The sequence below is a fragment of the Stomoxys calcitrans genome, chromosome 2, assembly GCF_963082655.1.
Source record: "Stomoxys calcitrans chromosome 2, idStoCalc2.1, whole genome shotgun sequence".
NCBI classification, from domain to species: domain Eukaryota; kingdom Metazoa; phylum Arthropoda; class Insecta; order Diptera; family Muscidae; genus Stomoxys; species Stomoxys calcitrans.
Window position 1 is genome coordinate 29,916,808 of NC_081553.1, and position 60,948 is coordinate 29,977,755.

A 60,948-nucleotide genomic window follows, 5' to 3' on the forward strand; every position below is an offset into this window, starting at 1 on the left:
TAAAATAGGAAGGCAACATTATCAAAGGGCCAGCCAAGCCATAGTCTATACGAGTGCTATAGTAGTCATCATCATCATCATCATCGTTGTCATCGCTTTTCCCCATCATCCAACGAATAACGAAGTCAATATTGTTTAATTTAACCCTTGGCTACAATGACAAATCAATCGTTGCTGAGTTTTTTTTTTTTGCGTTTCGTTCGATTCTTTGTCACCAATTGAGGCCATGTTAACAATAGTCAGGATGTTGGTGGCGTTGACGCTATTGATGAACGGACGTTATTGAAATGAGAATTCAATTAACGCCGCTCTCCCTCAACAAAGTAAAAAGTTACAGAATTAAAAGTGACACAAAGATTTTTTGCTTTGCCTTGCTTATGCCACTTTCTAACGGCAAAGGCTCACAAAAAACATTGACGTTGAAAGCAGTTTCTTATTCTGGGAATCTCCTAGGTTTGGGTGAACAAAAAAAGTAAACAGCCATAGAGAAGCTGTAAATATTGCAGGCATGACTGAAGATAATGAATAAATAAGGATCCAATAAGAACAGAAGGCAGGAAGGATGGAATAGAAGGAAGGAAAAAGGAAGCAAACAAGGAAGTATGACTATAACGTATGACTATGAAACTGTGTTGTTGAAGTTGACATTTTCTTTGTCTTGGCCTAGAAGCTGATACAAAAGTAAAGGTTTTATAAAGTCGGTAGAAAAGAAAATCTTTTCCTATTGTAAACAAGGCTTGGCTTTTTTTTCAAATCTTGAATCAAAATTGGGGAAAACTACTACTGATAATTACAGAGTGGACTGGTAAGAATGCTTAAAAAAATATCCTCGGCTGCTGGAAAATATTTATCTAAAAATATTCACAGAGCATGATGCTATTTCTTGCATCAACATCGGGGATAAGTCTTCTCGTCCACCTGACCCGACTAAATGTTTAATTACCCCTCCCTTCACCAACTAGAGATTGCAATTTCCAGTGTAGAACTTGTGATTATTACAGTTCTGCTGGCTCCAACATTATCCTGTAGAATGGTAAAATCCTTCAAGTCGCCATTCCTTGTACCGAGAGTAGGGATTTTTCCCGACATTTTCGTCTGCAGTATCTGGACCTTTTTTTGGCACCCACATGAAAGGACAGCTCTATTAAGAGTCTCTACCTGATCTCTCTTTACTAGAAACGACACCGTCTTGTACATCACCAGTTGCAAACTGGGAGAGTTCTGTCAGTTATTATACCCTCCACCATAGGATGGAGGTATACTAACTTCGCTATTCCGTTTGTAACACCTCGAAATATTGATCTTAGACCCCATTCAGCATATCTATTCTTGATCGTCTTGACATTTTAAGTCGATTTAGCCATGTCCATCCGTGTGTCTGTGGAAAGCACGCTAGGCGCTACTTTAGTAGCCGTTGAGTGGAGCGCTTCGCTCATCACAGAAAAAATATCCGTATTCCGGTGGACATATTTGAATTTGTCCCTTTAATTTAAGTACATATCTATCGTAGAATTGAAGTATATGAAGTCAAATTGTGAATTGTAAATGGATTTGTAGCACGTAAGGAAATATCTATTAGAGCTAAATGTACCCATAGTGAATTTCTAATCTTAAATCATTTTTAGTACTTAAGCTTACCTGAAATTCTTTTACTTATGAACCCTACACTTCTTTTACAACCCCAGCAAGGTGAGCAAAACACCTCTTCTCTTTCTCTCATAATAAAACCAGTGTCTCTGTATACCCGAAATTTACCCTTGCGTTATTTTTTTTCTAACTCTTTTTTTTGGGTTTACCTTCTCATCATCTAACTTATTATTCCTCGTTCTATGAGGAATAATAAGATTATTCCTCCATACAGCATCGACTGAGGGAATCCATACAGCATCGACTGAGGGAATTCCGCCAGTGGCTTCACCGCTTCTCTTTTCTCAACGCGGCCGCCACTCTAACCCAACTTCACGTCTAACTGGAAGACCCCCACTCCTGTTTACCCGGAATGGGTACTACCTAAAAAGAAAATTTGTAAAGCCTATTTGGATGGAGCGATGGCCTTGCTAAGCTCTCAAGAATACCGAAAAAGCGACCCAGGGCACGACGAAGGAGACAGAAGAGTATGTACCGGGAGCGCAATTGGGCGAAAGTGCAGAATGCGGGAAGGGATAGAACTGACACTTCAAACACTTGTACGGAATCTGGAAAGAAAAAAAAAATGCTAAAAAAGAGCTCCCCGCTTTCAAGTATTCCGGGAAAACCAAGCCAGCCATCCCGCAATGTAAACTCCAGACAGTGTTCTGCGGAGGTAGACAAAGTCGGAACAGGAATGAAGGAAGCGCGCACGACCCCTGAGTCTTTATGGTGAGGACTGTGACTTCCAAAAGGAGGCCAAGGCCATCACGCAAGGGGAAGATAGTCGCTGAGAATGGTAAGGAGCCATCCTGTTACGCCAGAGTGGCATGGAAGCACAACAGAGATGAGCTAATTTATGCAGTCATCAATATCGGCAGGGCATCCTGTAGAATTCCACCAGATCATCGGTCCCAAGTGGAGTATCTAGTTAACGAGCGGAATTTTGTAGAGGGTCCACCCATACCAATGATGAGCTGCGAGTATAGAGGGAACGTCTTTACGCTGGTAGAGGGTCCATCCATACCTATGATGAGCTGCGAGTATAGAGGGAACGTCTTTACGCTGCGTTTTGCATCGGCGGATCTATTGATACCGTCAAACAGCTCGTCAGAGGTAATCACACTTCCTGGGAGGGCGCAAAGCTCGAAACATGGACATCCCCAGCTCATAAAGGTGACTGTCTTCATTAAAGCATGGGGCAGTAAATTTGCGACGGAACGCATGTTGTGATTCATGGGCAAACAAAACCAAGGTTTGGTCTTAGAGAAGTGGGCGGTCTTCCACAAGGAGGAAAAGGAGGAAGGTACTCTCCATGTAGCTGGCATTGATCAAGTCTCCGTAAGTAGTTTGGCTAAGATTAAAAGCATGGCGCACTACGGAAGCAAGGCTGTCTTTTTCAAGATTGGGAATACTAGGATATGCAGAGATCCTCATATTGAGACATTAAGCCTTGCAGTGGCAAGTGACTTAAAAACGCCCAACGAATAGGCGGCTGACGACCAGACAATCACCCCCTTTCTCATATTGGAAAGACTAGGATAAGCCAAGATCCTAATACTTAAATATCGGGCAGTTCAGTGGCGAGAGACCCAATACAGCCTAACGAACAGAGAACCGACGACATATCCGTCACCGACTTTAAGATTCGGAAGACTACAATAGGTAAAGATCCTTATATTGAAACATTAGGGAGCGCAGCGACAGGAGTCTCACAACCTACTCCCAAGAAGCCCTTTTACTTAAGATTTGCAAGACTAAGATAGGCAAAGATCCCAGTATTGAAACATCAGGCAGTACTGGGAACTGAAACTCCAAAAAACCTAACGAACAGGGACCTGACGACTTTATAAAGAGTCGGAGGACTAGGATAGGTAATGAACCTAATACGATGACTTCAGGCAGTGCTGAGACAGGAAAGTCAATGCAGTCTAAAGTACAGGGAACAGACGATGAGATCATAACCTACTTCCCAAGATGCCCATTTACTGGAGGACCAATGATTGAGGTAATCCGGATAAACCTCCACCGGAGCGAGACTGCATTACGCGCTCTGATGGAGAAAATCAGCAAGGGCAAGCTACATATTGCCTTAATTCAGGAATTATGCACGACCCAGAACAAAGTTTCAGGACTGAACCATATCAACTACCAATTATTCTATGCTAACGCTGGTACTCGGCCGAGGACCCGGGTTATTTGTCATAAAAATTTGAATTATATATTTTCTCCAGAGTTGCAACAGTGGTGAGATATGGTGTCGATGATGCACACCTGGCATCACTTTATCTGCCTTACGACTCTCCGATACCGATACCCACGTCGGAGCTGCAACGGCTGGTGAGGAAAACAAAACAGACAGAAAACGAGGTACTAAAAGGGTACGATGCGAACTCTCACCACATTTCGTGAGGTAGTACCAACACTAATAAGCGGGGCAAATCCCCGACAGAGTTCTTGAATACAAGCGCCCATATTGCACTTAATATTGGTTACACTGCTACCTTTGTTAATAGGATTAGGGAGGAGTTATTAAATATGACGATATGTTCGGGAAATCTTATCGATGAGGTTTAGGATTGGAGGGTACACTCTTTCTCTGACCATCGCTACATTAGGTTTAGAATAGCACTGCCAGCGCCCAATCCGATAAGCTTTCGGGAATAACTAGACAAAATTCGGAAGGCTACTCAGAAGAAGACTTGGGCAAGATAAGTAAGATTGTCCAAGCATAGAAGATATAGACGAAAATGTCAGGATTACGACTGCACTGGTGGGGTCCTCTTCGGGAAAGGAAATCGGCCCAAGAAAACTCTGGATGACCGGGGAGTTTTGCAATATTGGGAAAGAGGTCCGCAGACTTTTTACAGAGCACGTCATATTATTTATTGGGATGTGTATTACACATGGCTCTAGGAATACAATAAGATTACCAGAGCGGCAAAAAGTGCCTCCTGGAAGCTCGATAGCGGTAATGACGCTGAAAAGTTTCCCTCAACGATGTCTAAACTGAAACTTTAGTAGACGACATGGGAGTGAGAGAAGAGACAGCGGCGGACATGTTGAGGCTTCTGATGAAAATTTTTCACAGGATACGACGGGAGTCACGGAGACATCGCAATCTTGGAATCTGATCGAAGGTTTGTAATTGCGGAATTTATGGTGAAGCAATCCTTGAGGAGCTTCAAATCATTTAAGTCACCCGGACCTGATGGAATATTTCCGGCTTTACTATAGAAGGAGGCCGACTATCTGGCCACTATTTTCACAGCGTGGCTGGGACTCGCATATGCTCCGAAAGCTTGGCAGGAGGCCAGGATGGTATTTATACCCAAGCCCGGAAAGGCAAGTTATGGGACACCAAAGGCCTATAGACCTATAAGCCTTACGTGCTTTCTACTCAAAACCATGGAACGTATTGTGGACACCATGTTAAAGAGTAGGCCATCCAGCGAACTGTTCAAATACAAACAGAATGCCTATTTCAAGGGAAAGTCGGTGGACCCTGCCCTGTAGGAGGTTGCGCATAAAATACAAGAATCCTTCGATGCCAAAACGTACACACTGGCGGTTTGCATAGATATCGAGGGGCCTTTTAACAATGTGCGGATCGACACACTGATCCAATCCTTAGAACAGTAACGGGTGGACCCCGTCCTTAGAGGCTGGATAAATTATATGCTAAGGTACAGATAAATTATGTGTCCCATGGCATAAATAAAAGGGAGAAAGTGGCACAGGGCACGTCACACGGTGCCTCCCTGTGGCGTGCCTTGTGCCACGCCGTAATAGGTCATTACGGCGATGCAGACCATGTTATAATACTTCTAAGGGGTAACGATCCGAACCAGCTATGCAGAAGGGCCGGAAGGATCTTGCATATGACCTAAGACTGGGCTAGACCCAGAGGTTTCAACGTTAACCCAGAGAAGACTGAAATATGCCTGTTCACGAGGTGGGCCAATTTAAAGCACCACATTTTCTCAATAAGACGATTTCGATAACTGACAGGGTCAAATAGTTGAGTGTGATCTTAGACAGGAAACTGAAATGGAAGTATCACATTCAGGAGGGTAATGAGAAGGCTCACAGATGTTAGGCACTATATCGACGGTCTATAGGTTCGAAATGGTGCCTGAATCCGAGGATAGTCAACTGGTTTAATAGGAGCGTGATTACACCAACACCTACTTACGCTTCAGTGGCTTGGTGGACTGCTAGGGAGAAAAAGTGCAATATAATACCAGACATGAACAAAATTAGAGACGTGGTATGTACCAATACTAACTTAGATATTTTTTTTCGAGGTTACTTCTATATACCCTGCACCATAGCATGGGGGTATACAAATTTCGTCATTCTGTTTGTAACTTCTCGAAATATTCTTTTAAGACCCCATAAAGAATATATTGGGTTGCCCAAAAAGTAATTGCGGATTTTTCATATAGTCGGCTTTGACAAATTTTTTCACAGCTTGTGACTCTGTAATTGCATTCTTTCTTCCATCAGTTATCAGCTGTTACTTTTAGCTTGCTTTAGAAAAAATATGTAAAAAAGTATATTTGATTAAAGTTCATTCTAAGTTTTATTAAAAATGCATTTACTTTCTTTTAAAAAATCCGCAATTACTTTTTGGGCAACCCAATATATTCTTGATCGTCATGACATTTTATGTCGATGTAGCCTTGTCCGTCCGTCCGTCTATCTGTCGAAAGCACGCTAACTTTGGAGGGAGTAGAGTAGGTCGGTTGGAATTGTAAATGGGCCATATCGGACCATGTTTTGATATAGCTGCCATATAAACCGATCTAGGATCTTGACTTCTTGAGCCTCTAGAGGACGAAATTCTAGTCCAATTTGGCTAAAATTTAGCACAAAGTGTTTTGTTATGATTTCCAACAACTGTGCCAAATATGGTTCAAATCGGTTTATAACCTGATATAGCTGCCATACAAACCGATATGAGATCTTGACTTCTTGAGCTTCTAAAGGGCGCAATTCTCATCCGATTTGGCTGAAATTTTGCATGACGTATTTCGTTATGACTTCCAACAGTGGTGTTATGTATGGTTGAAATCAGTTCATAACCTAATATAGCTGCCATATAAACCGATCTTGGGTCTTGACTTCTTGACCCACTAGAGAGCGCAATTCCTTTTCGATGTGGCTGAAATTTTGCGTGAGGTGTTTTGTTATGAAATTCAATAACTGTGTCAAATATGGTTCAAATCGGTTTATAACCTGATATAGCTGTCATATAAACTGATCAGGGGTCTTGACTTCTTCAGCTTCTAAAGGACGCAATTCTCATCCGATTTGGCTGAAATTTTGCATGACGTATTTCGTTATGACTTCCAACAGTGGTGTTATGTATGGTTGAAATCAGTTCATAACCTAATATAGCTGCCATATAAACCGATCTTGGGTCTTGACTTCTTGACCCACTAGAGGGCGCAATTCCTATCCGATGGGGCTGAAATTTTGCGTGAGGTGTTTTGTTATGACTTCCAACAACTGTGCCAAATATGGTTCAAATCGGTCCATAACTTGATATAGCTGCCATACAAACTGATCTGTGATCTTGACATCTTGAGCCTCAAGAGGGCGTAATTATCATCCGATTTGTTTTAAATTTTATACATCGGCATCTCCCATGACCTCCAACATAGGTATCAAATATGGTCTAAATCGGTCTTTAGCCTGATTTAGCTCCCCTATAAACCGATCTCCCTATTTTAATTCTTGAGCCCCCAAAATGCCCAATTCTTATTCGATTTGGCTGAATTTTTACACATGGACTTCTACTGTGGTCTCCAACATTCAATTCAATTAGCATAGCAATTCTTTGTTTTTCTTTTATCCTTTGTTTGTCTAAAAAGAGATACCGGGAAAGACTCGACCAATGCGATCCATGATGGAGGGTATATAAGATTCGGCCCGGCCGCTTTAACTTGTTATTGTTTTGCGACGTGCTCTTAAGGGATTTCGTGCTCTCAAGGGAATTTGTCTTCAAGTGATCCTCAAACCTAGAACCTATGATGTCGGCAGGATATTTTGCCACTTTTTGTGATCGAATTTCATGTGTATCATTACTGCTGTACATATTGGCTTGTAATATCCTTACAATGTGTGTTGCATGACTTATTTATTGGGTTGCCCAAAAAGTAATTGCGGATTTTTTAAAAGAAAGTAAATGCATTTTTAATAAAACTTAGAATGAACTTTAATCAAATATACTTTTTTACACTTTTTTTCTAAAGCAAGCTAAAACTAACAGCTGATAACTAACAGAAGAAAGAATGCAATTACAGAGTCACAAGCTGTGAAAAAATTTGTCAACGCCGACTATATGAAAAATCCGCAATTACTTTTTGGGCAACCAAATACATCTTCTTAAGCCTTGTCCACTCTACCAGGTACCTTGTATTCCCACTCTAAGTGTCCTGCTTCAACGCACTTGACAACTCCTTTTCAGCAGCTCGTTGGAGCCGCACACTGGTAGCAAGACGTAGCCTCTTCTTTGCTCTCTAAAGTTAAATGATGTGTGGTGCAGTCTCACTTCGTCGCTTGTGGTTCCTGTTGACATAATTCGTGACCTATTTGAACCAACGGAATCGAGGTCTAGGATCTCTATTTACGACTTTCACCTCGAGAGCCTCTTTAAGCCTGCCCTCAAAGGAATCGCATGTGTTCAGGTACCATTGATGATGAAATATTGAGCTTTGAGTGGATCTTAACTTGACTCGCCGAGGCAAAAAAAAACTGTTTCATGACAGCTATAATACAGAGTTAAAAATTCCTTCTTAACATTTTCAAAATATGCAACTTAAATTTAAACTTCTCCTCCCCCCAAGGAAAGGCATATTTTTATTTTAGGTCTTCATTAAGGTCTCTTTTTATCTAACATCAGTGTCACCAAATTTATTTCCAAGCCATCCTGCCCGTTTTTATGTTCATTTCGACCTCGGCCTGTGCCTGTGCGCATCCTTTGATGGTCTCCCACAAAATTCGCGGAAAATGCTGTTGCTGTTGTTGGCAGTATTCGATAATGGCTCTTGTTTGCCATGTTGTCGCATCTCGCCTCCAAAGAATGCACAATTGACCCGTTTGCAGTTCTTTGCTTTTTTTTGTTGCATTCTCTTGCTACACTCTTCGCCATTTGGTTTGTCCGCCATGGGGCAAAGTGAATTGTAGGGAGTGGCAACGAAAGAAAGTGATTGTGAAATGGGAAGCAGTGGGAGAAAAAGGAGACATTCGTTGTAACCATTTGTAGTCGTTGTTATGTGACGTTTGCATTTCCGTTTCCGTGACAGCATCCATTACGCTATTATTACCACTTAATCGAGTTTCCAACATGTAATCAACACTTTCAATATTTGATGGCAATAGCAAGCAAAGGCTGACTGCCTGGTTGGTTGGTTCATCACAGGCATTTTGAGCAGTTTGAGCTCAGCGCATGTTTTTTTCTTATCCTTTTTAGTTATGCACATTTATGGTGCTCGAAAGGAATGCTGTACCTAAATCTTTAAGATACAACTCTGTAATTTTAAGGAATAACTTTCGCAGCGATTTTTAAATACGCTTCAGTACATTTACAATCAAAGCTTTAACAGCCGACCAAAACTTGAACTAGTTTTAAAAATAGGATTGAATCGTTTGTCCCCAGTACACTCGGAAACGATTGAAATTTTCAGAGATGCTAGAGTTTGGCCCCCAGTGTACTTTATTATGTGAAGTCCGCGATGGGGGCTGACGCCAGATCTCGGAGATAGAAGCATCTATTAAAACGACATTTCTGTATCCCCCTATGGTAACCTTAATACGAAAAGTTAGTACAGAACTTTGGGGTCAAATAACGATGGGAGACGCCCTACCGCAAAACCCACCGATTGGGACAGTATTGGTGTCAAATGCGCTTTTTATGGCCCCAAAACCTAAAACCGAGAGATCGGTCAATATGGCAGCTATATCCAAATCTGGACCGATCTGTGCGATAATACAGAACTATGTCAAGGGGCTTAACTTTACTCACTATCCTAAATTTCAGCGACATCGGACAATAAATGCGCCTTTTATGGGCCTAAGACCTTAATCGGAGGATCGGTATATATGGCAGCTATATCCAAATCTGGACCGATCTAACCCATATTGAGGGAGGATGTCGAAGGACCTAAGACATTTCACTGTCCCAAATTTCAGCAAAATTGGATAATAAATGTGGCTTTTATGGGCCTAAGACCCTAAATCGGGGGATCGGTCTATATGGCAGCTATATCCAACTCTGAACCGATCTAAGCCAAATTGACGAAGGATGCCGAAGGGCCTAACACAACTCACTGCCCCAAATTTCAACAAAATCGGATAATAAATGTGGCTTTTATGGGCCTAAGACCCTAAATCGGCGGATCGGTCTATATGGGACTATATCAAGATATAGTCCGATAAAGCCCATCTTCGAACTTAACCTGCTTATGGACAAAAAAAGAATCTATGCAAAATTTCAGCTTAATATCTCTATTTTTAAAGACTGTAGCGTGATTTCAACAGACAGACGGACAGACGGACGGACATGTCTAGATCGTCTTAGATTTTTACGCTGATCAAGAATATATATACTTTATATGGTCGGAAATGGATATTTCGATGTGTTGCAAACGGAATGACAAAATGAATATACCCCCATCCGTCGGTGGTGGGTATAATGAAAGGTAATTGGAAGTATATTGAATACGAAACTTATAAAAAAATTAGAGACAGGTCCAACCCAAAAACAACCCCCAGCGGACATGTAGACCGATCTGCATATTATGGGATATAAACGAAACGTACTTGAGAGTAGAATGCGCAACGTTTATAAAAATTTGGGGGTCTATTCCCAAGTGGGTTGCATCATCCCAAAATTTGCCCCAAAGGGACATGTGCTCCGAACGGGACAATATGGGACTCAGCTAGTCTAAATATAGAAGACTAGCTGAACCTTCTTTTACTTTATATGTAACAGAATTATCCCAGGGTGGCGGTTGATGGGTTTAGGGGTGGTGTGGACTCCCAGAAACGTGGTATCGAAAGTGGGTACGAACTTCGTGATCTACTCCCAAAAACCTTCCATTTGAGTCCCATATTTCCTTGACCCGAAAATATATATGTCCGATTTATGGGTGTTTTCGGGGTGAGATGTTCCCCAGACATTTAACCCTGAAAAAAATATTCGCATAGTGCTTCTCTCTCAAATACCATTTATTTTAACCCCATATGGCCATTGGTTAGAGAAAAGAGTAGGGGTTAGGCGTACCCCAATTACCTGGCCCCAAAATTGGTTATCATATTCGTTTTCTTATCCCAAATACCTTTCATTTGGTCGGTATATTTGTACTCTTGGGGAAGGGGTGGTGCCCCAAATACGTGGCTCCATATCTGGATATCAGATTCCTATTCTACTCCCAAATACCTTTACTTGAGCCCCATATAACGATGGTTAATAAATAATTGATGTTTATGGGGTGTTTTTGGGAAGGGGTAGACCTCTAGAAAAATTTTCCCGAAAATGGGTATCAATTTCGTGCTCTACTCCCCAATACTTATCATAATAGCCCCACATTGACCTGGTCGTTAAATATTTCCGATTTAGGTGTGTTTTGGGGAGTGAGGTTGTCCCCCAAACACATAGCCCTGAAAATAAATCAGCATCGTGCTCCACTGCCAATATCATTTATTTGAAACCCATATAGCCATTGGACTTAAAGTTGAATATCAAATTCGTTTTCCAATCTCAAATATGGTTATTATGGGGGTGGGACGTCCCCTAGACAGTTGGTCCCGAATGTTGATATCAGATTCGTAGTCTACTCCCAAATACCTTTCACTTGCGCCCCATATTTGCATAGTCAGCAAACATGTCCGATTTGTGTGGTGTTTTTGGGGATAGGGCGGCCATTCAGTGACTTTCTCTGAAAATATATACCAGCTTCGTATTCTACTTTAAAGTACCTCTTACTTGAGCCCCATATTGCAATGGTCTACAAATACTTCCTATTCGGGTGGTGTTATGGGATAAGTTGGCCCCATAAAAACTTTATCCCGAATATTGATATTAGATTTGGGGTCTTCCAAAGACCTCTCGTTTGAGCCCTACATTGCTATGCTCGTAAATTTGTGTTCTTTTTTTAGGGAGTGGCGGCCTCCAAAACTCTTGGTTCCACATTTGGATATCGTATTCGTATTCTACAATCAAATACCATCTATTGAGCGATGGTCAGTAAATAAGTCCTGTTTGGGGGTGTTTTTAGGGAGGGATGGCCCCCCAACATTTGGTCGCACATTTTGATATCAGATTCGTATTCTACTCGTAAATACCTTTCAGATGAGTCCCATATTGTCGTGATTGGTCTATACATATATTTGGTTGGTTTTGGGGTGGGGCGTCCCCCCTAGGTGCCCCATCCGAAATTTGGATACTAAATTTGTATACCCACCACCGAAGGATGGGGGTATATTCATTTCCAACACATCGAAATATCCATTTCCGACCCTATAAAGTATATATATTCTTGATCAGCGTAAAAATCGAAGACGATCTAGATATGTCCGTCCGTCTATCCGTCTGTCTGTTGAAATCACGCTACAGTCTTTAAAAATAGAGATATTGAGCTGAAATTTTGCACAGATTCTTTTTTGTTCATAAGCAGGTTAAGTTCGAAGATGGGCTATATCGGACTATATCTTGATATAGCCCCCATATAGACCGATCGGCCGATTTAGGGTCTTAGGCCCATAATAGCCACATTTGTTATCCGATTTTGTTGAAATTTGGGGCAGTGAGTTGTGTTAGGCCCTTCGACATCCTTCGTCAATTTGGCTCAGATCGGTCCAGATTTGGATATAGCTGCCATATAGACCGATCCTTCGATTTAGGGTCTAAGGCCCATAAAAGCCACATTTATTATCCGATTTCGCTGAAATTTGGGACAGTGAGTTGTCTTAGGCCCTTGGACTTCCTTCGTTAAATGGGCCCAGATAGGTTCAGATTTGGATATAGCTGCCATATAGACCGATCCTCCGGTTAAGGGTCTTAGGCCCACAAAAGCCACATTTATTTTCCGATTTTGATGAAATTCGGGACGGTGAATTGTGTAAGGCCCATCGACATCCTTCGTTAATTTGGCTCAGATCGGTCCAGATTTGGATATAGCTGCCATATAGATCGATCCTCCGATTTATGGTGTAAGGCCCATAAAAGCCACATTCATTATCCGATTTTGCTGAAATTTGGGACAGTGAGTTGTGTTAGCCCCTTTGACATATTTCTTCAATTTGGTTCGGATCGGTTCAGATTTAGATATAGCTCCCATATAGACCGATTTCTTGATTTATGGTTTTGGACCCATAAAATGCTCATTTATTGCCCGATGTCGCCGAAATTTGGAACAGTGAGTTAAGTTAAGCCTCTTGACATACTTCTGCAATATTGCACAGATCGGTCCAGATTTGGATATACCTGCCATATAGACCGATACCTAGGTTTTTGGTTTTGGGGCCATAAAAGACGCATTTATTGTCCGATGTCGCTGAAATTTGACACAGTGAGTTTGGTTAGGCTCTTCGACGTCCTTCTTAAATTTTGCCCAGATCAGTCCAGATTTGCATATAGCTGCCATATAGACCGATCTCTCGTTTTAAGGTTTAGGGTCCATAAAAGAGGCATTTATTGTTCGATTTCGCCGAAATTTGAGACAGTGCTTTGTGTTAGGCGTTTCGATATGTTTATACAACTTGGCCCAAATCGGTCCAGATTTGGATATAGCTGTCATGTAGACCGATATCTCGATTTAAAGTCTTGACCCCATAAAAGGCGTATTTATAATCCGATTTCACTGAAATATGCCACAGCGACTTATGTCGGATTTTCGACATCCGTGTCGTATATAGTTCAGATCGGTATGAGGTATATGAGTATAAGGTATGAAATTTTCACCGAATTTTGATGGAAGGTGGTTTACATATATACCCGAGGTGGTGGGTATCCAAAGTTCGGCCCGGCTGAACTTAACGCCTTTTTACTTGTTATTTCTAGGTTACTATAAAAGAGAACACAAAATTTTGTTTAAATCGCACCACCCATCTCCTAGATTTTGAGTTTCTGAAAATAATGGTAAGAGGGAGCGTTCGCCCCCCTTTGAACGTCAAAAAAAATTTGTACCCTATTTTCACCATTGGGATCATTATAAACCATCTGTGAAAATTTCAAGAAAATCGTATGTCTTTTTAATGTGGGGACACTTAGCCCAGAATGTGGATGATATATATTACGCTGAACACCTGAACTCATCTCCTGGCAAGAATATTGAAAAAAAAAAAAATAAGCAGATGTTATCCTCTTTTAATTCTGATGAAATTTGGTAGGTACCAAGCCATGTATGGGCATGTCAATTCTCCCTAAAGAGGCATCGCACTGCGGCACGCCGTTCGGACTTGGCTTTCAAAAAAGGTCCCTTATCATTGAGTTTAAACTTGAATCGGTAAACACTCATTGATGTGTGCGAAGTTTGCCCCTGCTCGATTTATGGGCAAAATTTTACTCTACTCCCTAATGCCTTTCCTTTGAGTCCTACATTACCACTTGGTAAATATTTCCTGTTCACGGGGTATTTTGGGGTTGGGGTGGTCACCCAGACATTTGGCCTTAAGGTAAATGTAGGCTTCGTGCCCCACTTCCAAATACACTTATATGAGCCCCATATAGGCATGGTTGGTAAATTAGTTCTGTTTGAGGGTGAAGTGGACCCCTGGGTCTTTGTCCTCAATAATGAGTATCAATTTTGTACTCTACTCCCAAATAGCTTTTATATAAGTCACATTATTGCAATGTTCGGTAATTACGTCCGATTAGGGTTTAAGCTCTATATTGTCGTGATTGGTCTCTATATCCATTTGCCGCATTTTGGGAGGCACCCAACCCCAACTTTTGAAACCATGTTTTGTTTTAGGTGGCTGTAAGAGTGCAAATTTCAAACAAATAGCATTACCGAGGTCTGATTTTTTTGAAAACTAGGATAATGAGAAGCACTTTTTAGGGGAGGAATGGCCCCTCAGACATTTCGACTCAAAAATCGATATTCAATTTGTTTTTCACTCCCAAGTCCCTTTCATTTGAGTCCCATATAGTCATGGTCGGCTAATGTGCCTATTTGGGGGTATTGGGGGGTGGGGCGACCTCCCATTACTAGGACCTAATTTTATATGCCATATTTGTATTCTACTGCCAAATACTTTTTATTTGAGTCCCATATTGACATAAACGTTGAGTAAATCTGTTTATATGAGTTTTGGAGGCCCGCTGAGTACTTGGAACCAAGTTTTAACATGATATTCGTTTTCTAATCTCTAATACCTGTCATTTGATACCCGTATTGTGACTATCGGCCAAATTTTGATTTTGGGTGGTGTTTTTGGGGCATGGGGAGGGTCCGCCCCCATCCAAAATCAAAAAATTATATAGTCTATGTTTCCTACCACACCACACAATCTGTGAAAATTTTAAGAAAATTGGTTCAGTCGTTTTTGAACCTACGGAACAAACAAACAACTGAGTCCCATATAGTCATAATAGGTTAATATGCCCATTTGGGGCGTTTTCGGGATTTTGTGTGACCCCTATACTTTAATCAGATTTTGAATTTGAAGATTCGTAATCTACTTTCGAATACCTTTTATTTGAGCTCCATATTGATATTAACCTTCAACTTGTCTGCTTGGAGGAGTTTTGGGGTTAGGGCGCCTTCCTGTGTGCTTGGACCCAGATTTTAATACCTTATTCGCATTCTACTCTTCAATACCTTTCATTTGATACCCATATTGTCATTATTGGTCCACTTTTGATTTTGGGTGGTGTTTTTGGGGTAACGGGGGAGGGTCCACCCCCTTCGGTTATCAACAAATTTTAAAGCCTGTTTGGTGATTTTCACCCAACTCGGCAGATTGGTTTATATAGAAACTATATCAAATCATGGACTGATTCAGACCATATTTTATACGTATATTGAATACCATAAGAGAAACCATTGGGCAAAATGTCAGCCAAATCAGACAAAACCTGCTTATTCAAGAAGTGCTAACGAGAGACCGGTTTATGTGGAAGCTATATCAGGGTTTAGACAGATTCAGGCCATACGTTTGGCATGCATATGAAGGTCATAGGAAAGTCACCATACAAAATTTTCGGAAACTCGGATAAGAATTGCGTTCTCTAGAAGTAGAGCTGGCAAACTATCGATAAACATATATATCGACTATCGATAAACATATATATCGATAAATATCGATAGTATCGATACTATCGTTAATTTCCCATCACCTATATTTCAAACGGAAATGAGAAGTTAAAATCAGGAGATCGATTTATGTAGAAGCAATATCAATGCACAGACAAATTAAAACCAAGGTTAATAAAGTCACTTGGAAGTTATGAGAGAAATCATTGCACAAAATGTAAGTCTAATCGGATGAAAATTGCGCTCTCTATAGACGAAATATATTTTAAAGGACACATTCAGTGTCGGATAGTTTATCATATCCACCACCGTAGGATAGGGGGTATATTCACTTAGTCATTCCGTGTGCAACACATCGAAATATCAATTTCCGACCCTACAAAGTATATATATTTTGGATCGTCGTAAAATTCTAAGACGATTAAATGATGTTCGTGTGTCTGTCCGTCCGTCTGCTGTAATCACTCTAGAGCCTTCAAAAATTGAGATATTGAGCAGAAATTTGGCACAGATAAGTCTTTTTGATGCACGCTGGTTAAGTTCTTGAACGGACCAAGCCTCCCGACATCTGTCCTTAATATGGATTAGATCGGTTCATATTTAGATATAGCTGCCATATAGACCTTTATCGCGATAAAGGGTCTGAAGGCCATAAAAGCTTTATTTTTTATCCGATTTGCAACAGTGGGTTATTTTGAGCCTTCCGACATCTGACCTAAATATGGATTAGATCGGTTCATATTTAGATATAGCGTTCATATAGACCGATCTCTTGATAAAGGGTCTGAAGCCCATAAAAGCTTTATTTATTACCCGATTTCGCTGAAATTTAAAAAACTGGATTTTTTTAAGCCTTCTGACATTTGATCTAAATATGGTTCAGATCGGACTTTATTTGAATATAGCTACCATATGGACCGATCTCACGATAAAGGGTTTGAAGCCCATAAAAGCTTTATTTATTACCCGATTTCGCTGAAATTTAAAAAACTGGATTTTTTTAAGCCTTCTGACATTTGATCTAAATATGGTTCAGATCGGACTTTATTTGAATATAGCTACCATATGGACCGATCTCACGATAAAGGGTTTGAAGCCCATAAAAGCTTTATTTATTACCCGATTTCGCTGAAATTTAAAAAAATGGATTTTTTTAAGCCTTCTGACATTTGATCTAAATATGGTTCAGATCGGACTTTATTAAGATATAGCTACCATATCGACCGATCTCCCGATAAAGGGTCTGAAGCCCATAAAAGCTTTATTTATTATCCGATTTCGATGAAATTTAAAACAGGGGGTTATTTTAAGCCTTGCAACATCTGACATAAATATGGATTAGATCGGTCCTTATTTAGATATAGCTACCATATAGACCGATCTCCCGACTAAGAGTCTGAAGCCCATAAAAGTTTTATTTTTTATCCGATTTCGCTGAAGTTTGGAATAGTGCGCAGTTTTAAGCCTCCCAACATCCGACCCAAATATGTTACAGATCGGACTTTATTTAGATATAGCTGCCATATGGACCGATCTACCCATAAGGGGTCTGAAGCCCATCAAAGCTTCATTTACTACCCGATTTCACTGAAATTTGCAACAGTAGGATACTTTTAGCCTCCCAAAATCCGATCCAAATATGGTTCAAATCGGAATATATTTGGATATAGCTGCCATATAGACCGATCTGCCGATAAGGGGTCTGAAGGCCATAAAAGCTTCAGTTATTACCCGATTTCGCTGAAAACTTTAACTTTCGCGATATCCGACCTTAATATGGTTGAGATCGGTTATAGTTGGATATATCTGCCAAAAAATCAATATTTTGTTCTACAATATTGAATTGTGACATATATAGTAGACCACTCAATGTCCGTGCCGAATTTGGGTGCTTAAGTTATCCAATTCACCGGATTGTAACGAAATGGTGTTGACATATATACCCGAGGTGGTGGGTATCCAAAGTTCGGCCCGGCCGAACTTAATGCCTTTTTACTTGTTATACCCTCCACCATAAGATGGGGGGTATACTAATTTCGTCATTCTGTTTGTAACTACTCGAAATATTCGTCTGAGACCCCATAAAGTATATATATTCTTGATCGTCGCGACATTTTATGTCGATGTAGCCATGTCCGTCCGTCTGTCCGTCCGTCCGTCCGTCTGTCTGTCGAAAGCACGCTAACTTCCGAAGGAGTAAAGCTAGCCGCTTGAAATTTTGCACAAATACTTCTTATTAGTGTAGGTCGGTTGGTATTGTAAATGGGCCATATCGGTCTATGTTTTGATATAGCTGCCTTGGGTCTTGACTTCTTGAGCCTCTAGAGTGCGCAATTCTTATCCGATTGGAATTAAATTTTGCACGACGTGTTTTGCTATGATATCCAATAACTGTGCCAAGTATGGTTCAAATCGGTCCATTTTTTGATATAGCTGCCATATAAACCGATCTTGGGTGTTGATTTCTTGAGCCTCAAGAGTGCGCAATTCTTATCCGATTGAAATGAAATTTTGCACGACGTGTTTTGTTATAATATCCAATAACTGTGCCAAGTATGGTTCAAATCGGTCCATAACCAGATATAGCTGCCATATAAACCGATATTGGGTCTTGACTTCTTGAGCCTCTAGAGTGTGCAATTCTTATCCGATTGGAATGAAATTTCGCACGACGTGTTTTGTTATGATACCCAACAACTGTGCCAAGTATGGTTTAAATCGGTTCATAACCTGATATAGCTGCCATATAAACCGATCTTGGGTCTTGACTTCTTGAGCCTCTAGAGGGCACAATTCTTATCTGATTTGAATGAATTTTTGCACGCAGTATTTCGTCATGATATCCAACAACTGTGCCAAGTATGGTTGAAATCGGTCCATAACCTGATATAGCTGTCATATAAACCGATATGAGATCTAGACTTCTTGAGCTTCTAGAGGGCGCAATTCCTATCCGATTTGGCTGAAATTTTGCATGACGTATTTTATTTTTTACTTTCAACAACTGTGTCAAATAAGGTTCAAATCGGTTCATAACCTGATATAGCTGCCATATAAACCGATCTGGGATCTTGACTTCTTGACCCCTAGAGGTCGCAATTCCTATCCGATATGCCTGAAATTTTGTACGACGGATCCTCTCATGACCATCAACGAACGTGTTTATTATGTTCTGAATCGGTCTATAGCCCGATACAGATCCCATATAAATCGTTCTCTCTATTTTACTTCGTGAGCCCCAATGGGCGCAATTCTTATACGAATTGGCTGAAATTTTACACAGGTCTCCAACATATAATTTAATTGTGGTCCGAACCGGACCATATCTTGATATCGTTTTAATAGCAGAGCAACTCTTTTCATATATCCTTTTTAGCCTAAGAAGAGATGCCGGGAAAACATCTCGACAAATGCGATCCATGGTGGAGGGTATATAAGATTCGGCCCGGCCGAACTTAGCACGCTTTTACTTGTTTTTGTTTAATTTTGCAAAAAATTTGATATCGATATTGGCATCAATATTTTGTCAGCTTGATCTTGAAGGCTCAACAAATATAATCTAGAGATAATTTCAAATGGGAGTTATATCAAAACATGGACCGATATGGCCCATTTACAATCCCAACCGACCAACTTAGGAAGTATTTGTGCAAAATTTCAGCCGTCTACCTTTACTCCTTCGAAAGTTTGGATGCTTTCGACAGACAGACAAAATGGACCGACATGACTAGATCGACATAAAATGTCATGGATATCAAGAACGTATATGTGGTTATGGACTAATATATCGATTTGACACAAACGGAATGACGAAGTTAGTATACTCCCATCCTATGATTACATGTATTTGTAAATGAGTGTCATTTACTATTATCTATGGTTCCATTCATTTTAAATATGTTAAGGTGCTAAGATAAACTCCACGTAAAGATCCGGTGGGTCTGTCGATTTAACAAATATTTTGCATAATATTTTGATATTTTTCTTAGTTATTAAAGTCTTAACAAGCCTTTTATGTCCTTCCCTCTTTCCTTAGGATGCTTTAACAAATAATTTTGAAAGCACAAAAGAAAAACTTCTCTCAAAGCCTTGTTGCAATGCTGATGAAATAGAATGCGTTTGAAATTCCATTTAAATGGAACGGCTACAAAATGACTTCAATTCTGTTCTTCAATATGACGAAGAGAAGATGTCCATGATGTTGGTGCAAATCGGCTTCAAAAGGAAGACAGTAAGTGGTTATGAATGTATGCCAGCTAAGCGTTGTTATTAAATCATCACTTCGACAAAAGAATTACTGCAAGCTGCAAGTGACTTAAAAAGCAAAACTGTTCCTTTGCTAGATTACTCAATGCACTTTGTAAGTGTACGCTCTTTTGCTTCTAGGGCCAAGACAAAAAAAGGAAATTTTCATTTACTTTAAACTTCATCTTTGTGCAATCTCGGCAAGTACTTGACTTGCATTTGCTGACACGCTTCATAAGCTGCAACAAAAAACTGTCCTCCATGGGGAGCCTTTTTTTTATTAATTCTTTAGAAATTTCTTACATCACTTTGAAGAAAGCCATCGTCGATGCATGTCATTGTAGTCGTTCTCGTCGTCATCCGTTGTTGTCCTCCTCCCTGTCAGTTGCAGGAGAATTGCAAAATAATTATGTTGCACCCTGCTTGCAGTCCAATCAGTGTGGCCTGAAATCACAAAACGATGATTGAAATGGACGTTACTGAACATTGTTTGTATTTACTTAACTTTTCATTTTTAACAAGCCAAAGGGCAGGAGGGGGAAGAGAGTGGGAGAGGGAGGGAAAAATGCAATTTACCAAAGAGCTTTTTGTAGTTACAGTAAATTTTTAATCAACTACATTGCACGTTCGAAAGTTTTCTATGAAAAACATTTGCTAATCAAAAGGCATTTCTTTAAAAGGGGTAATGAAATTAGTTCTATTTCCTAATTATTGTTAAAAATGTTTCCCTTAGTTGATTTGTTTTGCGCTTTTAATTAAGAAGATACAAACATTTTAAGTTTTTTTTCCTAGTGACACCAGGGACCTTGACTTATACGTGCCGTGAGTGAACCCCCCCAAAACAAGTCCACAGTCAGAAGACAATAGAATAACGCAAGTAGACGAACATGCCAACCGTTGGAGATCTTAATAATCTTCATCCATCAGGAAACGAAAGAAACCTACTGGATATGAAAGTAGGCCAAATTCTCTTTCTCTAATGGGAGTGTGTCGTTCCAGCATGAAGGGGATGCTTGGCCTCTTTATGGCAGATTAAGATGAGGCGACTCTAATCATACCCTACACCATTACTAAGGTGAATTTGTTCTAACTTGGTGATTTTGTTTGTAACAACCACTAAAAAGAGAGGTAGACCCATTGATAAGTACACCGGATGTCTGAGAATCATTTCCTACTTCGACTTAGCTATGTTCGCAAGTCTGTCCGTCCGTCCGACTGTCTGCCCATGTAAATTTGTGTACAAAGCACACTTCGCAATTTACATCCAATCGTCTTGAAATGTGGCTGTTATGTCAAATGAGATTGAAAATACCAAAGTTTTCTAAAATTCACAAAAAATTTTAAATTTTGTATAATGAGTAATTGACGAATGCGACTATGCTGTTAGTCCGAATTTTCAATTTGAAGTTTTCTTCAATTGGTATTTTGATAGCCTCAATCCAATCTCAGGAGAGAAATGAGAATTGCACTCTCTAGATGCTCAAGAACTCAAGATCCCAGATCGGTTTATATGACAGCTATACCACGGTATGGACCGATCTGGACGATACTTCGAATAAGTGTTGGAAGTGATACCAAAAAACCACGTGCAAAATTATAGCCAAATCGAATGGGAATTGCGCTTCTAAAAGCTCAAGAAGTCAAGACTCAAGATCGGTTTATATAGCAGCTATATCAGGTTATGGGCCGATTTGAACTATACATCGCACAGTAGTTGGAAGTGATATTAAAACACTATGTGCAAAATTTCAGTCAAATCGGATAAGAATTCCGCCTTCTAAAAGCTCAAGAAGTCAAGACCCAAGATCGGTTTATATGGCAGCTAAACCAGGTTATGGACCAATTTGAACCATACTAAGCACAGTTGTTGGAAGTCATAACAAAACACCTCATGCAAAGTTACAGACAAATCGGATCAGAATTGCACCCTCCAGCGGCTCAAGAAGTCAAGACCCATGATCGGTTTATATGGCAGCTATACCGGATTATGAACCGACTTAAATAATACTTAGCCCAGCTATTGGAACTGATACCAAAACACCAATTGCAAAATTTCAGTCAAATCGGACGAAAATTGCGCCCTCTAGAAGCTCATGAAGTCAAGACCCAAGATCGGTTTATATGGCAGCTATATCAGGTTATGGACCGATTTAAACCATACTTGGCACAGTTATTGGATATCATAACAAAACACGTCGTGCAAAATTGCATCCTAATCGGATAAGAATTGCGCCCTCTAGAGCCTCAAGAAGTCAAGACCCAATATCGATTTATATGGCAGCTATATCAAAACATGGACCGATTTGGCCCATTTACAATTCCAACCGACCTACATTAATAAAAAGTATTTGTGCAAAATTTCAAACGCCTAGCTTTACTCCTTCGAAGGTTAGCGTGCTTTCGACAGACAGTCGGACGGGTGGACGGACACTCGGACGGGCGGACGGACATGGCTAGATCCACTTAAAATTTCATGACAATCAGGAATATATATATACTTTATGGGGTCTTAGATGCATATTTCGAGGAGTTACAAACAGAATGACGAAATTGGTATACCTCCATCCTATGGTGGAGGGTATAAAAATTGTCAAAAAGACAAGCAAACAAAATTAAGGGTGATTCTTTATGAGCTATAGGGAAGTTCATAAAAAATAACGCATAAAATTCAGAAGAATGCATGAAATATTTATTTGAATCCATAGTGACTGTGACTGCACCTCAAACAATCCATCCGCTTAGTCCAGCAGCGGATGGATAGCCATATAGACCGATCGAGAGATCGGTCTATATGGCAGCTATATGCAAATTTGGACCAATCTTGGGCAAATTTAAGATGGATGTCTAAGAGACTAACATAACTAACTGACTGAAATTTCGGCGACATCGGGCAATAAATGCGTCTTTTATGGCCCCAATACCTTAAATCGAGAGAGCTATATGATATGTCAGCTATATCCAAATCTGAACAGATCTGGGCCAATTTGAAGAAGGATATCGAAGGGCCTAACACAACTCACTGTTCCAAAATCTGGCTAAATTGGACAAGAAATGCGCCTTTTATGGGCGAAAGACCTTAAATTGAGATATCGGTCTATACGTCAGCTATATCCAAATCTGAACAGATCTGGGCCAATTTGAAGAAAGATGTCGAAGAGCCTAACACAACTCACTGTCCCAAATTTCAGCAAAATCGGACAATAAATGTGGCTTTTATGGGCCTAAGACCCTAAATCGGAGGATCGGTCAATATGGCTGCTATAACCAAATCTGGACCGATCTGAGCCAAATTGACGAAGGGTGTCGAAGGGCCTAAGACAACTCACTGTCCCAAATTTCAGCGGAATCAGATAATAAATGTGGATTTTATGGACCTAAGACATTAAATCGGCTGATCGGTCTATATGGGGGCTTTATCAAGATATAGTCCGATATAGCCCATCTTCGAACTTAACCTGCATATGGACAAAAAAATAGTCTGTGCAAAGTTTCAGCTCAATATCTCTATTTTTAAAGACTGTATCGTGATTTCAACAGACAGGCTAGATCTATTTGGAGTTATATTGTAATAGTATTGTCATTTGTTAACCGATTCTCACGAAATTTGACACAAGGGAGTCTCGACGTTACTGATGAATTTGATAGAAATCGTATCAGATACAGATATAGCTCCTATATATATCTATTGCCTGACTTTCACTTCTAGAGCCCTTGTAACCACATATTTCTAACGATCTTCTCAAAACTTTGCATTATTGTTTCTTCTACGACTTCTACAAAATGTTCGAATTTTGGTCGAAATCTGTTCAGATTTGAATGTACTTACTTACTTTAATTGGCTATGACAGAATATTTGTTCCACTAGCCGCACGTAGAATAGCGTTCCAAACGCCTTGATCTTCCGCGCTCATTCTAAAATCTCTGACACCAAGTTTCGAGGTGTCTTTGTTTGCCTTCAAAAGACTTCTTTGCTGGAGCTTCTTCATCCATTCTGACAATATGACCTAGCCAACGTGATGCGCGTAACTATGCTATCATCGTCATACAACTCGTGGTTCATACGTTACCTATATTCTCCATTAACGCAAACTGGTCCATACATTTTACGAAGAAACTTTCTCTCAAACACTCCAAACACTGTCTCATCTGATTTCACCAGTACATATGCTTCAGAACTATATAGCAACACGGGTAGTATCAGTGTCTTGTATAGTGTAATCTTCGTCTGTCGAGAGGTGGCCTTGTTTCTAAACTGCTTATATAGTTCAAAGTAGCTTCTGTTTGCCAGTATTATTCTTCGCTTAATCTCAAAATTGGTATGATTCGTTTCGGTTACGACGGTGCCGAGGTAGATAATGTTGCTGATTGTCTCAAAGTTATGCAAAGCTTTTTGGGAGTTGAAACCATCCATTTCGTCATATCTCCATTTGCTGTCAGACCCATCTTCACTTACTCCCTTTCGATTCTTTCAAAGGCTGCTGTTACTACTTCCGGTGACCGACCTACGATATCGATATCGTCGGCATAGGCGAGTAGCATGTGCCCTCTTGTGATTAGAGCGCCATATCTATTCACATCTGCATCTCGTATAATCTTCTCCAGCAGGATATTAAAGAGATCACACGATAGGCTCCTTCTCCTTGTCTGAAACCTCGTTTGGTATTAAATGGTTCGGAGAGATTCTTTCCTATTCTTACTGAGGAACGCGTATCAGCAAGTGTCATCCTGCAGAGTCTTATTAATTTTGCAGGGATACCAAACTCAGGCATTGCTTGAAATGCCATGCCATGACTTTGTAGTCAACAAAGATATGGTAGGTGTTCATTTATCCTTCTTGGGTCTTTTCCAGGATTTGGCGCAGTGTGAGTTTCTGGTCCAGGGTGGATTTACCAGGTCTAAAGCCGCATTGATAGGGCCCAATTATCTCATTGACTTTAGTTGTTAATCTTTCACACAGTACCCTCGAGAGTATCTTGTATTCGATGGGGAGGAGACTTATTCCTCTGTAGTTGGCACATTCCGTCTTGTCTCCTTTCTTGTGTACGGGACATAGTATGCTGAGGTTCCAATCATCGGGTATGCGTTTTTCTAGCCATAATGCGCAGATAACCTCATGCATACGTCTTAACAGCGTGTCGCCTCCGGTTTTAAATAGTTCAGCGGGTACCCCATCGGCTCCTGCTGCCTTGTTGTTCTTTAGTCAGGTCACTGCTATATGGACCTCATTCTGACTAGGAGGTAAACATTCTATGCCATCATCATTGATTGTTTCTGCGTTATCCTTTTCGCCGCCAACGTCGGACACTAGCAGTTTTGTAAAATTTTCTTTCCATATCCTCAGGATGTTATCTGTGTCAGTTACCAGATTTCCTAATTTGTCTCTGCAGGAGGAGATGTCCGCACCAAAGCCATCGGTTTGATGTTTAATTCTTTGGTAGAAGTTCCGGACTTCATTCTGACTCCTGTACATCTCCATTCGCTCGCACTCACGTCTTTCCATTTCCTTTTTCTTTCTGAGGAATAGACGTTTCTCCTCTCTCCTGATACATCTCCTTCATCTGGCGCGTTGCTATTGATTGCAGGGTTGTTAAATATGCCGCCTTCTTGGCTTCAGTAGCATCTCGACACTCTTGGTCGTACCATGGGTTTCTTGAGGAAGGCTTCCGGTGCCTATGTATGGATTTCGCGGCATTTTCCATGGAGTGGGCAATAGTTTGCTACTGACCCAACTGCTTTCATCAAGCAGTTGGGTCAGTCGAGCAGAGTATGCCGCTACTGTCTGTTGTGTTTGCAGCTTTTCAATGTCCAGCTTCAGTGTAGTGTCAGATCGTACTTTCCTCGCCATGTTCAAACGAGTGCGAACCTTTGCTGCAACAAGGTAGTGATCCGAATCTATATTTGCTTCACGGATCGATCGTACATCTAACATGCTGGATGAATGCCTTCCATCTATTACAACGTGATCAATTTGGTTCCTCGTGTTTTGATCGGGTGACAGCCATGTGGCTTCTAACAACCATGTTTTTTGCCGCGGTGAAATCTATTAGCCTCAACCCATTGCTGGTCGTTATCTAGTGGAGGCTAAATTTTCCGACAGTCTTCCTTCCCGATCTTCGCATTAAAATCTCCCAGAACGGTTTTAATATCATGGGTGAGGCAGCGGTCTCATTCTCTCTCTAGGCGCTCGTAGAAAATATCCTTGGTCTGTTCGTCTTTGTCTTCCGTCGGGGCATGGGCACAAATAAGGCTGATGTTGAAGAATTTGACTTTTATGCGGATTTGAATATATATTCGTCCGTATATATATATTCGTCCGATTAGGGCTAATATTGCAATAGATATGTCATTTGTTAACCGATTCACAGTTGACATAAAGAACTCCCTTATGACTCCCGACATAGCTGTTGAATTTCATACAAATCGGTTCACATTCAGATATAGACCCATACATGTGGATTAACCGCTTTTCACTTTAAGAGCCTTTGTCATCGTATTTCTTAACAGATTTTCTCTAAAATGTATAAAATATTTATTCAATAATACTTTTTGGCAACATACGATTAACAAAAGATTTTACTACAACGATTAACAAAGGGAAAAAGTTAAGGTAGACTTGTTGGGCGAGCAGAGCGTTATGCTCTTAATAACAATAAGGATTATGGTTTAACCTTGGGGGTGTTTCATTTAAGTTTCCCTCCTTTAGAGTATATTAAAAATTAATTCCTGAATCCGTGCATGGTGATGCGGAAGACAAACTGGAGGATTTCAATGAAATTGTCGAGGCCGTTGAATTGTGGAGTGAGACAAAATCAGAAGTAATCTCATCATCATTCACAGCATCATCTGCAGCAGTGTCAGTGGCATGGTGACAAATGTCATCCTTATCCAAGGATGATTCAATATCATCACTTTTCAGAGGTTCCTCTGGCTCTGGCCTCAAAGCCCGTGGTGGTAGTGATTGTGCCGAGTAGTTGTTATATTTTCGATATGGTCTTTGTCGGTACCAAATTGGCGAAATGCTGTTGGCATTGCGCATCGTTGCAGAGTTGGTGGCCAAAGGACTTGGCGTTGGTTTTAACGTTTCCATGGACTTTCCGCCGCTTGTCGCCATGGCTGTTGGTGTGCTTGTTGGATTAGTGGTTAAATCATTTGACGATAATGAAAAATGCCTGATGCCATTTGAAAACATTTGTTTGCGACAATCAGAATTTGAATTTATGTGGCCCCAGTGCTTATTGTCGGCCGTAGGATGTTGGTGCGACGATGTTGTCATGCCCATCGTCATCATTGGTGACAAGGACAAGTGGTTCGATTCTCTAACAGTTGTTGCAATAAAATTGTCAAATTGATTTGTGTTTGCCTGACATTGACGATGTTGGGTACCGTTTTCCCAAGTATCTGCTGCGGAGTCCTCCAAGACTGTCCTTAGCATCGCACCACCCGTTGAATTGTTAGTGGTTGCCCATGGAGCTGTTGTTGAATTTTCATTTGCAAGATTTTCCATGGAAAATGCTTTGAATTTTAGCAATTTGGTTAAAAATTTATTACAGGTCCTTGATGGCTTTGTATTGTCTTTTTGTATCGCAATCCTTCCTGCAGAATCCGTTGTGTTTCTTTCCTCTTCCCCTTGTTGACTGGTGGCCTGAGCCAATTCCATGGAGGCCGATGATAATGTTTCCTCAGATTTATGAAGTTGTCGTCTTCTCCATGCTGCCGTACATGCCAATGTTGTCTTAACCATCTGTAGTTGTCTATTATGACGTCCAAAGATTTTCTGCCTCACTTTATCTTCGTTGCGGCACAAATTGAACGCATTGGTTATGGCCGTCTGGAGTTGCTCTGCAATTAAAGCCGGTCGTGGATAGTAACGATCACGACACATAGGACAACTTTCGGCACGTATGCGACAATGGACACAAAGCAAGTGACCATTTTGACACTGCATGGCTGGTGGCGTTATGGTATCCAAACATACAGGACATTCCAGGACACTAAGCACACATTGGACGACAGCAGAAAGGCGTTGCAGAGAACGTGGCATGGGAGCAGCACATAAACTCTAAAGTAAAAGAGATTAAAGAAAATTAGAGGATAACTAAGAATAGGTTGTAGGCTAAATAAGTAAAAGCGTGCTAGGTTCGGCAGGGCCGAATCTAGTATACCCTCCACCATGGATCGCAGATACCTAGTTATTTTCCCGGTATTTCTTTATTGTGGTCCGATTGGGACCATAATTGAATTGAATATTGGAGACCTGTAGAAGTTATTGTGAAAAATTTCAGCCACATCGAATAAGATTTGCGCCCTTGAGGGGCTCAAGAAGTAAAATAGGGAGATCTGTTTATAGGGGAGCTCTATCAGACTTTAGACCAATTCAGACCATATTTGACACATATGTTGAAGGTCATGAAAAAGCCGTTGATAAAAATTTCAGCCAAATCGCAAAATAATTGCACCCTCTAGAGACTCAAGAAGTCAATATCCCAGATCGGTTTATATGACAGCTATATCAGGTTCTGAACCGATTGTAACCATACTTAGCACATTAATTGGAAATCATAACAAAATACCTCAGGCAAAATTTCAGTCAAATCGGATAGCAATTGCGCCCTCTAGAGGCTCAAGAAGTCAAGACCCCAGATCGGTTTTATGACAGCTAAATCCGGTTTGACGGTTTTTAAGCATACTAAGCACAGTAGTTGGAAACCGAAACAAAATACCTTATGCAAAATTTCAGCTAAATCGGATAAGAATTGCGCCCTCTAGTGGCTCAAGAAGTCAAGATCCAAGATCGGTTTATATGGCAGCTGCATTCATAACCCGATTTCGCTGAAACTTGGAACAGTGAGCTGTTTTAAGCCTTACGCTATCTTCTTTAAATATAGTCCAGATCGGACAATATTTAGATATAGCTACCATATAAACCGACCTGGCGATTGAGGGTTTTAAGCCCATAAAATCCGCAATTATTATCCGATCTCGCTAAAATTTTAATTAGTGATGTGTTTTAAGCCTCCCAACATGCGACTCTAATATGGTTCAAATCAGACTTTATTTTGATATAGCTGCCGTATACACCGATCTGCCGATTAAGGATCCTATGTCCATGAAATCCGCAATTATTATCTGATTTCGCTAAAATTTTAAATAGTGAGTGGTTTTAAGCCTTCCGAGATGCGACTCGAATATATTTCGGATCGGACAATATTTAGATATAGCTGCCATATAGACCGATCTGCAGATTAAGTGTTTAAAGCCCATAAAAGCTGCTTTTATTACCCAATTTCGATGAAATTTTAACCAGTGACTTGTTTTAAGCCACTTGTTATCCAAACAACATATGGTCCAGATCAGACTTTATTTAGATGTGACTGTAATATAGACCAATCTTTCAATTTATGGTCTTAATCCCATAAAAAGCGGAATTATTGTCCGTTTTCGGTGAAACTGCGACTTATATCAGTTCTCGGGACATGAATGAATTATGTTCCAGACCAGCCCCCATTAGCATATTACTATGAATATGGTGGTGAAATTCTTATAAAAAAGGATGGTTAATTTGTCCATGGTGGTGGGTATCCAATGTTCGTCACGGCCGAACTTATTTTAATTTATTTTATTTTATTTTATTTGTTTTTATTTTATTTTATTTAATTTAATTTAATTTAATTTAATTTAATTTAATTTAATTTAATTTAATTTAATTTAATTTAATTTAATTTAATTTAATTTAATTTAATTTAATTTAATTTAATTTTATTTTATTTCATTTTATTTTATTTTACTTTATTTTATTTCATTTCATTTCATATCATTTCATTTCATTTTATTTTATTTTATTTTATTTTATTTTATTTTATTTTATTTTATTTTATTTTATTTTATTTTATTTTATTTCATTTCATTTTATTTTATTTTATTTTATTTTATTTTATTTTATTTTATTTTATTTTATTTTATTTTATTTTATTTTATTTTATTTTATTTTATTTTATTTTATTTTATTTTATTTTATTTTATTTTATTTTATTTTATTTTATTTTATTTTATTTTATTTTATTTTATTTTATTTTATTTTATTTTATTTTATTTTATTTTATTTTATTTTATTTTATTTTATTTTATTTTATTTTATTTTATTTTATTTTATTTTATTTTATTTTATTTTATTTTATTTTATTTTATTTTATTTTATTTTATTTTATTTTATTTTATTTTATTTTATTTTATTTTATTTTATTTTATTTTATTTTATTTTATTTTATTTTATTTTATTTTATTTTATTTTATTTTATTTTATTTTATTTTATTTTATTTTATTTTATTTTATTTTATTTTATTTTATTTTATTTTATTTTATTTTATTTTATTTTATTTTATTTTATTTTATTTTATTTTATTTTATTTTATTTTATTTTATTTTATTTTATTTTATTTTATTTTATTTTATTTTATTTTATTTTATTTTATTTTATTTTATTTTATTTTATTTTATTTTGTTTTATTTTATTTTATTTTATTTTATTTTATTTTATTTTATTTTATTTTATTTTATTTTATTTTATTTCATATATTTAATTTTTTTTTTTGGTTTTTGTTCGTGATTTTTTGTAGAAAAAAATCCATTATACATATTTTAATTCCTCTTAGCATAACACTCCTTTGTAATGTCACTCACCATTACCTGTCATGCTCACTTACATACAATATCTGATGCACTTACCTCTTGACTACAATCATCGCTGTTGCATTTACTATTCCAGAGTAACAACGTGACTTGGGCTTCTGAGGATTTTACCAATTTTGCAATTTCCGTGATACGCAACCCCAATACATCATAACCATTAACCTGTCCTCAGCACACACACACACACACACACATACAGCCATCAGCAAATATCGACATCGAATGATGGGTGCATATCATCAAAGTCATTGAAAATGGGGCAAATATGAAATGACAGAATTTTTAGCAAAAAAGAAGAAGAAAACAAAATCAGACGTGAGAAAAGAAAATATCAGCACTAAGTAAAAGTATCAAAATCATGCCTCTGTAGCAAGCTTCTCAAAGCAGTTAATGCACTTTATCGTTTAGGTGGGAGCAAAAAAAAATATTGTTAAAATGACATGCTCTCGCTTGCAGCTTGGTGAAAAGTTGTCAATAAATTATAAGCCACTCAAAAATACCAATAGACATAATTTAGGCACACCCACCACCACCCCCAGCAGTGTTATTGACTTTAACACACACACACTCACATACACATACAAACATTTACCATCCACATACTGCAGTCCACCCACAAATCATATAACATTTGAATGTTATTAGCATGTTAGTAGCAATAACAGACTTGTAGCAGTGAACCGTTAAAAACAGCAGTATCTACATTGAAGCACTGTGTTATCAGGCACTGAAAACACTATTATCTGCAAAATGCAACAGTTTTATCAGTGGTGTTTGATTGTTAAAGGAATTTTAGATAGAAATGAGTATGAAATGCAAAACTTTATCAAAAAAAGGTTAAAAAGCGGGAGCTGTGATATTTTTAATGAAATTAAACGCCTATAATTTTTTGTTAAAACGGAAAAATTTAGCTTTATTATAAAGATATGGGTTTGCCTATATTTATACTCTACACCACTACTGTGGTACAGGGTATTATAGTTTAGAGCATTTGGTTATAACACTTGGAAGAAAGAGAGCTAAACCCTTTGATGAGTATATCGATCGACTCTGAATCACTTTCTGATTCGATTTAGCTGTGTCCGTCTTTCTGTCCATGTTATTTTGTCCGCAATTTTCATCCGATCCTCTTGAAATTTGGCACATACATTTTTTTGGCTTAGAGACAAAGCCCACTAAAATTGGAAAGAAGTAAAAAGCCGAACTTTGGATACCCACCACCTCGGGAATATATGTAAACCACCTTTCATCAAAAATCGGTGAAAATTTCATACCTTATGTCCCATATCAGTTATATCAAAATATGTTCCGATTTGAACCAAATACTAAAAGTACACTTGCTATATCTAAAAATAAACCGATCTGAACCATATTCGACACGGATGTCGAAAAGCCTAACATAAGTCACTGTATCAAATTTCAGTGAAATCGGATTATAAATGCGCCTTTTATGGGGCCAAGACCTTAAATCGCGATATCGGTGTATATGGCAGCTATATTCAAATCTGGACCGATCTAGTCCAAATTGAAGAAGGACTTCGAAGAGCCTAACTTACCTCAATGTCTCAAATTTCAGCGATATCGGACAATAAATGCGCCTTTTATGGCCCCAAAACCTAAAACCGAGAAATCGGTCTATTTGACAACTATATTCAAATCTGAACCGATCAGGGCCATATTGCAGAAGTATGTCAAGTGGCTTAACTTAAGTCACTGTACTAAATTTCGGCGACATCGGACAATAAATGTGCCTTTTATAGGCCCAAAACATTAAATAGAGAAATCGGTCTATGTGGCAGCTATATCCAAATCTGAACCGATATTGGCCAAATTGAAGTTAGATGTCGACGGGCCTAAGACAACTCACTGTCCCAAATTTCAGCATAATCGGATAATAAATGTGGCTTTTATGGGCCTAATACCCTAAATCGGAGGATCGGTCTATATGGCAGCTATATCCAAATCTGGGCCGATCTAGTCCAAATTGAAGAAGGACTTCGAAGAGCCTAACTTATCTCAATGTCTCAAATTTCAGCGACATCGGACAATAAATGCGCCTTTTATGGCCCGAAAACCTAAAACCGAGAGATCGGTCTATATGTCAGCTATATCCAAATCTGGACCGATCTGTGCCATATTGCACTGTGCCAAATTTTATTAAAATCGAATAATAAATGTGGCTTTTATGGGCCTAAGACCCTAAACCGGAGGATCGGTCTATATGGCAGCTATATCCAAATCTGTACCGATCTGGGCCAGATTGACGAAGGATATCGAATGGTATAACACAACTCACTGTTCCAAATTTCAGTGAAATCGGATAATAAATGTGGCTTTTATCGCCCTAATACCCTAATTCGGCGGGTCGGTCTATATGGGGCTTTATCAAGATATAGATCCATATAGCCCATCCTGGAACTTAACCTGCTTATGGGCGAAAAACGAATCTGTGCAAAGTTTCAGCTCAATATCTCTATTTTTAAAGACTGTAGAGTGATTTCAACAGACAGACGGACAGATGGACGGACATGTCTAGATGGTCTTAGATTTTTACGCTGATCAAGATTTTATATACTTTATATACTTTTTTGTCCATAAGCAGGTTAAGTTCGAAGATGGGCTATATCGGATTATATATTGGTATAGCCCCCATATAGACCGTTCCGCCGATTTAGGGTCTAAGGGCCATAAAAGCTACACTTATTAACCGATTTTGCTGAAATTTGGTGCAGGGAGTGGTGTTAGGTCCTTCGACATGCTTCGTCAATTTGGCTCAGATCGGTTTAGATTTGGACATAGCTGACATATAGACCGATCCTCCAATTTAGGGTCTTAGGCCCATAAATGCCACATTTATTATCCGATTTTGCTGAAATTTAACCTGTTTATGCACAAAAAACGAATCTGTGCAAAGTTTCAGCCCAATATCTTTATTTTTAAAGACTGTAAAGTGATTTCAACAGACAGACGGACGGACAGGGCTAGATCGTCTTAGATTTTTACGCTGATCAAGATTTTATATACTTTATAGGGTCGGATATGGATATTTCGATGTGTTGCAAATGGAATGACAAAATGAATATACCCCCATCCTTCGGTGGTGGGTATAAAAAAGCCAAAAGTCATTATCCTAATGCCTTCCCCATAGTAGTGCATACCCAATTTGGTGTAGGGTATCAAAAGGTCGACCTTGCCCTACTTTTGTTTCAATCAGTTATGTAAAGATTTATCTGGACAATCTTAAGGTAATTTCCAAAACAAACCTTTCGGATTGTCTTATCATCTAAAGAATTCAAAATACTTTTGCGATCTCAAATTTCCAACTATACAAAAAACCAACATTTTATGGAAAACCCAAATTCCATTCTTTAGTTTTCTTTTGATTGCTTGAGCAGATTTATGTTGCAGACGGGGATTTTCTCATTTGGCAAACATCAATGCTATGGCAATCTCTATACTTTGTCAGTGGGATCTCCCTACGCCTCCATAGGGGGAATCCCTCATCATGTTGCACAGATAACTGATAAGAAAATTTTTTCATCTCAATGTATATAAACACATGAAAAACAGCCAAAGAGTATCATTTGAATTTATAAAAGTTTGCAGACAAATAGGGGGAAAAAAAATCATGAAGACAATTCATTTCATGGCAATCTGTTTCGGCATGGTGACCATTGCTATAGCTTATCCACAAAGGGCTCAAATTCAAAGGCTGCCATACTACCACCCACCGCCATTTGTAGCAGACCCCACACATCGCCTTAGGAGATCAGCAGATAATGTGCCCTTAAGGTAGGTGTATTTTTTTTAAAAAAGTCTATCTTTGCTTATTTAATGTCTTATCCTTATCTGTTTTTTTTTTAGCAAAGGCGTTTCGATAACCTCTAACTCTGCCTCGGGAAATATTTATTCGGGAACCTCAAATAAAGTGGGAGCAACAGTAACCCAAAGTCAAACTCATTTTCCTTCGGGGAAAATTGCAGAGGGCTCAAGTGGCTCCATTGATTGGTCCAATGCGCATGGGGTGGGAGCCTCCGTTAGCAGGGACATAAATAAAGGCGTCAGTGATACTTTTAGCAAATCCTTGAATGTGAATCTCTTTCAAAATGACAACAATCGCCTGGATGCCATCTATTCGCAATCGCATATCAAACAGGACAATGGCTTCAAGTTTGATAGAACAAGTGGCAATCTTAATTGGTCTAATGCGGGTGGGCATGGTGCCAATGCAGGACTCTCACGTTTCGAGGGATTTGGCAAGCAAGCCACGGTGGGAGCTCATACCAATCTGTTTACCTCCAATGATGGTAACACGCGCATCAATGCTTATGGGAGTGGTTCAAAATGGCTCAGTGGTCCTATGGAGAATCGCCAGGAATTTGGTGTTGGCATAAGCGGGAGTCATAGTTTTTGTGGTTAATTTTAAGGATGCTTTAGATTAATATTTAAAAATGTATAAAAAAATATTTAGAATTTTGTTGTTAACATAAATATAATTATGAACAAGTAAAAGCGTGCTAAGATCGGCCGGGCCGTATCTTAGGAACCCACCACCATGGATTCTGCTAAAAATTTATACAAAATAAATCAAGTTGTAGAGCATAAATTTATCCAATATACCTAACTTTTGTCAAACCAGCAAAAATTAAAGGTTCTAGGAACCGAACAAGGATGATCGAGACACAGGTTTACATGGGAGATATAACGGTTTCTTGACCGATTTAGACCGTACTTTGCACAGTTGTTGGAAATCATAACAGAACACTATGTGCAACATTTTAGACAGATCGGACAAAAATTGAGGCTTCCAGAGGCTCAAGAAGTCAAATCGGGACATCGGTTTATATGGCAGCTATATCAGGTTATAGACTGATTTGGCCCGTAATCGGCACAGTTGTTGGAAGTCGTAATAGAACCGCATGAAAATTTCAGCAAAATTGGACGAAAATTGCGACTTGTAAGGACTCAAGAAGTCAAATCGGGAGATCGGTTTATATGGGAGATATACCAGGTTTTGGATCGATTTAAACCGTACCGACTTAAACCATAGCACAGTTGTTGGAAGTCATATCAGAACATTGCGCGCATCCAGGGGCTCAAGAAGTCAAATAGGGAGATCGGTTTATATGGGCGCTATATCAGGTTGTGGACACATTTGAACCGTATTTGGCACAGTTGTTGGAAATCGCAACAGAACACCGAATGCAAAATTTAAGACAAATCGATCAAAAATTGCGACTCGTAAGGACTCAAGAAGTCAAATCGGGAGATCGGTGTATATGGGAGCTATACCAGGTTATGGACCGATGTAAACCGTACCGATTTAAAGCCCAGTTGTTGAAAGCCATATCAGAACATTGCGTGCAAAATTTTAGCCGAATCGGACAAACCTTGCGGCTTCCATCGGATGAAGAATTCAATTCGGGAGATCGGTTTATATGGGAGCTATATCTAAAGCTGAACCGATATGATCCATTTGCAATCCCTAGCGACCTACTTCAATATTTAGTAAAATTTGCAAATTTTTCCCATGAACATTCCACTTAGGAACAGGGGCAAACTTCTCACATATTAATGAGTGCAGTCCGATTCAAGTTTAAGCTCAATGATAAGGGGCCTCCTTTTTATAGCCGAGTCCGAACGGCGTGCCGCAGTGCGACACCTCTTTGGAGAGAAGTTTTATATGGCATAGTACCTCACAAATGTTGCCAGCATTAGGAGGGGAAAACCACCGCTGAAAATTTTTTCTGATGGTCTCGCCAGGATTCGAACCCAGGCGTTCAGCGTCATAGGCGGACATGCTAACCTCTACGGTGGCCTCCAGTATATTTATTTAGTATCAGTGCCAAAATTTCAAGCGGCTAGCTCTACGCGTTCGACCGTTATTGTGATTTGCATAGTCGGACGGACATGGCTAGATCGACTTAGAACGTCGAGATGATCAAGAATATAAATACTTTATGGGATGTTAGACGAATATTTCAGGGTGTTACAAACGGAATGACTAGATTTGTTAACCCCCATCCCACGGTGGTGAGTATAAAAGGAAACCTTGAAAAAGAAAAACAAACCACCATAGGATGGTTGCTATATTAACCTACTGGGTATATGGGTATCAAATGAAAGATATTGGAAAATACGAAATACGAATGTGGTGTTAAAGTTTGGGTCTAAGTACCCATTGGGTCGACCCAACCCCAAAATTCCCCCAAACAGACATATTGGATGTGCATGTCAATACGGGCCTCAAATGAAAGGCATTCGAGAGTAGATTACGAATTTGGCATAGAAAATCAGATCTATATATAGGGCGTCACACTACCCTCCAAAAACACCTTAAATGCACATATGACCCATCATGACCATATGCCACTTGGTTTTCTTGTTTGTACCGTAGAATCGAAAACGGCTGAAACGATTTTCTTAAAATGTTCACAGATTGTGTAAGATTGTCTGGAAGGAAACATGGGCTAAATCATTTTTAGATATGGGATGGGGCGGTCTCTTCCCCCTAACCCAACAGTGCCAACCAAAAGTGGACCGATATGCACAATATGGGTATCAAATGAAAGGTATTGGAGACTAGAAAAAGAACATCGTATTAAAATGCGGGTCCTCCGCAACACAAAAACTCATCTAAACAGATATATTCGACGTTCATGTCAATATGGCCCTCAAATGAAAAGTATTCGTGACTAGATTACAAATATGGCATACAAAAATTAGGTCCAAGTAATGAGAGGTCACAGATGGGCATATAAGCCGTTCCTATATGCGACTCAAATGACAGGTATTTGGGAATAGGTTGTGGGTGTTCAAATCCAGATGGCGCTTTTCTTTTCAAAAATAAGTCAAATAGGTTGATTGACTCATTATGACAATATGGGAGTCAAATCAAAGGTATTTGAGAGCAGAAAACGAATTTGAATCCAATTTTGAAGCCAAGTGTTTGCGGGTACGCCTTAAAGCACCCCCTAAACCGAACTTCATCTCCGATTATGGCAAAAAGGCGCTCAAATCAACGGTATTTGGGAGTAAAGATCGAATTTGGTATCTATTTTCATGGCAAAGTGCCGGGGGCCTCCTTCGCCCCAAAACATTTCCAAACTGTTCATATTTACCGCCCATGGCAATATGGGGCTCACATTAAATAGATTTGGGAGTACAGATCCGCAAAAAGTAATTGCGGATTTTTCATATAGTCGGCGTTGAAAAATTTTTTCACAGCTTTTGAGTCTGTAATTGTATTCTTTCTTCTGTCAGTTATCAGCTGTTACTTTTAGCTTGCTTTAGAAAAAAAGTGTAAAAAAAGTATATTTGATTAAATTTCATTCTAAGTTTTATTAAAAATGCAATTACTTTCTTTTAAAAAATCCGCAATTACTTTTTGGGCAACCCAATATATTTATTTCGAAATGTCTGAGTGCCATCCCTCCTCTAAACAGCACTTCATAAATATGGTTTCTTTGTTGGGGTCGGGTGTCTCGGGGGCCGTCAAAAACCTGCCAAATGGGTGTATAGACCAATCACGACAACATAGAGCTCAAACGAAAGGTGCTTGAGAGAAAAAAAAAAAACGAAATTAAAGAACCATGTGTTTGGGGAACTGCACCACCCAAAAAAACACCTCCCCATTATATAAAAGCTATTTGATACCCATTTTCGGGACAAAGACCTTGGGGTTCATCCCACCCTCAAACAGAATTTATTTACCCATCATGCCATTATGGGGCTCATATCAAATGTGTTGCAAAGTAGAGTACGAAGCGCATATTTACATTAAGGGCCAAGTTTCTCTCTAAACTGGAAATATTTACTCATACGATAATATAGGACTCAAAAGAAAAGTATTTGGGACTGGAGTAAAAATTTACCCAGGAACCGAGAAGGGGCACACTTCTCACACATCAATGAAAGCTTTCCGATTCAAGTTTAAACTCAATGATATCAGACTTTTCTACATGACCATGCATGGCAAATGTCGCCAGTATTAAGAGGGAATCATCAACGCTTTAAATTTTGTACGATGTTATCGCCAGGATTTGAACGCAGACGTTCAGCTTTATAGGCGGTTATAGGTTACAGTGGCACAAATTCGTTATACACATTCAGGGCGAAGTGTCCCAAACCTAAAAAGATATTAAAGAGTTAAAGAAGGCGCAGCGCAGCGGAGCGGTCCCGGTTCGGTTAGTAGCTCCCATATAAACCAATCTCTCGATTTCACTATATGTAGCGTCTAGAAGCCGCAGTTTTTGACCGATTTGCCCAAAGTTTTGCATGTGTGATTGAAATCGGCCCGATTTCTCGATTATCCTTGTTGGGTTTCTAGAAGCTTTCATTTTCGCCTGGTTCAAAAGAAATTTAATGCGTAGAATAAAATATTGGGTTGCCCAAAAAGTAATTGCGGATTTTTCATATAGTCGGCGTTGACAAATTTTTTAACAGCTTGTGACTCTGTAATTGCATTCTTTCTTCTGTCAGTTATCAGCTGTTACTTTTAGCTTGCTTTAGAAAAAAAGTGTTAAAAAAATTATATTTGATTAAAGTTCATTCTAAGTTTTATTAAAAATGCATTTACTTTCTTTTAAAAAATCCGCAATTACTTTTTGGGCAACCCAATAATATACATTTTCTTACGCAGAATCTATGGTGGTGGGTTTCAAAGATTCGGCCTGGCCAAACTTAGCATCTTTTTACTTGTTTATCTATACATCTTTAATGAGTTTAACTTTGAATTATCATGTTTCTATTTGTTTTGTAGGACATAAGTATTAAGTAATAATTTTGCCCCCACCCCCTCATTTTTGTTCACTGGTTACAATAATTGTCTAAAGCAATTCATAACTTGTCACCAAATCGCACTTTGAGTTGTACTTTAGAGATTTTATTGTTCTTTGCCTTTGTTGTGTGGATTGCTAATGAGATTTTCGAAAATGATAAATGTACGAATAAATATTTATTTAATGAACAACAGTTTAAATACAATTTTAGTAGTTTAAAGGCGATGATTTTTAAAATATTCTATTTAATTTGAAACTCGTATACACAACGAAGTATGCACAGTGCTTTAAAATAGAAAAAAAAACAAGTAAAAGTGTGGTAAGTTCGGCCGGGATGAATCTTATATACCTTCCACCATGGATCGCATTTGTCGAGTTCTATGCGCGGTATCTCTTTTTAGGCAAACAAATGATAAACGGAAAGAATTGCTATGTCATTGGAACAATATTAAGCTATGGTTCATTTCGAACCATAATTGAACTGAATATTGGAGAGCATAGTAGAAGTCATTGTGTAAAATTTCAGCCAAATCTAGTAAGAATTGCGCACTTTAGGAGCTGAAGAAGTAAGATCGGTTTGTAGGGGAGCTGTATTAGGCTATAAACCGATTCACCCCATATTCGACACGTATGTTTAAAGTCATGAGAGAAGCTATTGTACAAAATTTCAGGCTCAAGAAGTCAAGACCGCAGATCGGTTTATATGGCAAACGTGGACCTATATAGCCCATTTACAATCCCAACTGACCTACACTAATAAGAAGTATTTGTGCACAATTTCAAGTTGTTAGCTTTACTCCTTCGAAAGTTAGCGTGCTTTCGACAGACAGACGTACGGACGGACATGGCTAGTTCGACGCTTGGCATGGAGTCACAGCAGAAGTCTTTGCGCCAAATATTAGTCAAATAGGGTGAAAAATGAGACTTCTATGGGCTCAAAAAGTCAAATCCGATGATCGGTTTGCATGTCCGCCATAAGTCGCTGTTAAAAATTTCAGCAAAATCGGATAATGACAGAACGTACATCGGGACATCAATCCAAGTATGATCCAATCTGCACTATATTCGTGGAGTATGTAGGAGTTTAACATAGCTCACATTACATTATTTCAGCAAAATTGGGGAATAAATATGCTATTTATGGGTGAACGACCTTCAGTCGGGAGAACAGTCTATATGGGGGCTATGCACAAAAATGTTCCAATCTAAACCATACTCGACACGAAGTTTGAAGTGTAAAACACAAGTCACTGCGTTAAACTTTTATGGGCCTGAAACCTTAATTTGGGTGATCGGTCTATTTGGGGAGTATATTCAAATTTATAGGCCAATTTAAACCATATTCGAAAAGGGTGTTGAGGTTCCTTACATAAATCATAGTGCCAAATTTCAGTCAAATTGGGTAATAAATGAAGCTTTTATGAGATACTAAATCGAGTAATCGGTCTATCTTGGGGCAATAATAGGACATTAAAATGTCGGGGATCTTAATACAGGTCATTGTGCCAAATTTCTTCGAAATCGAGTAATAAATGTGGCTTTTATGGCCCTAGAACGTTCAGGAGATCATAATGTAAGGTAAGGTTACGTTAGGTTAAAGTAGCAGTCTGCCATCAGACTCACCTAGATGTTTTTGTCCATTGTGATACCACAGAAGCAGGAGATGGAAGATGCCATCCAGTTCCTACCGTTAAATCATGCAACATCGCTGTGAAAGACCAACAACTTGCGTATTTTCGCATCCGCTTAATCAGACAATTTCTCAAAGAAATAATAACCTAAGGTGGAACTCCTTTAGATTGCTAGTACGAGACACCCACATATAGTGCCTCTTCTTCCTCGACGTTCTCAAAGCTTCTGCAAAATGTTGTTACTGGCAACCTCCAGTCTGTTAGCATGTTATCCGATCAGACAGTGACCTGTCATGTTGGACACAATAACTTAGACGTCTGTTCTTACCGATGACAGAATGACGAGTAATAAATGTGGCTTTTATGGCCCTAGAACGTTCAGGAGATCATAATGTAAGGTAAGGTTACGTTAGGTTAAAGTAGCAGTCTGCCATCAGACTCACCTAGATGTTTTTGTCCATTGTGATACCACAGAAGCAGGAGATGGAAGATGCCATCCAGTTCCTACCGTTAAATCATGCAACATCGCTGTGAAAGACCAACAACTTGCGTATTTTCGCATCCGCTTAATCAGACAATTTCTCAAAGAAATAATAACCTAAGGTGGAACTCCTTTAGATTGCTAGTACGAGACACCCACATATAGTGCCTCTTCTTCCTCGACGTTCTCAAAGCTTCTGCAAAATGTTGTTACTGGCAACCTCCAGTCTGTTAGCATGTTATCCGATCAGACAGTGACCTGTCATGTTGGACACAATAACTTAGACGTCTGTTCTTACCGATGACAGCAAAGCGGTACACTTCAAGTCTAGATTGCACCACATAAATTCGGAATGCTCACAACCCACACACATTTTTTTTTTTTTTTCATTATTTTAGCAGATGTTTTTATTTAAAAAGTCTGCTTTCCCTCTTTCAGCAAACAAAAACTGTTGATTTAGCAAACAGTTTTGCGGTTTTGAATACAAGATTTCGTTGAGTATAATCTCGCAAGCTTGTCCGCTTAACAACTCCCTGAGATATCTCTGTGGCTCCCAGAATAGGTGAATTTTAAACTGCTTAGCCATCTCGTCAAGAGATCTGCGACAGTCGAGGGCGGTATTGAATTCAGAAATACGTTGTCTAGGGATTTAATTACTAGATGTCTATATAACTTCTATTATCAGGGATATCGTAGTTCCAATCGGTTCTGTTAAGAATATTGATACAGTATTTTTTATCAAAAAGCGGCTAAGGTACGTTGTAATCCACATATACTGGAACATCGGGGATTGAATCAAGGATAACACAGTGTCCGTAGGTGCCGCATGACTAAAGAGAAAGCTCCCTTAACCTCACCGCAGTGGTAGAAGCAATTTGCCTCACCACAATGTCCAGAAGCATTAGGTTAGGTTGAAAAAGGGTGCAGGTATTAATCCGCTCCACGCCACTATGGACATACACCATACGCCAGTAGTCGGCTTGCTGTGAGCTCTAAAAACTATAAAGTAACCTCTAAAAGAAAATTTTAAGTTAGGAATTCCGTGTTACTTACAAAATCCTTATTTGTTTTCAATACCACACGCCTAAGTTGGTTCATATTTGGTATTTTGTCCCCATCTAAGTGCCATTATCTCTTAGACGCGAGAGCCGGGCAATGGAAATGCTCTAACATCTTATCATTTTCCCCGCATGCCCTATACATGCTATCACTTGTCGCACCGATTTTACACAAGTGAGCTCGTGGTTCTATGTGTCCCGTTATGATACCAACCGTTACCGTTATGATAGCTATACTGACGTCCTTCTTACATCCCTTCAGTAATAGTCTCGTCTTCTCACGATCTGGAACCCCACAGGATTTTCGCCGTCCGTTCGCCGTCGTTTTGCTGCTCCACAATGTTGCATGCGCATTCGTCGCCCACTCCCTTAACTCGGACTGCGTCGTCCCGAAAGGCTTCGGGTTATTTCCCGAACTCCTTTCCCCCTTACTCCTTTATGGTCCGGCACCCAAACGCTTCGGATTTTGCCATCCTCAGAAAAGGCGTTAATCTCCTTCTTACACTGCAAGACTGTTCGTGACCTTACCTTTTTACATTCTACTTCAAGGTTCATCTCAGGTATCCTTCCAAGTTTCCTATCGTCGTCTCGATTATACCGCAATGGTATGAGCTGCTCCCATCCTCAATTCATTCTCCTATCATAGCCGAAGTGGCTGCCTCATACTTAATCTGTATATCAATGGGTCGGATATCTAGAATAGTCTCCAGTGCCCTAGTGGGTGCGGTCTTCATCGCTCTGATTATGAAAAGACAACATGTTCTCTGAACCTGTTGTATGGTCCTTATGTTGCACTTTTTCTCCATAGCAGTCCACCAAACTACTGAGGCGTAAGTAAGTATTGGTCTTATCACGCTCCTGTAGAGCCAGTGGACTATCCTCGAATTCAGGCCCCATTTTGAGCCTACGACCCGTCTACATAGTGCCCAACATCTGTGAGCCTTCTCAGTACGCTCCTGAATGTGACACTTCCAATTCAGTTTCTTGTCCAAGATCACACCTAAGTATTTGACCTTGTCAGATATCCAAATCGTCTTATTGAGAAAAAGTGGTACAATACGCTTTCGGCCCTTCTGCATAGCTCGTTCGGATCCTTACCCCTTAGAAGTATTAAAACATCGTCTTCGTAGCAGACGTGTTCAAATCCCTCCTCAGTCAGCATCCGTAATAGGTTATTTATGGTGGTCACTCATAGGAGTGGCGATAAAATGCCCCTCCTAGGGGTGACAACCATAAATGACTCATTACGGATGCTGACTGAGGAGGGATTTGAACCACGTCTGCCATGCTGACAATGTTATAATACTAGGTAGGAGCGAAGCACTACCTAAAACTCCTTCCGATCTATGGGTCACGGCACCCGGTTGAAAACGTAACTTCACGCCGAGCTTATGCTCTACCCGCGATTTGGGTACAAACCACAACCTCCACGTTGCTCTCCACTGGGATCCCACCATTGTCAGGCTGAAACCGAAGTTCCAGGGGCTCCTGACACCCGTGATAGAAGATTAAAGATTACGTCTCAGACATCGTAGCCCTAAAAGAAAAGCTACGAGAAACAATAATGGGCAAACGCCGCAGCCTCAACATGGGCAAGGCAGGTGCCAGGCCATGTCATGCGCAGCACCAAGTCAACCGGTCCCGCCACTACAGCAACACCTCGTCATGGATAACTAGCGTGTATTCATGCCTCCACAAAGTCTTGTCCGTCTCCTCATAAATACCTCCCACCAGGTGCCACTGTAGGTAACTTGTATCTCCTGCTGAAAAGAACAACTTCCGTCTTGCATGGATTTGCTTTTAGTTCACTTCCGGTAGCTCACTTCGCCGCGGTTCATAGCCTGATATAGCCCTCATATAAAACGATCAATATTTGGCCTCTTGAAATTTTGCACAGATACTTAATATTGATGCAGGTCGTCGGGGATTGCAAATGGGCCATATCGGTTCAGATTTAGATATATCTCCCATATAAACCGATCTCCCGATCTGATTTCTTGAGCCGCTGGAAGCCGGAATTTCTGTTCGATTTGGCTGAAACTTTGCATGTAGTGTTCTGTTATGACCTCCAACTGTTCCAAGTACGGTCTAAATCGGTTCATAATCTAATATAGCGGTCCATAACAAGTAAAAAGGCGTTAAGTTCGGCCCGGCCTCTGGTATCTATATAAACCACCTTTCGTCATAATCCGGTGAAAAATGCACAATGTATGTACTCATAGCAGCTTTGTCGAAATATGGTCCGATGTGGACCCAATTCGACACGGATATTGAGAGGTCTAATAAGTACAAGTCATTGTTCAATTTGGTAGAGCAAAATATTGGTCTTTTTGGTAGCCATATCCAAATGTAAAACGATCTGAACCATATACGACACGAATGTCGAAAAGCCTAACATAAGTGACTGTTTCAAATTTCAGCGAAATCGGATTAAAAATGAGCTTTTTATAAGGCCAAGACTTTAAATCGAGAGATCGGTCTATATGGCAGCTATGTCCAAATCTGGACCTATCTGGGCCAAATTGACGAAGGATGTCGAGGGGCCTAACATAACTCACTGTCCCAAATTTCAGCAAAATCGGATAATAAATGTGGCTTTTATGGGCCTAAGACCCTAAATCGGAGGATCGGATAGGGCCTAACAAGGGCCCATCAACATCTTTCTTCAATTTGGCATAGATCGGCCTAGATTTGAATATAGCTGCCATATAGACCGATCCTCCGATTTAGGGTCTTAGGCCCTCCACCATAGGATGGGGGTACACTAATTTCGTCATTCTGTTTGTAATTACTCGATATATTCGTCTGAGACCCCATAAAGTATATATATTCTTGATCGTCGCGACATTTTATGTCGATCTAGCCATGTCCGTCCGTCTGTCCGTCCGTCCGTCCGTCCGTCTGTCCGTCCGTCCGTCCTTCTGTCCGTCCGTCTGTCTGTCTGTCGAAAGCACGCTAACTTCCGAAGGAGTAAAGCTATCCGCTTGAAATTTTGCACAAATACTTCTTATTAGTGTATGTCGGTTGGTATTGTAAATGGGCCATATCGGTCCATGTTTTGATATAGCAGCCATATGGCTGCTATATCATCATAATCCGGTGATCGGTTTATATAAACCGATCTTGGGTCTTAACTTCTTGAGCCTCTAGTGTGCGCAATTCTTATTCGATTGGAATGAAATTTTCCACGACGAGTTTTGTTATCATATCCAATAATTGCGCCAAGAATGGTTCAAATCGGTCCATAACCTGATATAGCTGCCATATAAACCGATCTTGGGTCTTGACTTCTTGAGCTTCTTGAGTCCGCTATTCTTATCCGATTGGAATGAAATTTGCACGAAGTATTTTGTTATGATATCCAACAATTGTGCCAGGTATGGTTCAAATCGGTCTACAACCTGATATAGCTGCCATATAAACCGATCTTGGGTCTTGACTTCTTGAGGCCCTAGAGGGCGCAATTCTTATACGATTTGAATGAATTTTTGCACGAAGTATTTTGTTATGATATCCAACAACTGTGCAAAGTATGGTTCAAATCGGTCCATAACCTGATATAGCTGTCATATAAACAGATCTGGGGGCTAGACTTCTTGAGCTTCTGGAGGGCGCAATTCCAATCCGATTTGGCTGAAATTTTGCATGACGTATTTTATTCTTACTTTCAACAACTGTGTTAAATAAGGTTCAAATCGGTTCGTAACCCGATATAGCTGCCATATAAACCGACCTGGTATCTTGACTTCTTGAGCATCTAGAGGTCGCAATTATTATCCGATTTCCCTGAAATTTTGTACGACGGATCCTCTCATGACCATCAACATGCGTGTTTATCATGGTCTGAATCGGTCTACAGACCGATACAGCTCCCATATAAATCGATCTCTCTATTTTACTTCTTGAGCCCCCAAAGGGCGCAATTCTTATTCGAATTGGCTGACATTTTACACAGGTCTCCATTTTATAATTTAATTGTGGTCCAAACCAGACCATATCTTAATATCGATCTAATAGCAGAGCAAATCTTTCCTTACATACTTTTTACCTAAGAAGAGATGCCGGGAAAAGAACTCGAAACAAGTAAAAGCGTGCTAAGTTCGGCCGGGCCGAATCTTACATACCCTCCACCATGGATCGCATTTGTCGAGTTCTTTTCCCGGCATCTCTTCTTAGGCAAAAAAAGGATATAAGAAAAGATTTGCTCTGCTATTAAGGCGATATCAAGATCCGGTCCGGTTTGGACCACAATTAAATTATATGTTGGAGACCTGTGTAAAATGTCAGCCAATTCGAATAAGAATTGCGCCCTTTGTGGGCTCAAGAAGTAAAATAGAGAGATCGATTTATATGGGAGCTGTATCGGGCTATATACCGATTCAGACCATAATAAACACGTATGTTAATGGTCATGAGAGAATCCGTCGTACAAAATTTCAGGCAAATCGGATAATAATTGCGACCTCTAGAGGCTCAAGAAGTCAAGATCCCAGATCGGTTTATATGGCAGCTATATCAGGTTATGAACCGAATTGAACCATATTTGGCACAGTTGTTGGATATCATAACAAAATACTACGTGCCAAAATTCATTCAAATTGGATAAGAATTGCGCCCTCTAGAGGCTCAAGAAGTCAAGACCCAAGATCGGTTTATTGACAGCTATATAAGGTTATGGACCGATTTGAACCATACTTGGCACAGTTGTTGGATATCGTAACAAAACACGTCGTGCAAAATTTCATTCCAATCGGATAAGAATTGCGCACTCTAGAGGCTCAAGAAGTTAAGACCCAAGATCGGTTTATATGACAGCTATATCAGGTTATGAACCGATTTGAACCATACTTGGCACAGTTGTTGGATGTCATAACAAAACACGTCGTGCAAAATTTCATCCCAATCGGATAAGAATTGCGCACTCTAGAGGCTCAAGAAGTCAAAACCCCGGATCGGTGTATATGGCAGCTATATCAGGTTATGGACCGATTTGAACAATACTTGGCACAGTTGTTGGATATAATAACAAAACACGTCGTGCAAAATTTCATTCCAATCGGATAAGAATTGCGCACTCTAGAGGCTCAAGAAGTCAAGACCCAAGATCGGTTTATATGACAGCTATATCAGGTTATGAACCGATTTGAACCATACTTGGCACAGTTGTTGGATGTCATAACAAAACACGTCGTGCAAAATTTCATCCCAATCGGATAAGAATTGCGCACTCTAGAGGCTCAAGAAGTCAAGACCCATGATCGGTTTATATGGCAGCTATATCAAAACATGGACCGATATGGCCCATTTACAATACCAACCGACCTACACTAATAAGAAGTATTTGTGCAAAATTTCAAGCGGCTAGCTTTACTCCTTCGGAAGTTAGCGTGCTTTCGACAGACAGACGGACGGACGGACGGACGGACGGACGGACAGACGGACGGACATGGCTAGATCGACATAAAATTTCACGACGATCAAGAATATATATACTTTATGGGGTCTCAGACGAATATTTCGAGTAGTTACAAACAGAATGACGAAATTAGTATACCCCCCATCTTATGGTGGAGGGTATAAAAAGCGATCCATGGTGGAGGGTATATAATATTCGGCCCGGCCGAACTTAGCACGCTTTTACTTGTTAAAGACTATAGCTTGATTTCAACAGACAGACGGACGGACATGGCTAGATCGTCTTAGATTTTTAAGCTGATCAAGAATATCTATACTTTATAATGTCGGAAATGGATATTTCGATGTGTTGCAAACGGTTATACCCACCACCTTCGGTGCCTTTGCCTTTTACTTTATTTTGTACAAATTTATAGCAGAATCCTTCGGTGGTGGGTTCGCAAGATTCGGCCCTGCCGAACTTAGCACACTTTTTTTTGTTTAGCCTCTAGATGGCGCAGTTCTTATCCTATTTTGCTGAAACGGAAACCGTTCATAACAAGATATAGCTTCGGTATAAACAGATTTTCCGATTTTACTTCTTGGACCCGCAATTCTTATCCGATTTGTGCAATTTGGCCCGGACGAACTTGGCACACTTTTACTTGTTTAGCCTCTAGATGGCGCAGTTCTTATCCTATTTTGCTGAAACGGAAACCGTCCATAACAAGACATAGCTTCCGTATAAACAGATTTTCCGATTTTACTTCTTGGAACCGCAATTCTTATGCAATGCCTTCTGATATGGTCGCCGACATCCAAATCAAGTATGGTCCGAGGCGGTTCATAACCTGATGTAGCTACAATAGCATAGCAATTCTTACCCATTATCGTTTTTTTTTTTGCCTATAAAGGGATGCCGGGCAAAGAACCTGACAAATGCGATCCATGGTGTAGGGTATCTAAGATTCGACCCGGCCAAACTTAGCACTCTTAGACTGGTTTTGAATTTTAATTTTTTTTTTGTCTATAAATCTCTTTTACAAAACTTGATTACCAAAATCAAATAATCGTTACAACCATTCAACGACGTAAATCAATGTTACAAAAGTATATACAAACCATTTTAATGTATAAAAGCGAAACGCTAAGTGCATTCATTTTCACCCACCACCAACAACAACAGCAACAACAAAAAAGTGTTGTAAAAATATTGGCTTAAAGCCAAAGATAAACATACTGACCTCTAAAACACAATCACCAACTTGTAGGCCAATTTGTGCAGCCGGTGTAAAACAATCAACGCCACTGACCTAGAGCGGATAGACAAGAGGGAATGCAGAGAGGGTTAACAGAGGGTTGATAAAAGTAAAACCGAAATATTTTTAATGCTACAAGAAGTGGTTGGTTTGAAGTCATTACCCACCCATGGATAGGGATCCCATTTGGTGCGTGTCAAATGAAAGCCACACGAACCATTGGGAGTTTTATCGATGCGCAGTAGACGCACCACAGACTCATAATGATCATCTTCAGCATCGTCATCATCAGTATTATGATCATTACTATGATGTTGATGCTGCTCTTTTTGCCCCTCAGCAGTGATCTTTGAACTACGCTGCCTTTTGAAACCCGTATGCAGTTTCAGATTCTGCTCACTTTTGACTTTTATTTCACTGTCCATATGGCACATAGTTTTCATTTTAATTGACAACAATTCTACATTGTTTTGTTCGCTGATCATGACTTTAGATTTTGTATTTTTTTTATTTTCCTTATGAATTGGCTATTTGAATTGAAGTTTTGTGCGACACCAGGGAGCGATCGATACGAGAAGAAATCAAGAAATCTTTTCAAGGGGTCGCCGGTATGATTTATTTGTTTATTTTATTTTATGATTTTTTGTTGTCGTAGTATCTCTCGACAATGTTTCACAATCCGTTGTCTCTGAAACAGACGTGTTTCAGCAGCGCGTTTGTGGGGTCGACTGATTGTGTTTTTTTCGTTTTAATGGCTACATTTCTTGGCATCAACTAACTTACCGTGGTAGCAAGTAGTAGAGATGGGCAAGTGAGTGGGGTTTAGAAGTGTTAATCATGCAGTCTAACTAGTTAAGAAGGTTAATAAAGCCAGTGTTTGTCACTCTATCATATAATGCCCAGCAAAAAATGTCGCCAGTGGAAACACAAAATTTAAATCAAGTGGAAGTCAAAAACGTGATTTTCTCACTTCTGATGGTACACAGTGGTTTCAAAACTAAAAATCTTGGAAATAATTCTATAACATCTAGAGCACTTCCCATCACTAACAGAATAATAAATTGTGTCTGCATGAGGGGCAGTTAATCCCGACCAATCAACCAAGTGCAAAACAACGAAAAAGGCGTTAAGTTCGGCCGGGCCGAACTTTGGATAACCAACACCTCGGGTATATACATAAACCTCCTTTTGTCTGAATCCGGTGAAAAATGCATAATTTATGCCCCCATAGCAGCTTTATCGAAATATAGTCCGATTTGGACCAAAGTCGACATGGATTTTGAGTGGCCTAATAAGTACAAGTTAAATTTTGCAGAACAAAATATTGATCTTTTTGATAGCCATATCCAAATATAGATCGATCTGAACCATATAAGACACGGGTGTCGAAAAGCCCAACATAAGTCACTGTGTCAAATTTGAGCGAAATCGGGTTATAAATGTGTCTTTTATGGGGCCAAGACTTTAAATCCAGAGATTGGTCTATATGGCAGCTATATCCAAAGCAGAACCGATTTGGGCCAAATTGAAAAAGGATGTCGAAGGCGCAAACACAACTCACTGTCCCAAATTTCGGCGAAATCGGGCAATTAATGCGACTTCTGTGAGCCCAAGACCTTAAATCGAGAGATCGGTCTATATGGCAGCTATAACCAATTCTGGGCCGATCTGTGCCATATCGCAGAAAGATGTCGAGGGGCCTAACTTAACTCACTGTCCCAAATTTCAACGACATCGGACCATAAGTGCACCTTTTATGGGCCCAAAACCTTAAATCGAGTGATCGGTCTATATGACAGATATAGCCAAATCTGAACGGATCAGGGCCAAATAGAAGAAGGATGCCGAGGAGCCTAAGACGACTCACTGTCCCAAATTTCTGCAAAATTGGATAATAAATGTGGCTTTTATGGGCCCAAAACCTTAAATCGGGAGATCGGTATATATGGCAGCTATATCCAAATATTAACCGATCTGGAACAGATTGACGAAGAATGTCAAAGGGCCTAACACAACTCACTGTCCTAAATTTCGGCAAAATCGGACAATAAATGCACCTTTTATGGGGCCAATACCTTATATCCGGAGATCGGTCTATATGATAGCTATATCCAAATCAGAACCGATCTGGGCCAAATTGAAAAAGGATGTCGAAGGCGCAAACACAACTCACTGTCCCAAATTTCGGCGAAATCGGACAATAAATGCGACTTCTGTGAGCCCAAGACCTTAAATCCAGAGATCGGTCTATATGGCAGCTATATCCAAATCTGGGCCGATCTGAGCCAAATTGAAAAAAAAAATATTGATGGGCCTAACACAACTCAATGTCCCAAATTTTGGCGAAATCGGACAATAAATGCGCCTTTTTTGGGCCTAAGACCTTAAATCGAGAGATCGATCTATATGATAGCTATATTCAAATCTGGGCCGATCTTGGCCAAATTGCAGAAGTATATCGAAGAAACCATACCTTAAATCGAGTGATCGGTCTATATGACAGCTATATCTAAATCTGAACGGATCTGGACCAAATAGAAGTAGGATGCAGAGGAGCCTAACACAACTCACGGTCTTAAATTTCAGCAAAATTGGATAATAAATGCGCCTTTTATGGACCCAAGACCCTAAATCGGCGGATCGGTCTATATGGCAGTTATATCCAAATCTGGACCGATCGAAGCCAAATTGAAGAAGGATGTCGAGTGGCTTAACTTAATTCACTGTCCCAAATTTCAGCAAAATCGGAAAATACATGTGGCTTTTATGAGCCTAAGACCCTAAATTGGATGATCGGTCTATATGGCAGCTATATCCAAATCTGAACCGATCTGAGCCAAATTAAAGAAGAATATCGAAGGGCCTTACGCAACTCACTGTCCCAAATTTCAGCATAATCGGAAAATAAATGCGCCTTTTATGGGCCTAATACCCCAAATCGGCGGATCGATCCATATGGGGGCTATATCAAAATATAGTCCCATATAGCCCATCTTCGCACTTAACCTGCTTATGGACAAAAAAAAAAAAAGAATCTGTGCAATGTTTCAGCTCAATATCTCTACTTTTTAAAAACTCTAGCGTGATTTCAATAGGCAGACGGGCGGACATGGCTAGATCGTCTTAGATTTTTACGCTGATCAAGAATATATATACTTTACTAGCCGAACCGGGCCCGCTCCGCTGCGCCTTCTTTAACTCTCTAATAGCTTTTTAGGGTGGGGACACTTCGTCCTGAATGCAGATATCGAATTCATGCCATTGTAGTCTATGACGCTGGACGCTTTAGAATCCAGGCGAGTATATCGGACAAAACGGTGTTTATCCCTTCTCAATGTTGGCGACATTTGCAAGGTACAATGCCATGCATGGTCATTTAAAAAATTTTTCCAAAGAGGTATCGCACTGCGGGACGCCGTTCGGATTCGGCTAAAAAAAAGGTCCCTTATCATTGAGTTCAAACTTGAATCGGAAAGCACTCATTGATGTGTGAGAATTTGCTTCTTCTCGGTTCCTGGTGGTGATGTTCTTCCTTAGGGTAATATTCTCATTAGGGTAAGGATGGCACCTCAGACATTTCAACTCATATATGGATATCAAATTCGTGCTGTACTCCCAAATCCCTTTAATTTGAGCCCCATATTGCAATGGCCGGTAAATATGAACCGTTTGGAGGGTGTTCTAGGGCTGGGGCGGCCACCGGCACTTTGCCTCCACCCGATGTCTAAAAATTATATAGCGTCTGTTTCCAATTTATGAAAATTTTATGAAAATCGGTTCATCCCAGTATCATATAGTCATAAGGGGTCTAATGGCGCTTTTGAGGGGTGGCGTGATCCCCTATACTTCCATCTGATTTTGTATGCCAGATTCGCAATATACTCTCGAATACCTTTTATTCGAGCCCCATATTGAAATTAACGTCCAGTATGTCTGTTTGGGGGAGTTTTGGGGTTGGGCGGCCCGATGGGTACTTAGACTCAAATTTTAATACAATATTCATATTCTACTCTCCAATACCTTTCATTTGATACCTATATTGTCTCGATCGGTTCGCATTTGATTTTGGGTTGTGTTTTTGGAATAAGGGGGAGGGTCCGTCCCCCTTTCGATACCGAAAAATTATATTACCAATATTTCCTTCCACACCAACCTACAAAACATGCGAAAATTTCGAGAAAATCGGTTCTACCGGTTTACAGTATACACGGAACAAACAAACCGAGTCCCACATATCCGCGATTGGCTAAAGTGCCCATTTTGGAATTACAGTCTAATGTCATTTTCAGTGAAAATGGGTCTGGCAGTAAATGGAGATAAGACGAAATGGATGGTTTCAACTCCCAAAAAGCCTTGCACAACCGAGCAGATGAGGAAAATGGAGAAAGATGGGAACCACAACTTTGAGACCGTCAGAAACTTTATCTACCTCGGCACCGCCGTAACCGAAACGAATGACACCAGTTTTGAGATAAAGCGAAGAATAATATTGGCAAACAGATGCTACTTTGGACTACGTAAGCAGTTTAGAAACAAGTGGTGGGAGACACCTCAAAACTTGGTGTCAGAGATTTTAAAATAGAATGAGCGCAGAAGATGGAGGCGCTTGGTACATTCGACTAGATGAACAAATATTCTGTCATAGCCAATTAAAGTAAGTAAAGTCTAATGTCATTATCATTTGTTTGTTTGTTTGTATGTTTGTGTGTTCTTTATAGACTCAAAAACGGCTGAACCGATTTTTTGAAATTTCCAGAGATGGTGCATAATAACCCCGTGGTGAAAATAGGGTACTACATTTTTTGGTATCTGAAGGGGGGGCGGACCCTCCCCCTTACCCTAATTTTGAAAAACGCCAGATGTCGAAGATGGTGTGTGCTCTCATATAATATTGTGTGCTCTCATATAGTGCCCTAAAAATAAAAATTTTGTATCCAAATTTCAGATGAGGTACCTAGGGGGCTGCCCCACCCTAAAACCTACCAAACATATATTTAGACCAATCTCGACAATATGGGACTCAAATGAAAGGTAATTAGGATACGAAAACGTATCTGATATCCAATTGTCGGACCAAGTGCTAGGGGGACCACCCCAAGCCCCAAAAAACCCAAAAATTGGACATATTTACCGACCATGGCAATATGGGACTCAAATGAAAGGTATTTGCGAGTATAATACGAATCTGATATCCAAATGTGGGACCACGTTTCTGGGAGTCCACCCCTTACCCAAAACACCCCCCAAACTGGAGTTATTTACTGACCATGGGAATATGGGGCTTAAATAAAAGGTATTTGAATGTAGAATACGAATCTGATATCCAAATTTGGGACCAAGTGTTTGGGGGGCCTTCTCTCACCAAAATCGTCCCCAAAAGGGACAAATTTACGATCATAGCAATATGGGGCTCAAATGGAAGATCTTTGGGAGTAAGGCACGAATGTGATATCAATATTCAGGAAAAGTGTCTTTGGGGCCACAAAAATAGGAAGTATTTATTGACTTTTGCCATATGAGGCTCAAATAAGAGGGTTTTTAGAGTAAAGACGAATCCGATATATATTTTCAAGGCCAACTCACTGAGTGGCCGCCCATCCCTCAAAACACCCCCCAAGCCGGTCATGTTTGCCGACTAGGAAATATGGGGCTCAAATTAAAGGTATGTGGGAGTAGACCACGTATCTGATATCAACCACCATCATAACAACCCCCAAATAGGACGTATTTGCTCACCAAAACAGTTTGGGTCTTAAAGAGAGTGGAACTAAATATTTATAGTTTTTAGGGCCAATACCCCAAACCGGACATATTTGCTGACTTTTGCAATAAAGCGTTTAAATGAGATTATAAAACGAATTTCATATCCATATGGGGTTCAAATAAATGATATATAGATATATGAGAATTGAGTACGTTGCTGATATGTTTTCTGGGCTTAACGTTTGGGGGACCACTCCAATCGCCAAAACACCCCTAAATCGGGAATATTTACCCACCATGTCAATGTGGAGCTTAAATGAAAGGTATTGGGGGTAGAGAAAGAATTGATACCCATTTTCGTGACCAATTTTCTGGGGGTCTACCCCTTTCCCAAAATACACCACAAACAGCAATTTTTTACTGACCATCGCAATATGGGGCTCAAATTATGGTATTTGGGAGTAGAATACGAATTTGGTATACAAAAGTATGGCCATGTATTTAGGGCATCATCGCTCTCCCAAAACACCCCCAAAGGGAAAACATTTTCGACCATGCCAATATGTGGCTCAAATGAAAGGTATTTGAGATTAGAAAACGAATTTGATAACCTATTTTGGGGCCATATGTTTGGGGGACACCTCATCCTGTAAACTCCTCAGGGCCAAGTATCTGGGGGACCACCTCTCCCCCCGAAAACACCACTAAATCAGACATCATGAGAATATCGGGCTGAAATGAAGTATTTTAAGAATGAAGTACACCTTATATCCAAACTTAAATTCGTAGACCAATATGGGATTCGGATAAAGGCACCTATATTGTTAAACTGTTTGTCAAGCGTTATTCTATTTTCGTAGCATGGTATTTCACTAAAAGCTTTTTAATTGTCGAAAGTAAATATTCCAAGTAAACTTTTGTTCCATATAAAGTAAAAGAAGGTGCTGCGGAGCGGGCCCGGGCAGCTAGTTGATTATAAAGCCAAGATATTGGTACCTTATATATTATTTTTCGGAGGTGACCCCCTATACTTCGTCATGAATTTGTATGCCAGATTCGTTATCTCCTCCCACATACTTTTCATTTGATACCCATATTGTCTTTAACGGTCCACTTTTGATTTTGGTTGGTATTTGGTACCCCCATCCTTCGGTGGTGGGTATAAAAATTGGATAAATTTCCGGGTAGTCGCCCCAACAAAAACTAATGCCCAAATGGACATGTACACCAACAATATGAGGACTTATTTTACGTTATATTCTTAATTTAAAAACTTCTATTGAATCTGACTGCTTAAACCTGACGTCGAAAAATTCTCCTTAGAAGGAAAAAATATTTATTATACCCTCCACCATAAGATGGGGGGTATACTAATTTCGTCATTCTGTTTGTAACTACTAGAAATTTTCGTCTGAGACCCCATAAAATATATATATTCTTGATCGTCGCGACATTTTATGTCGTTCTAGCCATGTCCGTCCGTCTGTCTGTCGAAAGCACGCTAACTTCCGAAAGAGTAAAGCTAGCCGCTTGAAATTATGCACAAATACTTCTTATTAGTGTAGGTCGGTTGGTATTGTAAATGGGCCATATCGGTCCATGTTTTGATATAGCTGCCATGTAAACCGATCTTGGGTCTTGACTTCTTGAGCCTCTAGAGGGCGCAATTCTCATCCAATTTGACTGAAATTTTGCACATAGTGTTCTGGTATCACTTGTAACAACTGTGCAAAGTATGATTTAATTCGGTCCATTACCTGGTATAGCTGTCATATAAACCGATCTTGGGTCTTGACTTCTTGAGCCTCTAGAGTGCGCAATTCTTATCCGATTAGAATGAAATTTTGCACCACGTGTTTTATTATGATATCAAACAACTGTGCCAAGTATGGTTCAAATCGGTTCATTACCTGATATAGCCGCCATGTAAACCGATCTTGGGTCTTGACTTCTTGGGCCCCTAGAGAGCGCAATTCATAACCTGATATAGCTGCCATATAAACAGATCTGGGGGCTAGACTTCTTGAGTTTCTAGAGGGCGCAATTCTTATCCGATTTGGCTGAAATTTCGCATGACGTATTTTATTCTTACTTTCAACAACTGTGTCAAATAAGGTTCAAATTGGTTTATAACCCGATATAGCTGCCTTATAAACCGATCTGTGATCTTGAGTTCTTGAGCCTCCAGAGGTCGCAATTATTATCCGATGTGCCTGAAATTTTCTACGACGGATCCTCTCATGACCATAATCATACGTGTTTATTATGGTCTGAATCGATCTATAGCCCGATATAGCTCCCATATAAATCGATCTCTCTATTTTACTTTTTGAGCCCCCAAAGGGCGCAATTCTTATTCGAATTGGCTGATATTTTACACAGGTCTCCAACATATAATTTAATTGTGGTCCAAACCGGATCATATCTTGATATCGCTCCAATAGCAGAGCAAATCTTTTCTTATATCATTTTTGCCTAAGAAGAGATGCCGGGAAAAGAACTGACAAATGCGCATCATGGTGGAGGGTATATAAAATTCGTCCCGGCCGAACTTAGCACGCTTTTACTTGTTTTGTTATAATCTCTTTTTGGGGGTATAAACCAGTCATAGATTCCACTTCTTGATCCCGTTCGTGAAGTGAATCACTCACTCATTCCATTAGTCTAACCACCTGCTCATCTCTAGCTGATAGATAATACTTTGAGCTTCTTTTGTATGAATTCTCGTATCGTGATCGTTTTAAACTCTTTACCTGTCTGATACTTTAGCTCCGTTTTTCATTTGCTTATTTATGTTTTTTTTTTTTCTTATAACCCTTTTTTTGGCATCATTTTGTTGACTTTTATTATTAACACATGCTTGCATAGACATATTATTATTATTATTGCTACAATCGTCCACAATGAGGGCTCTGTTTTCTACTGTATGAGCTAAAGCCAACTAACCAAACAAATAAATAACCGATCAGTCTGTCTGTCAATCAGACGATGTAGGTAAAGTTGATTTGTGGTAACAAAGCCAGCCACAAGTTAATCCAAAATACTTGTAGCCAATAAATATGTTTTGCGTACACCGAGATCAAGTAACAAAATTTCTCAATCACTTCGAGATAATGTGGTTAATTCTATAGAAGTGATGTAGAAGAAACATACCACAAAACGAAAAAAGACGAGAAAATTATTATCCAACAATTTATAAATTGACAGCATGAAATAGATAGATTAGCTTTGATTCGCAAATAAGATTTGCTGCATAGAATAAAATTTATTTCGAAAATGATAATTAACACTACATTTTGCAACAAACAGGGTTGTCAAAATGGGATCTGCATATAAGCCATTCTTCCGATTTGAGTGATCACAGAATAACCGCCTCCCCAGAAAGAAGAGTCTGCGTCCCTGCAGACCCGGACATTAACAGAGCACATGCTCGATAGTCTCTTCCCCATCAAGACTACTCCTGCAGAAGTCAATTTGCGGTATTCACAATCGGGCGCCGCACAGTGTTGCCCCGGTGGACAAAAATTCAAAAATCGAAAATGAGAAGTGTTACGAAATTTTGTACTAATCTTTTATAAAAACCCAATTCAAAACAAGTAAAAGCGTGCTAAGTTCGGCCGGGCCGAATCTTATATACCCTCCACCATGGAGCGCATTTGTCGAGTTCTTTCCCGGCATCTCTTCTTAGGCAAAAAATGATATAAGAAAAGATTTGCTCTGCTATTAGAGCGATATCAAGATATGATCCGGTTTAGACAACAAATAAATTATATGTTGTAGACCTGTGTAAAATGTCAACCAATTCGAATAAAAATTGCGCCCTTTGGGGGCTCAAAAAATAAAATAGAGAGATCGATTTATGTGGGAGCTGTATCGGGCTAAAGACCGATTCAGACCATAATAAACATGTATGTTGATGGTCATGAGAGGATCTGTCGTACAAAATTTCAGGCAAATCGCCTAAGAATTGAGCTCTATAGAGGCCCAAGAAGGCAAGACCCAAGATCGGTTTATATGGCAGCTACATCAGGTTATGAACCGATTTGAACCATACTTGGCACAGTTGTTGGATATCATAGCAAAACATGTCGTGCAAAATTTCATTCCAATCGGATAAGAATTGCGCACACTCGAGGCTCTAGAAGTCAAGACCCAAGATCGGTTTATATGGCAGCTATATCAGGTTATGGACCGATGTGAACAATACTTGGCACAGTTGTTGGATATCATAACAAACCACGTGGTGCAAAATTTCATTCCAATCGGATAAGAATTGCGCACTCTAGAGGCTCAAGAAGTCAAGACCCAAGATCGGTTTATATGGCAGCTATACCAAAACATGGACCGATATGGCCCATTTTCAATACCAACCGACCTACACTAATAAGAAGTATTTGTACAAAATTTCAAGCGGCTAGCTTTACTCCTTCGGAAGTTAGCGTGCTTTCGACAGACAGACGGACGGACGGACAGACGGACGGACATGGCTAGATGGACATAAAATGTCGCTACGATCAAGAATATATATACTTTATGGGGTCTCAGACGAATATTTCGAGTAGTTACAAACAGAATGACGAAATTAGTATACCCCCCATCCTATGGTGGAGGGTATAAAAATTGGTCTGCCCTAATTCTTTTTCAGTGTTGTTCAGTGAAGTGTCCTGCATAAAAAAAGCTACACTTCAGCTGCACGAACTTGCACCAATTCAATATTTTTGATTATTTTGTAGAAAATGATTTTTCGGTCTCTTTTTGGAAACAGGGTTAACAGGGTTAAACTCCTTTAAATTGGGATTCTTTCGTATCAAAATATTCTACAAAAATGTTCGCCGGAAAATTTTTCCAAAGTCCCCTGAATACACCAAAACCCAAAACTTAACATAAACACCGAAAATCAGTAAAACGGAAAACACAATTCACAATTAAGAACTCTAGAGATTGGTTGATAAGGGAGCTAGCTATTGTATATCAGGTTATATATCGATTTGGACCATACTTGGTGAAGTTTTTGACAGTCATTGCAAAAGTCATTGTGCAAAATTTTAGTTAAATCAGATAATAATTGCACCCTTTGGAGTCAAGGCTAGAGAAGTTAAATTGGGAGATTAGTTTATATGGGAGCTACATTTGGACAATACTCCACTTTTTTCTCTATTTTGGGTTGCCCAAAAAGTAATTGCGGATTTTTTAAAAGAAAGTAAATGCATTTTTAATAGAACTTAGAATGAACTTTAATCAAATATACTTTTTTTACACTTTTTTTCTAAAGCAAGCTAAAAGTAGCAGCTGATAACTGACAGAAGAAAGAATGCAATTACAGAGTCACAAGCTGTGAAAAAATTTGTCAACCCAGACTATATGAAAAATCCGCAATTACTTTTTGGGCAACCCAATAACACTCAAATATACCTTACTTTACTTCAATTGGCTATGACAGAACATTTGTTCCACTAGTCGAACGTACCAAGCGCCTCCATCTTCTGGGATCATTCTAAAATCTCTGACACCAAGTTTCGAGGTGTCTCCCACCACATGATCTTTCCATCGGGCTTTTGGGCTTCCCGGTTTGAGTGTACGACCATGTTTGCCTTCAAAAGACTTCTTTGCTGGAGCTTCTTCATCCATTCTGACAACATGAACTAACCAACGCAGCCGTTGTATTTTGATGCGTGTAACTATGCTATCGTCGTCATACAGCTCATGGTTCATACGTCGCCTATATTCTCCATTAACGCAAACTGGTCCATACTGGAGGCCACCGTAGCGCAGAGGTTAGCATGTCCGCTTATGACGCTGAACGCTTGGGTTCGAATC

The 60,948-nt window shown here is 39.6% G+C and overlaps 2 protein-coding genes across 2 annotated transcripts; one reads left to right on the plus strand and one right to left on the minus strand.

Annotated features, from left to right (window-relative positions):
* Positions 1-26,693: 26,693 nt before the first annotated feature.
* LOC106086452 (uncharacterized) lies at positions 26,694-50,144 on the minus strand. The gene is made up of 4 exons (XM_013251134.2): positions 49,596-50,144; positions 49,414-49,482; positions 30,862-30,987; positions 26,694-28,197 (listed from the first exon to the last, which is right to left on the minus strand). Exons 1-4 carry the CDS (start codon positions 49,911-49,913, stop codon positions 26,848-26,850), a joined length of 1,863 nt encoding a protein of 620 aa, XP_013106588.2. The 5' UTR covers positions 49,914-50,144; the 3' UTR covers positions 26,694-26,847.
* On the plus strand, positions 34,411-35,257 carry LOC106086453 (sarcotoxin II-1). The gene is made up of 2 exons (XM_013251135.2): positions 34,411-34,617; positions 34,690-35,257. Exons 1-2 carry the CDS (start codon positions 34,454-34,456, stop codon positions 35,243-35,245), a joined length of 720 nt encoding a protein of 239 aa, XP_013106589.2. The 5' UTR covers positions 34,411-34,453; the 3' UTR covers positions 35,246-35,257.
* Positions 50,145-60,948: the final 10,804 nt, after the last annotated feature.

Bases quoted from the DNA above. Each gene is read 5' to 3' on its own strand.
- LOC106086453 (XM_013251135.2), top strand. From the start codon at position 34,454: ATGAAGACAATTCATTTCATGGCAATCTGTTTCGGCATGGTGACCATT. The intron at 34,618-34,689 runs GTAGGTGTATTT...TTTTTTTTTTAG, and splicing joins GCAGATAATGTGCCCTTAAG to CAAAGGCGTTTCGATAACCT.
- LOC106086452 (XM_013251134.2), bottom strand. From the start codon at position 49,913: ATGATCAGCGAACAAAACAATGTAGAATTGTTGTCAATTAAAATGAAA. The intron at 30,988-49,413 runs GTCAGTATGTTT...TGCTGAGGACAG, and splicing joins TTGGTGATTGTGTTTTAGAG to GTTAATGGTTATGATGTATT. The intron at 28,198-30,861 runs GTAAGTGCATCA...CTTTTACTTTAG, and splicing joins GCGATGATTGTAGTCAAGAG to AGTTTATGTGCTGCTCCCAT.